This window comes from Colobus angolensis, unplaced genomic scaffold (genome assembly GCF_000951035.1).
Source record: "Colobus angolensis palliatus isolate OR3802 unplaced genomic scaffold, Cang.pa_1.0 Scaffold14, whole genome shotgun sequence".
Classification (NCBI taxonomy): domain Eukaryota; kingdom Metazoa; phylum Chordata; class Mammalia; order Primates; family Cercopithecidae; genus Colobus; species Colobus angolensis.
In genome coordinates, this window is record NW_012114488.1 from 16,168,393 (window position 1) to 16,239,615 (window position 71,223).

General features: G+C 46.7%; 2 protein-coding genes across 3 annotated transcripts in view; both read right to left on the minus strand.

The window, feature by feature from the left end:
- Positions 1 to 6,828: 6,828 nt before the first annotated feature.
- On the minus strand, positions 6,829 to 42,144 carry SLC22A1 (solute carrier family 22 (organic cation transporter), member 1). 2 transcript variants are annotated; one of them, XM_011934993.1, is made up of 11 exons: positions 41,384 to 42,144; positions 34,831 to 34,934; positions 32,803 to 32,957; positions 31,087 to 31,255; positions 28,651 to 28,765; positions 28,346 to 28,452; positions 25,138 to 25,352; positions 21,360 to 21,468; positions 10,688 to 10,800; positions 9,526 to 9,625; positions 6,829 to 7,031 (listed from the first exon to the last, which is right to left on the minus strand). In XM_011934993.1, the coding sequence occupies exons 1-11, from the start codon at positions 41,792 to 41,794 to the stop codon at positions 6,965 to 6,967; spliced, it is 1,665 nt and encodes a 554-aa protein (XP_011790383.1). In that variant the 5' UTR covers positions 41,795 to 42,144; the 3' UTR covers positions 6,829 to 6,964. The 2 variants fall into 2 exon arrangements, with proteins under 2 accessions (XP_011790383.1, XP_011790384.1); XM_011934994.1 differs by lacking the exon at positions 10,688 to 10,800.
- Positions 42,145 to 53,111: 10,967 nt separating this feature from the next.
- IGF2R (insulin-like growth factor 2 receptor) overlaps positions 53,112 to 71,223 on the minus strand; it is a 111,641-nt gene continuing 93,529 nt past the window's right edge. Inside the window, exons 41-47 of the mRNA XM_011934995.1 lie at positions 69,880 to 69,994; positions 68,779 to 68,925; positions 67,951 to 68,138; positions 62,453 to 62,639; positions 56,960 to 57,112; positions 55,799 to 55,868; positions 53,112 to 54,950 (exon numbers count right to left, since the gene is read on the minus strand). Of these exons, the coding sequence (XP_011790385.1) occupies positions 54,540 to 54,950; positions 55,799 to 55,868; positions 56,960 to 57,112; positions 62,453 to 62,639; positions 67,951 to 68,138; positions 68,779 to 68,925; positions 69,880 to 69,994 (1,271 nt within the window). The 3' untranslated portion in view covers positions 53,112 to 54,539. The remainder of the gene's footprint in view (positions 54,951 to 55,798; positions 55,869 to 56,959; positions 57,113 to 62,452; positions 62,640 to 67,950; positions 68,139 to 68,778; positions 68,926 to 69,879; positions 69,995 to 71,223) is intronic.

Below are 71,223 nucleotides of genomic sequence, written 5' to 3' on the forward strand. Positions count from 1 at the left end.
TGGACCTCGGGGAGGAAGCGCTGTCCACAGAATGAGATGGCAGGCACCTGGGCCTGTCTCTGCCACATCCCACACAAGCGCTGCACTCTGTCCTTCAAGCTTCTTGAACATGAGAAAGAAATTTTATCTTGTTTAAGCCCCTGATATTTTGGAGATTTTGGCTATTCACAGGCGAATTTCACTCAGACTAACACACCCCTCAGGAGCCAGCTTTCCCGACCCCGACAACTCTACCTCCTCCATCAACAGGGAGACCCATGCTGGTGTCCTGAGGCTCTGCCGTAGCTGGCCTGCCGCCCCATGCAGGGGGTCTGCAGCCTTTGTCTTCTGGTTCCCCTTCGGCCACTCAGCTGGCAATGGTCGCCAGAATAGGGGTTGAAAGGAAGAGTGTGGGGGAAACACACATTCTTGGTGCTTCAGAAGGTCATCCTGCCTGATATTTTTGTACATGGCTTGTAAGAAAGGTAAGAAGCCAGGTGTGCTCATTTCTGCTTACCAATATCGTTTCACAAAACCCCTGACTGGGAGGCCATGCAGCTCCCTGGAAAGGTGCTTTGAAGATAAAGCAAGATGGAGCACATGGAGCCCGAGAGGCCCCCATGCTTCTTGCCTGAGTCACGTCTTTCCTCGAAAGCTGAATGACTTGGCCACATGCAATGGCTTATGCCTGTAATCCCAGAGCTTTGGGAGGCCAAGACAGGCAGATCACTAGAGTCCAGGAGTTGAGACCAACTTCGGCAACAGGGCAAGAGACCCCCATCTCTACTAAAAATACAAAAAATTAGCCTAGCATGGTGGCGCATGCCTGTAGTCCCAGATACTAGGGGGGCTGAAGTGGGGGAATCACTTAAGGCAGGGAGGCAGAGGCTGCAGTGGGCCCTGACCATGCCACTGCACTCCAGGTTGCAGGGCAGAATGAGAGTCTGTCTCAAAATTAAAAAAAAAAAAAAAAAAAAAAGAGTATTGAATGCCTCAAGCCTTGCTTTTTCCCACACGGAAGATAACATCTGACAGGGTTAGTGATTGTGCCACCGTACTCTATAACCAGATGTGCTCCTGCTCCCACACCTTGATGTGATTGATTCTGCTTTCATGTAACTTACAAACAAGCTCGATGTGATTTTGCACTGAACCTCCATGACCCGCATATAAATTCTGAGCCAAAATGGTGTTCTGGAGCAGTCTGACAGGAACTCTCTGAAAGACTTCTCCTGGGCTGTAGTCCTCAGTAAGACCTCTGAAAAAAGCGAACTTTAAAAGCTTGATGTTTTTCCCTTAGTCAGCAAGCTCCATCTGTAGAGGAAGGGTGGAAACTCACCGCCTGTCAACGCTGACTCCCTGGGGTAGGGGAGACGGGGCGGTGGCCGACCTTCAGTTTTCTTCCATGGAATTCTTCTAAGTGGTGGGATTTAAAGTGAATTTTACTTTTTTTTTTTTCCTGTTTCTTGGTATTTTAAAATTTTTAAACGAAATCACAAGTGAGGCATCAGGTAAACTGCAATTTAGCAATAATCGAGGCAAACTCACTGTAGCCCTAGTTGCAGATAGGTGCTTGGTTATTGCAGTTCTAAAGACAATGTGCTTCTCACACCATCAAGGAGCAGCCACCCTGAGAACTTCCTGCTGAGACCAGCCAGGAAATGCTCTTCAGTCTTGTATCCAAAAGAGTGATTCTCAACTACTCTGGCTTCCAACCGGGTCACCCTGAATGCTGCAGGCTTAGCCAATGAAGCTCCTGAAGTTCCTGACAATGGGGGAGACTGTTTTGGGATGTCCACCGCTTTGCCACTGATAGGAATGATTCCAGAGGAACCTGATCCTCAATCTGGGACTGTTTGTGGGAGTTTGGTTTGCCAGGAACTTGAGTGACATTGACCCCATGACACCTCAGTCAGGGGTGTAGCCAAGTAGACAAATGGACTCCCGCACTATACCTGAACCTTCCAGAAACGGAGCCTGCAATCGGGGACCACGCAAGCTATGCTCTGGGGGGTGTTTTTTGCTCTTGTCCTGAGGAATAACAGTGGTGTTTTAACAAATATTTGAAATAGTCTGGGGACGGTGGTGCACGCCTGTAATCCCAGCACTTTGCTAGGCTGAGGCGGGTGGATCACCTGAGGTCAGGAGTTATAGACCAACCTGGCCAACATGGTGAAACCCCATCTCTACTAAAAAATACAGAAATGAGCTGGACATGGTGGCACACCTGTAATCCCAGCTACTCAGGAGGCTGAGGCAGGAGAATTGCCTGAACCAGGGAGGCAGAGGTTGCAGTGAACAGAGATCACATCATTGCACTCCAGCCTGGGTGACAAGAGTGAAACTCCGTCTCAAAAAAAGGAAAAAAAGAAAAAGAAAAAGAAAACTGAAATAAAGACTGCACACAAAGGAAAAATAAAAAGAATGATTCTCTACAAAAAGAATGAATTTTTTTTTTTTCTTTTTGGTTTTGGGAGGTTTTTCTTCGTAATACATAAGGATGCTATTGCCCAGATGTCAGTTGGAAATGCAGTATCCTGCTTTAAAACTTGGATTTTGGAGCGAGATGACCGGTTCTTCCACTTACTACCTGGTGATGTTGGGCAAACCACTTAGCCTCCTAATGCCTCAGTTTCCTTTTCTTTACAATTAGATAATATTACCCAGTATAATAGAGGTGTTATGAGAATTTAACAAGATAATATAGAAAAGTGCTTAGGACAGTACCTAGTACATAGCAAGCTCTGAATACATCTGAGCTATTGTTATTTTTAGAGTCACAAATTTGCCATTCCTCGAAACTCCCAGACAACCAGAATCTCGTGTTTATTTTAACCGAATGATGAGATTGGTCAGAGAAAGCAGCACGTACTCTACGAGAGGTTTGAAATTAATCCAATACCCTCATAAACCAGACCATGTGTGGATATAGCTGTGTATGTAGCTGTGTATGTGAATGTCGAGATGTGTATGTAGTTTCCATGTATATATCCTTTTTACAAATGGCATAAAAAGATGAAATGCTCTACTCAGACAGGAACCCTGAAGAGGATAAATGCCACCGTCCAGCTGAACAGCAGAATCAGCAAGTGAGCACAGGATGCCAAGAGTGTCACCGCTCTGGGATGGGATCTTCGAACTCTGCCCAGGGCACACTTAGGTTTCCCTCTGTCCTGCTCAGCAGCATGGGGCCAGGGACAAATGCTCAATTAGTAATGCCAGGAAGCTCATCCCAAAGAGGACGCAGCCTCTAAAGCCAGCTCCCTCCAACCTCCCTCCTTCCTGCTTAATTTGCAAACTGATACTTGCTCCTCCTGTTATCTGACCCAGAAGATGGAAATTCAAGGTCCCATTGTGTGCTAGTCAGCACAAGTCATTTGGCATCTCTGAACTTAGCTTCCTCAACTTCCCAATGTGGCGATGACTGAGTCTTTATCAACGTGTCTCATAAATGACCTTTTATAAGGGATCTCTTAAATTAAGTCAAATAGATCTCTAATTTGCCTGCTCTGTTGATGTCTCAAAACATCAGACATTCACCTGCCACCTGCTGGGCAGAGGTGCAGGTGGGATGGACAATAGGACATGTTGCCCTTAGCAACCAGGTACAGGGAGTAAGCGCCAAGGGACAGTCAATCTGTCCTCAGCTGGAGATTGTTAAATCCACCATAAGCTGCTGATATGAGACCACATGGCTAGGAGGCCACCTGATGCCGCAGCAGACCCCACACTGACTCTGGGGCTCTGCCAGGAGAAGCCTGCAGTTCCTGCAATCCTCACAACCACTGGGAGCGGGGTGCCATAAGGAGGCAGAGTCTCAGACAGAGTCTCAGATGGTCAAGGACCCTGCTCCAGGCCATAAAATCAACAGGTAGTGGAGAAGATTCTGGAACCACATCCAGCTCATGCCAGGGTCCAGTCTCCTTCTGGGACAGAAAGCTGCCTCCCTCCTTCCGGGACAGAAAGCTGTGTCCTCCGCAACAAGGCAGAAAGTGACAGCCTCCTCCCATCGCCATCACTCCTGCTCTGTCAGACACCTGTACCTGGACCGCTAGACCCCCAGCTACCACCTCATCCTGATCTTTCCTGGTCTGCAGCCCCCACACCCATCACTTGCTGACCAAGGTAAAATTTTACTTATTTCATTACAAGATCCACATGAAGACATGTTGGGGCGGGATTGAGGAAGTGACTGCAGGGATCTGCAGATTCCCTCCATCTACGCATAGGGTCAGGCGTGTTGCTCCGATGTTCACAGCACCACCTGAGTGCCCCCCACTGCTATGAGAATTCTTGCATGATTCGTTGCTGTGACTATCTTAGGGCTCTCTTCCCAGCCTAGGAGGACTGGGGCATCCCCTGGCTCATGGTACACGCTTGCTGAACGGCAGGGAACTCCACAACACTGCCCCTGTAGGAAGGGCCCGGGCATTTCACAGCAAGGCCCTGACCAGGGACTTTGTGTGTTTCCTGATGCCCAAGTCACAGCTACCAGCCTTTCTAAGCATCTGAACACCATCTGGCCCCCAACCCACTTATTTCTGCCTTCACACTGCCAGATGCCTTTCACCACACTCCCCGCCCCCGACTTTTATCAAGACAGACGCTGGCTCTGTCACAGCAACAGTGAGGAAGGCGGGAAGGGAAGGGTCCTCAATGTCCCTTCATGATGCATCAGGCAATATGAAATATACTTTGTTTCCACGGCTCCATTTTTAAACCACTCCCTGGAATTACGCTCCCTCCCTCCCTTGGGAGAGCGTGAGCAGACACACCTGCAGGGGTCCTGCCACTCTCCCACATCCACTTCCTGAATGGTCAGACAAACCTTACTGTGACCCGCACCAATGCCGCTGTGTGCTATAAGTACACACTAGCTGTGCCTTATAAGGCTGCAAGAACAGCACACGTGCTCATTTTTTCACACATGTCCACGAGCCATAGGGAAGTTTAGCCAGGGAGTGTCACTGTTTTTCATGGTGACTTTTATTTTGTTTAAGGCCTTCCACAAAAGTTTTGCCAAGAGGATACTTGGAAAGATTAGAGAGGACATTTTTAATACACATTTGAAAAACATCATTCAAAGCCTACAATTTACAAATTTGTGACCAGTAAATGGTGTGATCATTATCATCAGAAAGTATAAGATACAGGGCAAGGGCTTTGCTTCCAACACTGGAATGAAGAGCTAGGTTCACTCCACCATTGAGAATTTTTTTTTTTTTTTTTTGCCAAGGACAAAGATTTGAGTTTCCAGGTAGCAATGTCTATTCTCAAAGAACAACCAAAGTGCTGCTTGGCACCCACTTCCATGATCTTAAGTCCTTGTGGCTATCACTGACCTCAGCTAGATCAGGCCAGAAGTGTCTATAATACAGCCACGTGTATTTCACCGTGCCTCCAATTCCGATTAGAAGCTTTTTCCTGATGTACTCTGAAGACTGGCTATTGTTATCTTTGTGATTTGTCTGACAGATAAAAAAATTTTTAAATAAAGTTTGTTGTGTTCTCCAGGAACAAAATCATGGCATAGGGTTCAGGAAGCACATAACTCATTGTGAAGTGAACTCTCTTTGGTATATTTACCATGATATCTCATGGCTGGCACAGGCATTGACCTTCTAGAATCACCAAGGAGAACCAAAACCAAGAGTGAGATGGAATAAAATATTTCCTGGAACAAGGGGACAGAGACGTCTTCCCTGAAATGGCCATTGTGCGCCTGGTGTTTGAATGAGGAGCATGTTTTATTCTATCATGTGTATGTAAAGGTCACGAGGACATGGTTTGCTGGCAGAGTTTCCGTACTAAAAACCAATACAGTTGCCCCTCAGTATCCGTGGGGATTTGTTCCAGGACCCCCATGGACACCAACATCTGAGAATGTTCAAGTCCTGGATATAAAATGATGTCATTTTTGCACATAACCTACATACATTCTCCCTTATACTTTAAATCATCTCTAGATTAACTATAATGCCTAATATAATATAAATGCTATGTAAGTAGTTGCTATACCATATTATTTAGGGAATAATGACAAAAAAATAAGTCTGTATACATTCAGTGCAGATGCAAATATCTTTTCTGCACAAATATTTTCTTTTCTTTTTCTTTTCTTTTTTTCCTTTTCTTTCTTTTTTCTTTTTCTTTCTTTCTTTTTTTTTCTTGAAAGAGTCTCATTCTGTTGCCCAGGCTGGTGTGCAATGGCATAATCATGGCTCACTGCAGCTTTGAATTTCTGGGCTCAAGTGAGCCTCCCACCTCTTCCTCCCTAATAGCTGGGACTACAGGTGTGGGCCACCATATCCAGCTAACTTTTTTCTCTCTTTTGTAGACACAGGCTCTCACTGTTGCCCACACTGGTTGAAAACTTCTGGGCTCAAGCAACCCTCCTGCCTCAGCCTCCCAAAGTGTTGGAATCACAGGCGTGAGCCACCAACCCCAGCTACCCAAATATTTTCAGTCTGCAGTGGGTTGAATCCACAGATGTGGAACCCACGGATATGGAAGGCTGATCGTACTCTCCAAGCAATCTACATGTTGAAAGGCTTTCACCAATATAGATACCTACAAACGCAAAGGCATTTTCTTTCAGAGAGTGAATCAAACCAATTTTCTTTCTAGAAAATTCTTTCTAGAATACTTATTCTAGGAACCCAGTTACACAGGCTTCTTTTATAACAATATTTAAATTCTACTGATCTTCAAAAGTCTTTAGATAATTAAGTGCCTGATACCAATAGCACCAACAGCTTTCCCTAGAACGAATGCATAGGTGGAAGATAGCCAAGGCTTTGGAGAGCTTAAAAGAAAGAAAACAAAATAAAACAAAGCCCACGCAAACCATTCTTTAGGATTGATATTAATTTGGGGGTAGGCAAGTATGAGGAAGAATACAGAGAAGTGAAGGCGTCTAGGAATTTCTGCAGAAGATAACTCCATCTTCATCCCTTCAACACTCCATCCCCGTAAAGCATCTCTCTCAGGTGCCCAAGGGTTCTGATGTCTGGACCTCAAGGTAAATCGTGTTTTCTTTGGGCTTTGCTTTTCTGTAACAACAAAGTTAAGAGTTGAAGTTAAAATAAATAAATAAGCAATCAGTTTGTTGATGATGAAACTGTTGCAAAGTTGTACAAAGAAATGCATAAGTGTCAAGACAAAGAGAAATTAAGAATGACAAACAACAAAGAAGAAAAGGGCTTAGCAAACTATAGCCTGTGGCCCCAGTTGAGCTTATAGCCTGTTTTTGTACAACCTGTGAACTACAAATGGTTTTTACATTTTAAATAGTTGGAAAAAATGAAAATATTTCAAAACACTTAAAAAATGACATGGAATTCAAATTTCAACATCCATAAACAGCATTTTACTGGAATCCAGACACAACCATTCCTTCATGCATTGTCTATAGCTGCTTCTCCCATGCAGGGGCAAAACTGGGTAGTGGCAAGAGAGACCACAGGACCCCAAAGTCTGAAATATTTACTATCTGGCCCTTTCCAGAAAGAGTCAGACAACCCCTGAAGTAGAAGGTTGATCATGTTGCTGGCTAACTCATTTTGAATCCAGTAACTTTTGGGATACATGTCATTATCTCCTTCATCTGTGGAATGGGTCTGATAACCATAGTCGCTGCCTCCCAATGTTTTGGGAGGATTTGGTGAAATGCACATTTCAGGGAGGCTGACACACACACAGTCAGCACCCCATGAAGCTTAGCTAGAGTTGCAGTCACTTCCATTCCTGACATTCTCCCCTTGCAAGTGGGGAAGAAGGAGTAATCAACATGATCACTCTGGCCATAGACTGTGGCTACTGTTTATGGAATTGGTATAGTGGAGAAGACAGACAATGAAATAAACAATTATTATAATGTGTGAAGAGTATTGTCAAGAACTGAGGATGCTCAGGGGGTTCAGGGCTCTGGGCAGCAGCACCCGCCTCCCCTGGCAGGGTGGGATGATTAGGATGAGGGAGTGAAGGGATTAAACAGAACATCTTAAAAGACTACCAGGCCGGGTGTGGTGGCTCACACCTGTAATCCCAGCACTTTGGGAGGCCGAGTTGGGTGGATCACCTGAGGTCAAGAGTCCAAGACCAGCCTGACCAACATGGAGAAAACCCATCTCTACTAAAAATAATAAATTAGCCAGGCGCAGTGGCACACGCCTGTAATGCCAGCTACTCAGGAGGCTGAGGCAGGAGAATCACGTGAACTTGGGAGGCAGAGGTTGTGGTGAGTCAAGATCATGCCATCGCACTCCAGCCAGGGCAACAAGAGGGAGACTCCAAGTCAAAAAAAAAGACAACCAAGTGGCTGTAAACAAACTAGAATGAAACATCTTTAAATCAGATAACACAACATTTGGGATCAAAAAGAAGGAAATCATCAGCAACTAGAAAATGTATTTACGGTTAAAATAGTGTTTTGCCCTTATCAGTACTGAGAAATCCAGAATTTTTCCAAGTGAGGTGTACAGAGTGCCTATCTGCATGGGCATCACTGGCAGAGATTATTAAAACAGATTCCTGAGTTGCATCATTCACATTCTAAATCAAAAATCAAGAAGGCCAAGGAATTTAGCATTTTAGCATGTTCCCTTTGTGCTTCTTCTGCACACTTAGTTTTGAGGATCACTGGGGAAACAGCACAATTTGCAAGAAGAATGGAGAAAATCTGAGCTCTACTGAACACCTACTATGTGCCAGGCAATGGATTAGTCACTGTCACCTACTTAATCTGATTGGATCTTTAAAGAAACTCTGTAAATTAAGTTTATTGTAACTATTTTTCAGGCATGGAAATTAAATGAAAAAGAAAGCTCCATAGGGTTCGATGACATTCCCAAAGTCACATGGCCTACTGAGTCAGGTGACCTAGGTTCAAACCTAAGTCTGTAGGACTACATAGACTTTTCTCTCTCTATTCACGAGGACACACGCATCCTTGCTGTGGAATCCATAGAACTGAGCCTGTAAAGGATCCTGAGACAGATCATCTCATCAAGCACTGTTCCTTCATTTCTTTTTTACTGCTCTAAGACTAGAATATGAAACTCCAGCAAATCTTGCTCTCTGTCAAAAGAATTTTGTGAAGAAAGTTACTAAAGAATCTGAGACAGTGGCTCAGAGGACAGAAGATTGAATTAAAAATGTTCTCCACTCAGAGTCATTAACTCTTGGGTTGAGCTAGGGATCATGTAACTCTTGGGGTGATCTAGAGATCTTGTAACTCTTGGGATGAGCTAGCGATCTTGGTGCACCACAGCCAACATCACAGACAAATCAATCTCTGCTATGCAGTCGAGAACAGATAACTGTCAACTCATGCTCTTCATTATTTTCTTACATAAAGTCAGTGGCTATCATGGTTTTTTTTCCCTCACAGCAGTTCTGGGAGTAATAAAAAGACACACAAATATCTGTAAAGCTCTCCTAAACTTTTAAGATAGAGGAAATGAGGAATGTGGAGTGATATTAGGCCCCTTTTGGACGGCGGGTCAGACTCATGGGCCTCAGAGTCCTGGGCACCATGGGCTTCACCTCCCAAGGTTCTCGGCGTCCTTCATGGTCTCTGGCAAAGCGACCCCCTTGGTCTCCGGCAGAAGTAGCGTCACTCCCGCGGCAAGCAGGCCCAACACCCCTTCAAAGGAAACAGATTGCAAATGGAGCCGTTAGAGCACAGCCAATGTCGTTTACAGAAATCATCACAGCCAGCCAAAGAGAGGAAGAGACAACACAGATGGACAGAGACTATTTTCTTAAAAGAAAATAAGTTAGGAACATTTATAAAAGAAAATTAAAACAGTAGGATAACTGGGGAAATGTCAGAGTAAGTAAAAGAAACATTGCCTTCATTTTACTTCGATAGAAGTATAAAGTTCCATAGTAACTGATGTTTAAGTATTTGGGGATCTGTTGATTGGGGTACATATACACATAGAATTAGCTATAGAGCACAGTCTACATGTGGGCAGGGTGGACCCCTCCCATCACTCTTTTCTCCCTCTTTTTCCCCTCGCCTTCTACTTCCCTTTCTCCCTCCTTCTTCCTTTCTCCCTTTCCCTATCTCTTCCTCCACCCCTCTTTTTGTATTCAACTGTGCCCAGGCATGGCAGGTCTGTGCAAACAACCAGGAATTGTTGCCTTCTATCAAGTGGGTAAGCAGGGTCTTGGAAGTTCCCTGGCCTAGGTTTGGAGAGGTAAGTAGGAATCCCCTCTCGCTTCTCTCATCCAACTGTATCAGGAAGAAAGCTGATACAGAACTTTAATTCCCACTCATCTCCTTGTGAGTGTTCTCAATTGTTAAGATCTAGATTCAGAAGACAGGTGATAATTCAGCATCTTCAAGACTCTAGCAATTACATGTTAAATGTGTAAGAATTGGTGATCACATTTATCAGGAGACTATGTCAAAAAGTCTCTCAGATTCTGTCCTATAGTATGAATGACTGGAGTCCAGAGCCAGAGGATGGAAATCCCTGAACCATATCCTAGGAATGGTTTTTTATCTTTCCCATGAAGCAAGACAGAATAAGCCAGGAGACATCCCAAGAGCATCACCATCCTTGCCTTTTGTAAACTCACTGGGAGATATCATTCTCTTCACTCAACAAATATGACTGAGTACTTACACTCAGTTCCACCCATGCTGAGCCCACTGCCAAGCTGGAAAAGAAGAAATACATGCTTCACAAAATCTTACCAAATAAAATGAGAGGCAAGGCTTGCCAAACCTCCATCAGCCTGAAGACTATGAAGGGGGTGATTATCCCACCTATGTCACACAGGGAGGAGCACACCATCACTCCGAGGTTCCTGATAAAATACAAAGGACAAAAAATATGGTAATTCTGTGATTCGCTTTTCCAAATGTTAACCTGATGCTAAAACAAACACAATGCCAATACCTGCAGCTAGCTGTGGATGTCCAGTGCTCAGCACCTCAGAAGAAAACTGCAGGGGTCAGGAGGAACCATGAGGACCAGCCCAGAGGGTATTGAGAGGAGGTAATAGGCTAGAGTGAAAGTGTGTATGAGCCACCCATTGCCCATGCAATGGCAGAGAGCCTACCTCTTTTTAACTATACATTCAAATATTTAGCTCTTAGGTGTGTAATTCCTGAAGAATTGCTACAAGCCTTACAAAGATAAAAAGAACACATGCTCCCTGCTCTAAACTTCAATTTTACCGCACTGCTGTCCTAGGTCCATGACCTATCATCACCTGTGAGAAAAGCACAATATCTGGGAGTGGCTGAGTCTAGTGGGATTTGGGCCCTTCCCAGCCCTAAGACCCTAGGAGTGGGGTCAAGCCAGGAGTGAAATCCTGACTGATCTGCACCAGGGACTGACTCACCAATCCATCACCTCAATAGCCAACAAGTGACCCTTAGAGGAGGCACATGGGGAAAAAAGGAGACCTAATCAGAATGAGGGATCTGCCATTGGCGTTCACTGGTTAAGGGTCAGTGAATGTGGTTCCTTATGCATGTGATCCAGAGATTTGTTGCCCAGGGCAACAGGCCTTAGGTAGATCTTCCCAAGAAAAACATGGATTCCAGCTTCTAGCACTAGCACCACGGGGGATCTGCAGTGTTGATGAGGGTAATCTGGTGCTGAGTTTGTAGTTGTTGAGAAAGAAAAGACTAATCATTGAAATTCCAACTTCAAGCTCCTTTCCTGTGGCTGCAAGCTTTGGTCTGTACTAGCATGAGCATTTTCTTGGGAGAATGAGATTTAAACTGTGACTAGTTGCTTTTTCCACTTGAAGAGTTGCTGGGGATGCTTTCACTTTTAAACTATTTTCCCCGCCCCCCTTATATTTAAAGTGAGCTTCTTGTACATAGCAGGTGATTGAGTTTCACGTTTTTGTCCAATCTGACAATCTCTGCCTTTTAACTGGAGTATCTAGACCATTTATATTTCTTGTGATTACTAGTATGATCGAGTTTAAATCTATCATCTTGCTATTTGTTTTCTTTTTGTTCTGTTTGTCCTTTGTAACCCTTTCTTTTTCTGCCTTCTTACAAGTTATTTTAAATGATTTCAGTTTATTTTCTGTGTTGGCTTAATAGCTATAATTATTTTGTTTTCTAATTTTTGATTTAGGTTTATAGTAAACCTAACTCTGTCATCACAGTACCTTCAAGTAATATTGTAACATTCATAGATTATATGTGAAACTTACAATAGTATACTTGTATTTCTTCCCTCCCAGACTTTGCACAACACATTGTGATTATTGTTTTGATTGGCAAACTACAGTCCACAGGCCAAAGACAGCATTTTTAGATTTGAGTTAGAAATGGTTTTTACGTGATTAAAAGGTTGTTTTAAAAAACAAAGAATAATATGCAATAGAGACTATATGTGATCTACAAAGCCTAAAACGTTAGCTATCCAGCTCTGTACAGGAAAAGTTTGCCAATCCCTGCTTTAAAAAGTTCATTGTCTTTTAAAGAAAATAACCAGAAAAAAAAAATGTCCATTTACCTATGTAGTTATCATTTTCAGTGCTCTTCATTTTTTTGTGTAGATGTAGATTTCCATCTGATACTGTTTTCATTTTCTCTGAAAGACCTTCAAGACTAGTATTTCCTGTAGTATAGGTCTGCTGGTGATTAATTCTTTCAGACTTTGTAAGTACGAAAAAGTCTTTATTTTCCATTTGTTTTTGAAAGTATTTTTGCTGGGTCAAGAATTTTAGATTGGCAGTTTCCTTTTTTTTCTTTCAGTACTTTAAAGATGTTTTTCTACCATCTTCTTGTTTGTATCATTTTCAATGAGAAATTTTCTGTCATTCTTATCTTTGTTCCTATTTGTGATATCTTTTTTCTCTTATTGCTTTTTTAAGGTTTTTTTCTTTTTGTTTTGTTTTTGTTTTTGTTTTTGTTTTGAGATAGGGCCTTGCTCTGTTGCCCAGGATGGAGTGCAGTGGCGTGATCTCAGCTCATTGCAACCTCCACCTCCCGGGCTCAAGCAAGCCTCCTACTTCAGCCTCCATGGTAGCTGAGACTACATGCACGCACCACCATACCCAGCTAATTTTTGTAGATTTTGTAGAAAGGTTTCACCATGTTGCCCAGACTGGCCTTTTAAAGATTTTTATGTTGTGCCTTTCTTGATGTTTTTTGTGGTTAGTATTTATTGAGATTCTTAGATCTATGTATTTGAAGTTTTCATCAAATTTGAAGAAATTTAAGCATTATTTCTCTCTATTAACCCCTCCTACTCACTTCTACAGACTCCAATTACATGCACTGAATTGTCTCACAGCTCACTGATTCTCTCTGTCTTTCCTTTTTGAATTTCAATTGCTATCTTCAAGTTCACTAATCTTTCCTTTGATAATGTTTAATCTGCTGTTAACTCATGGTGTATTTTTCATCTCAGACATTGTGTTTTTATCTCTAGAAGTTTAATTTGGGACTTACATTTTTTTTTCCTTATCTCTACTTAACATGCTCACTCTTTACTCTAGATTCTTAAACATAGAGAATACAGGTATCATAACTCTTCTAATGTTCATGTCCACCAATTCTATCATCTGTGCCATTCTAGGTCAGTTTGAATGTATTTATTTTTCTCCTCAAGATAGGTTCTCTTTTTCTACTTCTTTGTATGCCTGGTAACTTTTTATTGGATGTCAGGAATCGTAAATTCCACTTTGTTCCATGCTCAATTTTGTATTCCTAGAAACAGTCTTGAGCTTTGTTTTGAAAACATGATTAAAATAGGAATCATAAATCAGGAAAAGTTCTATCCTTTAGGGTATTATTTTTAAGCTTCTTCTATTGCAATTATTTGCATAATTTCTTACTCCCTACAATGACTAATTACAAAATTCATATATTTACATTTCTTTCCCAAGCCCTCCCTCCATGACCTATATCCTAAATGATATAAATGCTTATATCATCTCTTAGAAATTTTTAAAACAAATGTAGAGGTGGAAATTTTATTGAATGCCTTTCAGTATCAGTAGAAATAATAATATAATTTTTCTCTTTTGACTTATAAACTTGATTTATACTGTGAGGTTTTCTAATACTGAGCCATCTTTGCACTCCTGGAGTAATTCATCTAAGACACAGAATAGCAATTATCTTAATGTTCTCCACTGGTTGATAATATATTGTTTAGGATTTCTAGATCAATATTCACAAATATATGTCTGTAGTTTCCTCATTTCCTTTATCTTTGTTGTTCTTTGGTACCAATATTATGCTAATTTTTTTTTAAGCTTGGAAATTTTCCTTCTTTTTCTAGGCTTTAGAGCAATTTAAATATTATTGGAATTTTCTATTAAGTATTTTTTAAAATCCCCCTTTAAAACTATTGTGGATTCCTTCTTTATCACTATTTAGGGCCCTCCTTATCTTATTTAGTACCTTTTCCCATAAATTCAACTTTGATTAGATTATGGAACTTGCTATATATTTCCCTAGTATGCTTTTGTGCACTCCTTCTTTTTTAGCTTTTCTGAAGAAAAGTTATACTTCATATATGCAGGCATATTGTTGGATTTTCTTTGTAATCAAGCTAGGGAGTCATCTTTTTTTCCCAATAAAGGAGTTAAGCCTCCTTTCATTTATTTAAATGTCAGAAATGTTTGGTCTTAATTCTATCATGTCAATTCTGTCATATCAATGCTGTCATCTATTCATATTCTATCATCTATTCACACCAGGGCTTTTTATTGCTTCTGGTGTCTTTTATTTTTGGTATGTGTTGGTTATGTGTATTTTTCCTGATAATTTGGAAGGGCTGTATTTTTAGTCAAATGATTACCTGTATAACCTTATATAATTAATACTCTATTTCTTTAGACAATATTGACTAACTTCCTATTATGAACAATCATAAAATTAGTATTTTTCTACTTCCTCCTCAAACCATCCCTCCATGACCTGATTTAGTTGATTATATCATTACTTTTAGTGTTTTCCTTTATATCTTAAAATATACCTAGGAAGTTACTTATCAGTTTCTACAAATATATTTCTGCTGAACAAATTATACTTGTCAGTTTTTAATGATACACTTTTCCAACAAAAAAAAAAGGTGTATTGAAGAAATCAGTATATTACACCATCTCCAACATTCTCTCTCTTTTCTTTTTTCAGTCTTCATTAGTTATAACTTTTCTTTATTTTCAGATTTGTGATATTATATTCTGTTTTGTAGCCAAAACCACACTCGTTTTAATATCAATTTCAATGATCACTACCAATAATTCTGACACATTACTCCATTCGTCACTGTATTACTGAATTTTTTTTCTAACAGTTTTTTTGGGAAAGGATCATAGGAACCATATTATATGAGATATTTTTAAATGATTGGCTATTGCTTTTCTATAGAAATGAGAGCTTGTTTGGATAAAATTCACTGGATTCGGGCATGGTGGCTCACACCTGTTATCCCAGCACTTTGGGAGTCCGAGGCAGGCGATCATTTAAGGTCAGGAGTTTGAGACCAACTTGACCAACCCCATCTCTCCTAAAAATACCAAAATTATCTGGGCATGGTGGTGGACACCTGTAATCACAGCTACTTAGGAGGCTGAGTCAGAAGAATCGCTTGAACTAGGGAGGCAGAGGTTGCAGTGAGCCGAGATCATGCCACTGCACTCCAGGCAACAGAGACTCTGTCTCAAAAAACTAATAATAAAAATAATTGGATTACACTTTATTTTCTTGAGGTCATTGCAGGCATTGACTGTCTTCATGATATGATAACAATTTGTTCTCCTTATATAGGTGACAAACTTTCAGTCTGACTACTTGGTGACTCTTTCTCTATCTTTAAAGTACAGTAACCAAATAAAAATATGTCCTAATATTGTTCACTGGGTTATATTTTTCCTGTTACATGTGTCCCTTTAATTTATAGATTCAAGCATTCTTTCATTTTCAGATGTATTTCTGAAGTATATTTATTGTGTATGTGTGTTGGCAGGGGGTGTATATATATCTTTTTTTTTTTACCAAAAGGGTTACAGACTGTATACATACATACATACATACATACATACATAAAACCTTTGAAACTCTACTTATGTCTTATTTCTTTGGTTTTTTGTTTTGTTTTGTTTTGTTTGTTTGTTTGTTTCTTCTTTTTTGAGACAGAGTCTCCCTGCCTGGGCTGGAGTGCAGTGGCATGATCTTGGCTCACTGCAACCTCTGCCTCCTGGGTTCAAGTGATTCTCCTGCCTCAGCCTCCTGAGTAGCTGGGACTACAGGCATGCATTATCATGCCCAGCTGATTTTTGTAATTTTAGTAGAGGCGGGATTTCACCATGTTGGCCAGGCTGATCTCGAACTCCTGGCTTCAGGTGATCCACCTGCCTCGGCCTTCCAAAGTGATGGGATTATAGGCATGAGCCACTGTGCCCAGATTAAACTCTGCTTATTTCTTATTTCCATTTTACTTTGCAACTCTTAGTCCTGTCTTGCCTTTCCCTCACATTGATTTTCATTTCTCAAATGCAAGAATTTCTCCACTTCTTAATTTTTCTGTTTTGTTTCTTTCCTAAGACAGCTTCAGTGTCTTCTATTGTCTTGCCAGATATTCTCTCTAGAACTATACCTCTGCTTTAAACTCTTATTTTTATGGAGATGACTGCTTTATTAATACTTTACATTTTGGTCGTATAGGTGGTTAGAACGTTGATCTATGTTGTTACAGTATTTTTCTGGTAAGTATTCTTCATTTGCCTTTTGCTTTTTCTGCTCCTTTTGCCCTTTATATGATGATATGTTTGTGTAGTTCCTGAATGAGTTACTTTTTGGTTTATTACTCGTCTTTTCATACTGTGATTTCTTCCTCTATCAGCCATTTCTAGAAGTGTTTGTGGGGAAGCAGCCAGGCCATGTTCTGGGCTAGTAGAAATTCTTTCTTTGATCAGGGTTGTATGTGATTAGATGCTTTTAGCTCACTTATTCCTGATCTACAGCAGCTGACGATGTGGAACTAGTCTCCTCCACCCGCCTCTCAGTAACTGCTATCTGAAAGTTCCTGCACATCTTCTTTTACAGCCTTGCCTTCCCTGCTTCACCTTCAACCGTACAATGACCAGGGAAGGGAGCTTCCACTTCCAGCCCATGCACACATCATTCTGTTCCTCCAAACAAGGGACCATGGGTCACACCCTTCAAGGCACGCTGTCTACTCTGGAAAGCTGCTGGCCTTGCCTATGATTTGCTGTCACAGGGGTCCTTTCCTGGAATCTTCTCGGACCCCCTTAGACCTCACACACTAGGCAGCCCTTCCTCTTATAGACTGTCTTTTCATGTTATCCTGGTTTCAAACGCATTTGCATTTTCCCTCATTATTCTAATAGCTTTTGTGTGATTTTCAAGAGATGCAAGAAAAGACTCCGTTATTTTTTACTATTTTTAAAAAATTATTGTTAAAAAGGAAAAAAAAATGGCAAGCACATGGAAGCTAGAAGAAGTAGGGAACTAGGCACCTTATTTGTAATTCAGATGTTTGTGGTACTTCGTTCATTGAGTCATTCTACAGCATGTAGTGAGTGTGGCCATAGAAGAGTTCTGTGAGGTAGACAGAAGTATGACCTGACACGGGGTTTCTGTTTTCAAGGAACTCATAAGAAGGTGAGGAGATAAAAATGGAAAGATCATTTTCAAAGCAAGGCAGTGAGTATTAATGCCGAATGAATGTTCTTACAATATGTGCTGCACAAAGTGAGGGGCAGAAGAGCAGTCCATCTCTGAAACCGCCTGGAACAGAGGCAGGGCCAAAATGCGTTACATAGAGACTGTCTAAACATGGAGTGCTTATAAAGTAATAAAGTCACGGAAATTATCCCTTCTCTGCAAATTAAATTTGATGCAATTGATTAGAAATATCGGAACTTGAATGACTGCCTTACCTTGTGTGTGCACGTGTGTGTACGTAAGAAGTTGAGAGTTTTTTCTGAACATCTAGCTTCCCTCCCTAGTGAATAAGAATGATTCTCCCACCGGCTCTCTGAGCAGTGGTCAAGGGTTCCTCAGGGATGGATTACTTGGCCTTTCTCCCTAGAGAACTATGCACTCAGTACCTTTCACAGTTTACATTTCGAGTCAGTCCCCTTGGCCCGGTGGCCATGACAATGGAATTGTTTGGCCTGGCTGTTTTAGACTCTGGGCCCAGAATTGCCAAATATAGAAGGTTTTCTCTTTAATTTGCCTTCATCTCCTGTACTCAGTCCAAGTAACTTTTTACCAATGAGAGTCTCAGACATGGCCTCTTAATAAAGGATTAGTCAGGTCAGAGTGAATCGAGGCCATCCTGGTGTCTTCTGGCTTTACTGAAGGGCTCAGAGCACTGTGCGTGTCTCAAATGAGACTGGGGAGCTGGGATGTTTCCTCCAGACTATTGGTGTGATGACATAAGGAGAAGAAACAATGTATGCAGAGGAAAAAGAGTTTAAGGTAACATATGGAATTTCTAACAAACTAGAATTTCTTAGAACTTTAAGTAAAGTGGTTACTTTTACAATTAAAGTAATCTTCATTTAAAACTAAGTCTTCCAAGGTACAGAAGGCAGTAAGTACAGGCAAAGACACTCAACATCATTAGTAATTAGGAAAAATAAAGTCACAATAATACCATTACCTACCAAAACGACTTTTAGAAAGCTGACAACACCAGGCCAGGTGCAGCGGCTCACACCTGTAATCCCAGAACTTTGGGAGGCCGGGGCGGGCAGATTATCTGAGATCTGGAGTTCAAGACCAGCCTGGCCAACATGGTGAAACCCCCCCGCTACTAAAAGTACAAAAAATTAGCCAGGCGCAGTGGTGCATGCCTATAGTCCCAGCTACTCAAAAGGCTGAGTCAAGAGAATCGCTTGAATCTGGGAGGCAAAGGTTGCAGCGAGCGGAGATCATGCCACTGCACTCCAGCCTAGGCAACAAGAGTGAAACTCCATCTGAAAAAAAAAAAAAGGCTGACAGCACGAAACGCTGATGAGAATGTGGAACCACAGGATTCCTCAAACACGACTGGTGGGAACACAAGATGGCACAGTCACTTCAGAAAACGGTCTGACAGTTTCTCATAGCGTTAAACACGCACTTACCATATGACCTAACATCCCACCCCTGAGTTTTTAACCCAACGTAAATGAAAACATGCATCCACTCAAAGGCCTGCATCCAAGTGTCTATAGCATCTGCATCAGAATCACTCTGAAGGAAGCAGACCAAATGTCCCTCAAGTGGTGAATAGCTAAACAGTGTATGAAATGTGGCACACTGACATTCACACGCTGGAGGACTATGCAGCAGCAACAAGCAAAACACTGATACATCCAACAAATGGGTGAGTTTCATCATGTTAAGTGAAGGAAGCCAAACACAAAAGGTGACATGCCCTATTATTTCATTTACAGCTCACTCTGGAAAAGCTAAAACTGCATGGTCTGGAGATAAGAAGAAAAGGGGATTGACTGCAAAAAGACATGAAGAACCTTTTGGGGGTGATGGAAATACTCTCTATTTTAATCGTGGCAGTGGCTAAATGACTACATATACATGTACGAGACAGTGTGTGTGTGTGTGTGTGTGTCGTCAAACTAATCTAACTGCATGTTAGAAGCAGTGAATTTTACTCTATGTCAATTATACCTCAATAAACTTGATTTAAAAAAAGTAAGTTCTTCAGCAGCAAAAGAAAAGGCAACAAAAGTAAAAAGAGATAAATTAGACTACATCAAAATCAAAAACTTCTGTGCATCAAAGGTCACAATCAACAGAATGAAAAGGTAACCTATGGAATGGGCTAAAATATTTACAGATTATATACCTGATAAAGGGTCAATCTCCAGATTGTATAAACCATTGCTACAACTCAACAACAACAAAACCAGTTCAAAAATGGGGAAAGGACTTGAGTAGACATTTCTCCAAAGAAAATACACAAATAGCCAACAAGCACATGAAAAGATGATCAACATAATTAATCATCAGAGAAATCAAAACCACAATGAGATAACACTTCAAACCCACTAGGATGGCTACTATCAAAAAGACAAACAGAAATTAGCAAGTGTTGGCAAGGATGTAGAGGAACTGGAACCCTTGTGAACTGCTGGTGGGAATGTAAAATGGTGCAGCCATTATGGAAAAAAATATGGCAGTTCCTTCAAAAAACTAATAATAGAAATTACATTATGATCCAGTAATTCTACTTCTGGATATTCCACCCCAAAGAACTGAAAGATGTCTTGAAGAGATACTTGTACATTCATGTCCATAGCAGTATTATTCACAGTAGCCAAGCAGTGGAGCATCCCAAGTGTCCATTGAGAGATGAATGGATAAAAAAAATGTGGTACACATGTACAATGGAATATTACTCAGCCTTTAAAAAGAAGAAATTTTGGCACATGCTACAACATCCATGAACCTTGAGGCCGTTACACTAAGTGATCTAAGCCAATCGTACAAAGACAAATACTATATGATTCCACTTATATGAGGTACTTAAAGTAACCAAACTCATAGAAACAGAAAGTAGACAGGTGGTTGTCAGGAGCTGGAGGGTGGAGAATACGGGGAGCTAGTTTTTAATGAGTACAGAGTTTCTGTTTTGCAAGATGAAGAGTTCTGGAGCTTGGTTGTGTGAAGGTACTTAACATTACTGAACTGTACACTTAAAAGTGGTTAAGATGGTAAATTTCATATTATGTATATTTTACCACAATTTTGAAAAGTTCCTCAGTTTACACAACAGTAATGTGCTGTAATGGAAAAACCACAGGGTTCCAGGTCAGGAAGATGTGGTCCTTGCCCCAGCCCTGCTTCTTTCTAGCTGTCTGACCCCTGCAAGGCTTCTTTCCCTTTCTAAATCACAGCTTCCTCATATGTAAAATGGGGATAATCATACCCAAGAACAAATTTAAGCGCTAAATGGAATCACAAGTATGGAAATACTCATGTGTCACTATACAAATGTCAGCTGTTTAAGAAAATGATGCCCAGAAGTGTCAATGAAATGACTGATGTTTACACAATAAATTAGTGCCAAGGACAGGGCTACAACACAGCTTTCCCAAGTCCCTGTCCAGTGCTCACTTCTCTACACCAGCCGCCTTTTGTTCTTGTACTTGTATGTACAGAACAACTTTGACACCATCTGTCAGCTCACAGGGTCCCGTTTCACATTTTTTGATGTAATTATAGGTTGACCCTCTCTTGATGCTTAACTCCATCTCTCTGAATGTGATTTCTTAACAATGCCACTCAATGTCCAAACTGAGCAGTGCAGGGCCTCTTGAGGAAGCACCTTGTTGGAGATGTTGGTTCCCACTGAGCTGGTGGGTTCACAGCCATGTCACTGGCTACCCCTGTTCCATGCACTCACCTGACAAATGTGGGGTACAGCTCAGCATTCACCAGGCAGATCATTTGGAATGCAATGGTGATTCCCATTCGGCCAACACACATGAGTATGATGTTTAACCAGTGCAGCTCTGGAAAGGAAGCACAAAGAGGGTGTGGGCGGTGGATGGGGCTTCGTTCCCTGAGTTACTGAGAGAGGCCACGGCGGGTCGTGCTTGGACTGTTAGAGCTGGTGGGGCCTGGAAGGTTGTCTTATCTAACTTTTTCATTTTGAGATAAGTAAACTGAGTCTCAAGAGATTTGGGGATTTGATGATGACATATTCAAGAAGACTCCATTGTGCAGGGAAAAGAATGGGCTTTTTGAATCTCAGCCTGGTTTCCTGGGCTGTAAAATGGGAATAATGACATCCAGCTTATAGATCGTCATGAGGCTTAGAGCTGATGTGTGTCAAATGTCCTCTATGACCACAGAATTTTAAAGTTGGCTTTTTATTTATTACATGACAGTATCCATTGCCAGTTCAGTGCCTGAAACACAAAAAGTACTCAATAAACATAATCCCCCTAGTAGTAGTTCTCAAACTAACAAAACAAATTTCTAATCCTCAATCTAATATTTGTTTCCAATACAGTTTTAACTGAAACACCTTTCGTAAAAGTCTCAGGCTGAGAATTAGGGAAGCGAGCCCTTGTTTCACGCTGGCAGGCTGCTATGGGGTTCTTGACCATCTGAAGGCCCAGAAAGCCCTCTCCCTATTGAGAATGATCAAAGATTTTGGCTTCACTGGAAAGAAGCTCAGATCCTTAATAACCACCATCATCTTCTCTGCATGGGTTACCCCCAGCACTGAAATGCAAGTGACCCTGTGACACACCAGCTCACTATAAAGGCCTCTGGGGTCACAGACACGATGTCAGCTTGATCCTTGTGCCCAGTTACTGGCTATTTATGGAAGTCTTGTTTCATTTCACTTAGCCAGTGTGAGGGTCCAAACGAGAGTGCCCCTCACCCGTCTCATGGGTGCAACACAGTCTCTCTGCCTCCTGCAGCTCTCAGCCCTGATAGAGAAGCCAAGCTGAGCCTTCTGTTAAGGACCACACCTCATCTAGCTTCTAAAAGATAAAAGGCAAGGAGTTCACTCCAATGCCTCAAGGGAGGTCCACGTTCATAGGTCGTTAGCCTGGCGATGCTTGACCAGAGGTGAACAGCATCCCTGACCTCAGAGAACTGACCATGTCTCCACTCTGCACCACCAGGATCACTCGCTACAGCAGCCAGAGTGACCCAGTTAAGACTGAAGTCGGGTCAAGTCCACTCTTGCTCAAAGCCACCAGTGGTTTCCTACCATTCTTGGGATAAATTCCACAGCTGGCTATTTCCCAGCTCACTCCACACCTCGCTCCACTGCTCCCCACGAGCTCGCCTGACTCTGGTCCCTAAATCCTGAGCGGTCCCGCCAATGCCATACTCTTCTCCCCCCAAGGGCCTTGCATGTGTCAGAAAACTCTCCCCAGATTTTTACATGGCTCTTCCCACGTCATTTAGGCCTCCTCAGGCCTCCCGTGCCCGTTGTAGAAAGCACTGACATCCTTCTCTTTTCCCTCTGGAATGTCAGCTCCATGGAGCAGGAACTTTTTCTGCTTTGCTCATGGTTGAAATCCTAGTGCCTAGATACCTGCCAGCCATATAGAAGGCCTGGAGATATTTCCTGCTGGAGGAATGAATGACTGTCCTAAAATGTGATAAGGACCAAGACAGAGGGACGAGGGGTGGGCAGGAACTGGGAGGAGGAGGCTGGGGAGGGGACGATGCCTGGGCTCGGTCCAGGTGACAACTGAATGGACTTAGCCCTCGATCGCCCTCCTTCTTGGCACTCAATGCTGTTAACTTTTTAAAAGTCTGCCCATCCATCACATCTTACCCAGGATTCCAAAAACAGAGAGATTGGGAAGAAAGTGGGCAAAATCTATTTCAGATCCATGCTGCCCCTTTTCCTGTGTTCTCTGTTCTTTCTCCATGAAAAAAAAGGGAAAAGAAAACTGAGCTTTCTTTCCCCACCCATTTTTCTTTCCAGCCTGATCTATACAGCCTAGTTCTTGGGCATACAGATTTCACAGAATGGTCTCTACAATACCCTGCCTGAAAGCCTGTCAAAATGACTCACTAAACCAACAAGTGCAGAGCACATGCAATAAAAACTGAGAAAAGAGCAAATCTGCCCTTGTATTTATTTTACAACATATCCAAGAGCAGTGAATGTGAAAGGCAATTTATGTACTCAAAACTGACGGAAGTTAATTTGCTTTAGGTTTAAATGTAGCTTGGTTTATCTTTGATTGTAAGAATTACAGACTAAAGTATACATCCACCGACATGGCCCCTCTTAAAAAGATGAGTCAGATCAAGTGTTGGGAGGATCTGGAATAATCAGAGCTCCCATGTGTCCCTGGGAGGAGTATAAAATGGTCTAACCACTTTGGAAGCTGTTTGGCAGTGTCTGCTAGAGCTAAACATATGCCTCCCTGGGACCCAGCAAGTACGCTCACAGACCTGTACCCAAGGGAAGTGAGAGCATGTGCCCACCCAAAGATATGTGCAAGGATGATTTTAGTCCCAATAAGTGGCAAACGCTGGAAACAACACAAGTGACAATCAACAGTGAAAGGGATGCAGAGTGTCATATTTACACAATGGAATGCTACACAATCATTTTGTTTGAAGTTCCAACTACACTTTCATGTGACAATGTGGGTGGATCTCATAGGTGCAATGATGAATTTCTTGTGCCTATAATCCCAGCACTTTGAAAGGCTGAGGTGGGAGGATTGCTTGAGTCCAGGAGTTTGAGACCAGCTTGGGCAACATAGTAAGACTCCATCTCCACAAAAAATAAAAACATTAACCCGGCATGGAGGCTCACGCCTGTAGTCCCAGCTACTGAGAAGGCTGAGGTGGGAGGATACCTTGAGCCCAAGAGTTCAAGGTTGCACTGAGCTGTTGATTGCACCACTGAACTCCAGCCTGAATAACAGAGCAAGATTCTGTCACAAAACACAACAACAACAACAAAAATAGTGTATTTGGTATGGTGTCATCTATATGAAGCTCAAGAACAGACACAATCTGTGGTGACAGAGGGCAGGGTAGTGGTGACCTTGGAGTGGTGGCGGGGGTTGTTGTGAAGGAGCATCAGGGAGGCTTTGGAGAAGTTGGCAATGTTCTCTGTCTTTATGAGGATCATGCTGCCCGGGTGTACACATTTTTACAAACTCATGGAGTCGTGCACTTATTGTTTGCTGATTATATGTATGTTAAAACTCCATTTAATTTTGGGGTTTTCTTTTTTTTTTTGGTTTTTGGGTTTTTTTTTTTTTTTTTTTTTGGAGATGGAGTCTCGCTGTGTCGCCCAAGCTGGAGTGTGTGATCTCGGCTCACTGCAATCTCCGCCTCCTGAGTTCAAGCCATACTCCTGCCTCAGCCCCCAGAGTAGCTGGGATTACAGGCACCTGCCACCAAGCCCGGTTACTTTTGTGTTTTTAGTAAACATGGGGTTTCACCATGTTGGCCAGGCTGGTCTCAAACTCCTGACCTCAGGTGATCCACCTGCCTCCGCCTCTCAAAGTACTGGGATTACAGGCATGAGCCACTGCACCCGGCCCCTCAATTTAAAATTTAAAAACACATTTTAGACAAAGGTAGCACCTCATCTTTGTTCTCGTTCCAGAGGCTTATCAAAGAATTACGACACTCTCCCCACACTTGGATTGCCTGGGAAATGATGAAAGCAGAGAACTCACCAGGTGAAATAAAAATCATGACCAGGCAGGCTGCTCCGGCCAACAGATTTGACACGGCTGTGGGGTAGATGCGGCCCACGCGGTCAATGGTGATGAGGGTGATGAAGGCCCCCGGGAATTCGACCAGCGCAGAGTAAAGGAAATCCAGGTAGACGTTCCCGCTGGTGGCGCCCATGTGCAGGATAAGCCCCTGGTAGAGCACAGAGGCGGTGAACCTGAGCCAAGAGGAGGTTTCAAGTCAAAGGCGTGAGTCAGAGACTGATAAAGAAGCCCTTCCCAGATGGAGAAGAGCTTGAATCACTGGGTTTAGAATGCCCTAGAGCAATATGAGAAGAGGGGAGTAAAAATGAGAAAATGTATCCTAGAAGGGCCCTTGATGATAAATTTTTTTTCATGATAGATGTGAGAGTACCACTTGTAGGATATGCCCCCAAGTCTCCTGGAGATTGCACGTGATGATGGCTACTGTTCACCGCACGCTTAGATGTCTGATTCTGCACCGAGCCCTTCACATGGGTAACCTCATTGGACACTCCAACAGGCCTACAAGGATGTGGGCAGGAGAGGGCAGGAAGTAAGGGGGCAGGTGTCAGACTGCGTTATGAGCTGTGTCACCTTGAGGAAGTTAACTAACCTCTCTGGGCCTCAGTTCCTTCGTTTGTAAATGGGATCGTAATAGTACCTCCCACTTCTGTTTGTCTTGAGTACTCACTGAGTTAGCGTACAGAGGTGCCAATTATAGTTCCCGGCACACAGTATGCACTCAGGGCACTCAGAGGACTCACAGCACAACAGAGAGGCATGGGCCAGGCCTTTCCAACCGCACCATGGCGTTCCCTGCCCCTTATTACGCTGGCCTTAGTGGGCGCTGTTGATTCACCTATGTTCTTCCATCCACTGTACACCCCCTCTGTCCGTATTTGAGAAAATGTAGCAACATTACAGCATAGGGCACACAGAGCTGAGGCCCTAGCTAAATCACTCTCACCTGAGCCAAAATGTAGGGCACCTCGTGTGTCACTTTGTGGGGAAAATATCATTTGGAAGCTAGAAAGCTTTTACAGTCATATTTACATTGTGAGAAGAGATTTGGGTCATAAGAAATTACTATCTCATCCCAGCATGCAAATTGCCTATCAGCTCCAAAACTGAGATGAAAATGGATGTTGCTAAGGAATATATCTCCTTGTTTGATACAATTTCGCCTGAAGAAGCACTGGGATGCCTTTGTTTCTAGTCCTAAATTATTCCTGATTGGACCAAGGGTCAAGAAAACAAGAAAGAAGGCACTTGCCTGCAACCAACTCAGTGAGTTGAGATTAGCCTGAGTGCCTCCATACCATTTAGCCAGTTAAAGACAACAGTCATATTACTGATAAAGAAACTGGTTTAAGAGAAAGGAACGTATAACCTTGATTTTCCTGTCAACAAGCCAGTTAACAAATGTGCCGGGCTGCCACCTGTGGGCAGAACCCATGAATTGCATGTGCATATTAAAATAACAACAACAAAAAACACATTGACATTGAACATTTTCCTGCATCCATGCTGTACCCTCTTGTATGTCATTTACACATATAATCTCCTTAATCCTCCCATCACATCTACGAGATAGGTACTATCACTTCTCCCATTACTGAGGGGGAAACTGAGTCACAGAGAGATTAAGGCCCTTTGGAAGGTCACACAGCCAGGACATGGTGGACAGACTTTTTGAGTCTCAGTCATGACAACGAGCAGGACAGTAGAAAAGGGTGTCCAGGAGCCAATGGCGTGAGGCCTTGTGGGCCACAGAGAAGGATCTGGCTTTATTGTGAGTGATTAGGAAGCCAGCAGAGGATAAACAGGGAGAGACAAGGTCTGTTGAGCCCTAAGGGATGACTTTGCCTTCTTTGTGGAGCACCAAGGGGCATGGGTAAAGCCAGCAGGCCACCCAGAAGGCACCTACAGCAATGCAGGTAAGAGATGCTGCAGAAGTGTCCATGAAACGGCTGACATTTATACAAATAATTAGTGCCAAGGACAGGGCTACAACCCCTGCAAGGGAGCCCAGGGTGCTCACGATGGGAAGCAGCAGGTTCTGAAGGCGTTTCCAAGCTAGCTGACGGAACTTGCCAGAGGATTGGAGGTGGGGGTAAGAGAACAGAAGAGTCAAAAACGCTGCCTTGCAGGGAGTCTCCGGGCTGGGGAGGGGAGCTGGACAGCGCAGCACAGCGGGCAGTTATTTCCACTGCAGCGGCCAGTCCCAGCCTCCACGCTGAGTCCAGCAGTGAGTATCCGTGGAAACCCGCCAGGTACATGGGGCTATTTGCAAAGGTTCACGGGCCCAGCATGTGGCTGGGTACAGGACCCCAAGGGCAAACTCGGAGACAGGGAAGGTGAAGGGTGAGGCAAGAGAGGACATGGTGAACCTGGACAGATTGTGGGGCACAGTGGTTATTCATTCAACTTTCAGCAAATATTGATTGAGGGTCTGCAATATGCCAGGCACCGACTTACTACAAACTCTTTGTTCCAGTAAAACCTCACATAGAAGCGCAAACAAGTGTGCCTGGGTAGCAGAGCTGCTCTGGCTGAAGGGGCGAGGCCCAGAGTGCAGTTGCGGGGCCCTCACTGTATGCTGAGGGGAAAGCCCTTGCATGGAGGAGGTGAGCCAGTGTCCTCTGAGGGAGCAGGGCAGGGGATTCCTGCCCAGGATAGCAGCTGGGGGAGCATGCAGACCCCTGGAATGTGCAAAGCGTGTGTGGGTGGGTCCATGTGGGTATGCATTTTCTAGTCAATAGGTAACAAATGCACAGAGACGCTCAGGTAGGGTCTAGGGTGTTTAGATATGAGGAATGGAACTTCCTCCTCAAAAGCTCCAGGAGTTCTCATCCACCTTCTGACGCTGAGTCAAGACTTGGCTGTTCCCAGAAGATGAGACCATGTGGAATGGAGGCAGCCCTGATAACCCTTTATCCTATTTCACTCATCCCACTGGTGACCTCCCATAGGTAACAAATGCCCCTTACTAAAATGAAGCCTTTTTCTTATTATTCAATCCCCAAAGGAGAAATAAAAAGAGCTCTTTGACCACTCACAACTATATTAAAATTCTTTTACCCTTTCTCTTTTTCCACCTGAGTATTCCACTGTCTGTAATCTATAGGCTGGTGTCTGGGCGAGCGCGCTGATTCTGCCTGGGGAAACGCATGGGAACGCTCCTCACCACAGGTACATCAGGATGAAGGTGCGCTTCCTCAGGCGTGGCGTGCGGAACAGGTCTGCAAATGAAGGGCTCAGCTTTTCCGTGACATCCTCTTCAAGGGAGAGCATCTAGGAGGGAGGGAGAGCATCAGCCACACTCACACTGTCATGAGCAGAGCCACCTGGGAGGTGGGCCTTGCCACCCCTGTGCTTCACACCCATGACAAGGAGCCCAGTTCTGCTCCTTCCCCTGGCAGCCCCAGGTGAATCTGCACCCGAACCCAGCCCCAGATTCAGTGATGTGAGATACCCCTTCCTAGATTTCACCTTTAAATCAGCAGGAGGCAGCTTCCCATTCTTTTGAGCGATGTGGTCCATGATCTTTATTGCTTGAGTGTTTCTTTTTTGTGATAACAGCCACCGAGGGGACTCCGGCACACACCTGCAGACACCACTCATCACTATCTGGCATTTTCCCCGGAACTCATCTGACGTTCAGCCCTGGGCAGGGTGATGCTGTTGCTCAGTGCAGCCTGCCCCCCTCACACTGGGACGGTAATCCCTCAAGAAGATGAGGACCTGGGGTCACTGTGCGCTAGCCCATGTGGCCCGGGTGGGAGCTCTGTGAGGACCTGGGGTCACTGTGCGCTATTAGCCCATGTGGCCCAGGCAGGAGCTCTGTGGGTCACTCATACTCCTAGTGTCACCTAAGATTTATAGACCAAAAGGGAGCCATCACTTCCTATGTAGCCTTCCTTCTGTGCAGCAGGGGTCTCCTCTCTCCTGGACGTGGCAGCCTTTGTCCCCCAGGGAAAACGCTCATAGAGGAGATGCTCCATGTACATTACCCGATGACATCAGGGTATCTCCAGGCAATGCAAGGGCTGTTGAACACTTCTCAAAATATTTCCCAAACAAAATAAAATGTATTTACTGTCCTTTAATATCAAATCAACACCATGCTGTCTATTTCAAATGGGACGAGGAGGGTACAACTCAAAGACTCGGCCTTTCTGGCACAAGGGTCTTCTGAAAGCTGGCAGGCATTGATTGCCTCCCCCTGCCTGACCACGCAGACTTTGCGTTTCTGCCGGAGACAGCCCCATTTCACATGGATGAGGCAGGGGGAGGGCAGACTCCGCAGAACTTCCTAGCCACACGTGTACAACTCTGTCATTTAGGGAGACTGGGTTAACTCTAGTACCACTCACAGATGATGTCTGCTCTCAGCCAAACTAAGACAAAAGGTGGAGGGATGAGAAATTCCTTTGTGGCCCTTTCCGCTACCTCCTCTTCCCTCCACCACAATAAAAACTGACCTGTGGAGTTCTTTGCCCTCCAGACCCTGCCAAGCGCTCACAGTGAATATGATTAACACCTTGTTTGGACTGATTCTGTTTCATAATGGCTCAGGGTACACATTCCCCAGAGATCGTTGCATTGAGTAGGCCTGTTGTTCCTTCCTTCGGTCATTCATTCATTCAATCAAGATCAAATGTCTGCTCTATGGCTAGATGAGACGTATTTCAGAGCCTTATTAATAATACCAATAGTACTATAAAAATGAAGTGGGAGAAGAGCAGAGATGACAGCAGAGAGGAAGAGAAGAGGGGGAAGAGGGAGAGGATCAAGAAGATAACAGAATATCTGCCTTCATGCCAGCACCCCTAGGAGAGACTAGGGGACTCTCGGGAGTGGTAGCCATTGCAGTGGAAGTGCCACGTATGGAGTCTTTCCTACCGCGGGACGCTGATACAGATTTCCCAAGGCCGCTGAGCAACCCTCAGAAAGCCACCTCCTTCACCCAGGAGTGAGGCTCAGCCTTGTGTTTCTGGAAGGTGCGCATGCTGAGGCCCTGCATTTCCCTGGATTTCTGTCTGACACTTGGCATGGCTCACCTTTATCTGGGGAAACCAATCTAAAGAGGCTTTGTCTGAGGATGGCTTCACATGTAACCATGGCCGCCTAGTAATAACAGAACAACCGGAACAGTACAAGTGGCGGGAAGCGCTGGCTCCACACAGCTCCATGCGATATGTGTGTGGGAAACCCCCGGCTCTGTGCAGCCCTATGCATCATGCGTGTGGGAAACCCCGGGACCAGCTCATCCCTGTGCGTCATGCGTGTGGGAAACCCCAGGACCAGCTCATCCCAATGCATCATGCGTGTGGGAAACCCCGGGACCAGCTCATCCCTATGCATCATGCATGTGGGAAACCCAGGGACCAGCTCATCCCTATGCGTCATGCATGTGGGAAACCCCAGGACCAGCTCATCCCAATGCATCATGCGTATGGGAAACACAGGGACCAGCTCATCCCTATGCCTCATGCGTGTGGGAAACCTCAGAACCAGCTAACCCCAATGCATCATGCGTGTGGGAAGCGCCGGGCTCCGCTCATCCCAATGCATCATGCGTGTGGGAAACCCCGGGACCAGCTCATCCCAATGCATCATGCGTGTGGGAAACCCCGGGACCAGCTCATCCCAATGCATCATGCGTGTGGGAAACCCCGGGACCAGCTCATCCCGATGCATCATGCGTGTGGGAAGTGACGGGCTCAGCTCATCCCTAAGCATTATGCGTGTGGGAGGCGCCGGGCTCCGCGCAGTCCCGTGCATTATCCATGTGGACACCATGGCCTTTGGAAGACCGCCTGTAGGTGCCTCCCACTCCAAGAGCCTGGTTCCTCGAGAGGACAGAAAGTGCAGCCAGAAGGGTGGCCGGCGCCCCTTCCCCTTAGGCGGGAGGAAAGGCCTCACCAGTAGTAGAGGAGGAAGAGGAAGGTGGGCAGGGAGACTGCCAGCTGCAGCCAGCGCCAGTGAGGCAGGACGTAGGCCAGCCCGGTAAGCGCCACCAGCCCCACCGTGAAGGCCATCTGGTACATGATCGCCACTGTTCTTCTGGAGCCCGAGCCAACAAATTCTGTGACTGAAACAGGAGGTGTGGTCGTTATGTGGGTTCCTCGCAGGAGCACAAGAACCCGTCTCCGTGCGTTCAGAAGCTCCGGCCCCAGTCCAGCTTGTCTCCCCGCTGGAAGCTCACACTTGGCCTTGCCGAGCCCCACCTGCTTCCAGGCTTCTCTCTTGTGTCTCTCCCATTTCTCCTTCTCCCAAATCACAGCCGCGCTCACGCCTCCCCTTCTCCCTGGGGCCCCGGACCCATCAAACCAAGGCCCCGAAGATCCACCAGGCTGCTTCGTTCTCTGGCTTTTCCGTGACTGTCCCTTTCTGCATGTTCCTTTACCACTGCACTCCCCTTGCCTGCTTCAGGACTCAGTCCACTGGCCTCTCCTCCCCAGCGCCTTCCTCCAGAAGCTCCAGACTCAGCTGGAATATTTGTCAGGACCCCAGGGATGTTCATTCATTTAGCAAATATCTTTGAGTGCCTACTGGGGGCCTGGCACTGTTCAGGGTGTCTGGGATACATCGTGAGCACAGGAGGTAGACTCCTATCTTTGGAGGCCTCATTTGGCAGATGATCCACATCACAGATAAGAGAATGCAATCCTATGTTAGAGGGTGATACATGTTAGGGGAACAAAAATGAAAAGGGGAAAAGGAAATCAGGGGAGTCATGGGTGGAGGGGCTGCGGGTGGTGTTGGTACATGGATGTGGCCCCGGGTCAGACCCCCTAACCCTGTGTGGGACGGGGCCTAGCAGCAGAGGCTGTCACAGGCTCCACACTAACGGGGCTGAGCCACCTCAGCTTCACCAGGCTGCTCATGGCATCTCAAGGCAGGAACGTGGGTGGATCCTCTTGGCCCTAGTGAATGAGCTCTCAGAATGCCAAGTGATAGCACTTTGTTTTCGAAGACGATGAAACATGGCTATTTCTTTTTTCTCCCCCACAAAGGAGTAAACGTGTGGCTAATCCTCACTGCTGTCTGCCGTGCCCTGACCTGGGGAAGGACAGACAACTCTTCAGCTGCTTCCCTCCCAGAAAGGGTTTTTTGTTTTGTATTCTTAATCTTCGTAGAATATTTGAAAGGGGAAGAAAGGCTGATATGTAAAACTCCTCATGTTGGTTTATACTTCAACTTTTTCAAAATCCTGATTTTCAAAATCCTTATTTTATTTGCTCCTGTTTCCTCTCCTAATTCTTGAGTGCCATTCAAGCCCATCGAGTCTGCTGTATTTCTTTTAAGGAGTTGCTGGTTCTTTCTTATGTAAGATGCTAGAATATTCTCTCACGTATCTCCTCTTCTGCACCCCCTCCTGACTGCTGTGGGCACACCAGCATGGGGTCTTTCTGTTCTCCAAATACATTAGTTGATTAATAGATCACTAATCGAAGTGATAATTTAAGTGTCTCAGACACAAAAAGACAGGCCATTCTAGCCCGTGTCCTGCCCTAGTCACGTAACAACAAGGAACTGGTGCCCCCGCAAGCTCCCTGACCCCACAAACAACCCCTCACCCACGTTAGGCCCATCCCATTCTACCCCAAGACCTGGCCTCAGTCCCATGATAATTACTTAGGGTGTAGCCGGCCATCCAGTTGCCCTTGCTGACCAGGCCCTGCAGCAGGCGGAAGAGCAGCAAGGATATGTAGTTGGGCGCAAAGGCCATGAGCACACCCGACACGGCGTTGACCAGCACGGTGCCCAGGAGACACAGCTTACGGCCAAACCTTCAGAGACAAGGAGACATGGAGGGCAGCTGGGAGAGGTTGAAATTTGGGGTCAGACATTCATGGTGGAATGCCAAGGGTCACAGTCAGAGGACACTGCACTACTGTCCTGGGAAACTGCAGGGTCTATCAGGACAGCAGTGCCCAGTGCCCCACCCAGACTGTTCATCTGTCCCTACAAGCTCTCCAGCCCTTGCTGGGTCTGAAGAGGAGTCTGAGTGCTCCCAGCAGCATCACAGCTCAGCCGGGCAGTGCCCGCAGCCCCTCTCCAGTTCTCATGCCTGTCCCTTCACCTTATCTTCATATTGAGCAGATGGCATCATTATTATCGCCACTGGTCAGGCTGCACCCAAACCAGGCTTCCTTCCTCCCATAGTCTTATCAACCATCATGGAAGCTTTTCTGTGCCATATTCAGCTCTGATAGTGTAGCCATACAAGGCTGTTGCTCTTCTCCTTTATCTGGGAATGAAATGGGCAAATTACTCTCTAGGACTGCACTGTTCCCACCCAATCTTTTCAACCACACCCCACGTTCTCCCAGAGCCAAGAAAAGAAGCCAAGGACAGGCCATGTGGTGTGCCCGCCCGTGCACACTCCCCACCCACCTGCCAACCCCGTCCCCTCTGCCACCTCCACCTGCCTCCACCATGCCACTTCACTTGTCTACCTTGTGTCCCCTGGCCTAGACCTCCACCCCACCTCAGGACAGCCCCAAACCAGCCAGTAAACCCTCACCCTTTATGAAAACATAGGAACTTCTGCCAGAAGCCACATTTTCTAACCAGGGATGCTCAGTCCCAGCAGCGGCACCTGGCTCCATCCCCTCTCCTTGTCTCCTGCAGCAGCATCTGGGTCTGTCTCCTCTCCCTGTGTCCTGGGGCAGTGCCTGGCTCTGTCCTCTCTCCCTGTCTCCTGCAGCGGTACCAGGCTCCATCCCCTCTCCCTGTCTCCTGCAGCAGCACCTGGCTCTCTGTCTCTTCTCTGTCTCCACCTCTGAGCTGGGCCCCAGACCCCCACCAAGCCTAGGTCCCCGGCCCCTCTCTTCTTCCTGCATCCCTGATTCCCTCCCCTATCGGCATCCTCATCCTGGACCCTCCCCACGCTGTTTTAAAGAGTTGCCACACAACGCCACTCTCCTGCCTTCCAGTTTTCTCCAACCACCCTGTCCTGGGTGCCCCGCCCCGCACAGCAGATTCTGACCATTCCTCCTCAGGGTCTCCTGGTGCATTTCCACAAGTGCCCTGGAGAACAGTTGTCCTTTGATCTCACTGCCATTTCTCCTACATCTCCTTTGCCAAGGCACTTTCCCTGCCTACCTTTCTGCATTGCAGTTCTCTCTCGACACGCTCTTCCAGCGCATCCTGATATGCTGTATAGCCTTAAATACCAACTACTGGTGAAAAACCCCCGATATTGAACTCCAGCCCATACCCCTTTCCAGAGCTCACCCACATACCCAAGTGGCTCCTTGGCACCTCTTCGTAGATGTCTCAGGCCGTGCAACACATCTCCAAACCTAACATCTCTAAGAGCTCTAGCTTCCTCTCTAACCTCTCCCCTATCAACTGCTGAAACAAAATCCATTCCTAACCCTCTGCCTCCCATCTCAAAATGGCCTCACGAATATGCACCTGCTGGAAGCATCAACCTTCCTGTGTCCTCCCTTTCTCTCAGCCCACCAACTGTAGAATCCGCATGCAACTTTGACTCTGAAACACACCTCAGATCTCTCCATCATTCCCCTGGCAGCCCCACAGTAGCCCAAAGCAGGGTCTGCTGTGTCTTGTCTCCAGCAGCTTCTGCAGTTGATTCCAACTGGTCATGTTCTCATGGCAGTAAGGGGAGGCTTACCTGGACTGCTCTTTACATACCTGTCTGCAACGTAGCCAATGCCCAGAGAGCCAAAGAGGAAGCCCGCATTCAAACAGGCCTGAAAGAGGTCCAGCTTCCAGGAGTCGGCACACACCAGGTTGAACTGCCAGTCACACCATGGCAGGAGGAGGACCAAAAGCACAGAACAATGTGTGAGTCAGGACTACACCCTTCCATCCTCTCTTCAGCAAAGCAAATGCATTTCATGAAACTTGGTATCTCTGGGCTGTTTCACAGAGTTTTCTCCAACTACATTTTCATAAGACAAATTCAAAGTTTCTGATGAATCACTCAGCAAATAGCAAATGCGATGGACCCTTGAACAACATGGATTTGAACTGCACGGGTCCACTTATAGATTTTTTATTTTTTTCAGTAAAAGTTACACTGAGTGTGCCTGTCTCTTCTTCTACCTCTTCCACCTTTTCTGCCTCTGCCCTCCAGGACAGCAAGACTGAGCCCTCTTTTCCTCCTCCTCCTCAGCCAACTCAACCTGAAGACAATGAGGGTAAAACCTTGATGATGATTCACTTCCACTTTGTGAATAGCAAATATAGTTTCTCTTCCTTATGATTTTCTTAACATTTTCTTTTCTCTAGCTTACTTTATTGTAATAATACAGTGTATAATACATATAACATACAAAATATGTGTTCCTTGGCTGTTCATGTAATGGGCAAAGCTTCCCTCCAGTCAATAGTAAGCTATTAGTTCTTAAGTTTTCAGGAGTCAAGAGTTACACATGAATTTTCAATTGTGTAAAGGAGTTTGGTGTCCCTAGCCCCTACATTGTTCTAAGATCAACTGTATTCCTAACACCTGGTACCACTCTCATCATGCAGTAATTAAAGAGGCTGTTGTCAGCAGCCTTGCTATTGGTAGTTGGTTATTGAAGGACAAAATGTCTTTGGAAAAGAAAGCAAAATGTCTTCTCAAAAGAGACACAACTGCTAGGTAAGATTTCTAAAAAGAAATATAGCCAAGGAGGTAATTTTTCCAAAACAGAAATGTACCAAGAGAAATACATGTTTTCCGGAATTGGCCAAAGATCCTTCATTAATTACATATTAATTAGTATATATTTAGTTATATAAGTGCCACCAACAATTCTGTACATTCTATTGTCACTGTTGGGGCTGTGAGTGGCAACCCGAGAAGAGGGAAGCAAAGACAGTGGGGTTGCCTTGAGATAGAGTGTGCCTTAGGGTCACATGTGGGTGAGACCGAGGGTTAGAAGAACATCAGAGGTTTCCACACACCAAAACCCAGGAGAGGGGAGATATCAAGGTGGCAGGGACAAAGGAAAAGACAAGCATGGGTTGCTGGGAAGGGCTTGTTTTCTTTGGGTTTTTGGAGAAGGCAGATGCTTCCTGGGTTTAGAGGCCTTGGGGAAGAAAACCAGGAGTGGAGGGACATCCAAGAGTCCTACCTCCCCCAGCATAGAGCATGGTGACACTGGCACATGCCTAGACATGGTAGAGGCTGGACGGCAGAAGAATGACCCCTTCCGCTTTAGAGCTGAGACAGGCAGAAAGAGTGGACTCTCGGGAGAACAGAGGGTGTTGGGTGGGGGCCTCTTGACCCCTTCAGTTCCTGGTGGGTGGGGGACACATCCTACCTTCCCAGCCCTGTCCCTCTGCACTGCTCTGTCCGCATCGGGTCCATGGCTTCCCTAACCAGAACACTGTTGAGTGTGATGGCAGCAAGTCACTTCACAACCCTGGGCCTCAGTTTCCCTGTCTGAAACGTGTGTTGTACCCATTCCATCACATCCATAGGGCTGCTGTGTGCATTGGAGGGAGGAGTCACATGCGGACAGCTTCAATAAATAATAAACCCTTTCATTTTAAAAACAGGTTTTACTGCCCCAACCTCCAACCCTCAAATCTCTGAAGTTGCCAGTATGAGCCATGCCATGCCCCGATCCTGGGGTCAAACATTCAGAACTGGCTTTGAGCAGTGGCTTACGCCTTAATCCCAGCACTTTGGGAGTCTGAGGCAGGAAGATTGCCTGAGCCCAGGAGTTTGAGACCAGGCTGGGGCAACAGAGTGAGGCTTCATCTCTACAAAATATTAAAAAATTAGTCAGACATGGTACCGTGTGCCTGTAGTCCCAGCTACTTGGGAGGCTGAGGTGGGAAGATCGATTGAGCCCGGGAGGTTGAGGCTGCAGTGAGCTGTGTTCAAGCCACTGCACTCTAGCCTGGATGACAGTATGAGGCCCTGTCTCAAAAACAAAACAACATTCAAAGTCTCAAGGACTCTGAACTCAGCCAGCCTGGGTTCTGTCTGATGGACTGACTAGTTCCTTGACATGAGCATTTTTTTTTCCTGAAATATAGGTTAAACTCTGTGTTATCACTTGAATTTCAGAAACAAATACAAGCCTCTCCTAGTAACTGCCTTCTGCCCAGACCCCAGTGTCTGCTCTTGTGGGTGGTACAGCTCTGGGGTGTGCGACAAGCTACTGCTCAGTGTCACTTTCATGTTTTCTGCCAATCCCCATGTTGATTTCCTCTAAAATTCAGCTTAAAACACATCTTCTCCATGGAGCACCTCCCAGGTCACCCGCCCGATGTATAGCTCTTTTCGACTGTGGTTCTTTTCCTGCCTGCCCTGTGCTCTGCCATTAGAATACACATGGACACATCCTTCCTGAGCTTATCTGGCCTTCCCAGGGTCTGTGTCTCCAACTGCCCAACTCTCTCTTTGCAGCCTCCACCCGCGTGCTCTACTGTACAGGATTTCACTCAAGTTGCAGGGGTCAGGGAAAGATGTGCAATTATTACCTGGGGCCTCGGCTTATTCCCTTCTCAGCCACTGTTTTTCTGGTTTTCATTATAATCTTTGCTAGTTGGTGTCTCTGTAAGATGTGGCTGCCGCCTTCCTGAAACACCCTGTTGCCATTATGCCCCAGGACTGTGTATGGAGCCAGCGAGCTCCTGGAGCTGGAGTGCATCCCACCTTCCAGCAACACAGAGAACTGACTCTGCCCCCAGGCTACCCTGAGGAGGTTTCTAGAGCCGCCTGCAAAGCTTGTAAACCTGCCATGCTTCCTCTGCTCCAAAATGCCAGCCCAACCATGAGAACCCCGACACATTTGTGCACCTTGAGAAGATAGGCCAGGCCCTGGGAGAAGCTGGGTCTGCACAAAGGTAGGGACGGGATGGAGGGTGGGAATCCCCTAAGCCCACTGGCTGCTCCTGCTGGGATTTCACCAGGGCCGGGGCAGCTCTTTCTGGCACAGTTATAAAGCAACCTACTGCTTCATCACAAGAACCACTCAGGGTCCTGGTGAAACCACAGATTCCCTGCGGATTCTGCCTCAGTGGGTCCCAAATAGGAGTCCAGGTGATCCTGAGGATAAGCCTAGTTTGGGAAACACTGATGTAACTACCTCTGTCTCCCTTGGCCTGAGACCCCTTTCCGTTACTCAGCATTCATGGCTGATGGAAGACACCTGGCCTGGTGTAGGGGCTGTGGCTGAAACCAGGACTGACAGAGGAGATCCTCTTGCTGGGAGAGTCAAAAGCCAGGAAAATGCCCACATTCCTCCCCCAGTGAACCTCATGATCTTAGCACCTAGCCTTGGGGTGGGAGTTAAACTTGGTGTTCAAACAAATTAACTCATCTTCCCTCCTAAAGCAAGTTCCAATGTCCAAGGCAATGCTAGGTTAAAAATTAGTTCTGCAGAAGTGAATAAACTAAGGTTGATTCCCCAAAAATAATTTTCAGTTTTGGAGGAGGAGCTGGGGTCAAGGAAGTTGGGGTTACAGTGGGAGACAATTCCTACCCAGGAACCAGTTTCTATCACCCTCCCACCTACCCCCAGGCTTCCAATCACCTTAGAAAATCTTCACATGAATCCCACCACCCTTCCAACTCACCATGGCCCCAAAGAACACTTTCTCCTGTAATCATATTCTCTTCACCATCTCTGCCCGTCAGAGTTCCAGGATTCCCACAATCCTCCCCAGGGCTCTATATCTTGGGGTTATTGGAAGTCCCCTCCACAGCTACCATGGACAGGCAGGCTGTTCCAAAGCACTCTCGGGCTCCTCTCATCTGTCCCAGTCTCCCGGCTCCTGCTGCACCCCAAGGTCCCCTCTTACAAGGCCCCTCCATCTGCCCACATGGCTGCCTCTCCAGGGCTCCCAGCACAGCATTCAGAAGCTCCATTTGCACATACTCCCCAAGCCAGAGCCCTCTGCCAAGCTGTGCCTCCTTCTCCCCAGCCCCAACAATGCTGGCATCTCTTACATCATGTCTTCCCTTCATTCTCATGACAACAATGTTTTGGCCAACACTTCTCACCGGGGCTCTTTCTTGGCCTCCTCAAGCGTCTCTCTACCTCTCCTAAAGCCTCCAATCCCACCACCACCCCTTCCCACCCATTCACGAGTCCAGCTAGGATCGCATTGCTTGCCTGCCTAAATAAGACCCAAACTCGTTCGTTGGGTGCTGAGGTAGCATTGCCAGGATTCACAGACAAAAATACAGAATGCCCAGATAAATCTGAATTTCAGATAAACAACTTTTTTTAGGATAAGTATGTTCATGCAATATTTGCAGTCTGAGTTATCCCAGTATCAAATATCATGCAGTATCTGGGACGTAAGTATCCTATCCAGTTGGGTTATCTGAAGTTCAAACGTTCAAATTTAACTGGGCATCCTGCATTATCCCTGGCAACCCCACACTAAGCACTCCATGTTCTGGCCCCAAGGTTAGACACGAGTGTTCTCCCCGCAACTCCTCATATCACGACCTTCATATCAGGGCTCCTTGTACCCTGAATGCAGCAAACACTCCTTGGGCCCTGAGGCTGGTCTCAAGCTCTCCCCTTGATCTGGGATCTACTTCCCCTCCCACCTGTCCCCTCTCCTTGCTGGCCAAAATACCACCTGAGGCTCAGCTCACACCTCCTCCCAGAAGACATCCATGATCAGATCAGAGCTCAGCAGCTGAGATCTCTGCCTTCTTAGAGCCCACCAGTCCCTTTCCACCCTGTTCGTGGCATTCACCACAGGTGGCCTTGGGCTGTCATTAAATGAACATTGGTCTCATTCTGGCCACCCTCCTCCCCTCTCAGTCCCCACAAGACTGCAGACTCCTTGAGGGACCTCACAATCTTCTTCTGTATCTCCCCTGCAGCATCACACCCCTGCCCCAGAACAGAGGGAGCGTGCCGCACGTACTGGATGGATGTCTGACTGGAGGAATGATCACATCTGATCTCCTCAAAGCAGAGTACGTCTCAGTCCCAGAGAACAAACACGTCCCCATCCTGGTCTGCTTCTAGATTCCCAGTTGGGAATGTCACACGGTTGGAGATCCCTGGAAGGAGGGCTGCCTAACTTGTCATCCACTGTTGGAGGATGCCTTGGAGACAAGATGTCTCTTAAGCATCGTAAAGCCAGTTGCACTGGCACCTGCTCTGCTCCAGGCAAGCAGGTAAAGCCATGCTCAGGCCAAGAGGGGAGGGACCCTACGCTTTCCTCCAGTAAGAGCCCTAAATGTGTCACCACTGAAACCACTCAGGAAAGGGAAGAGAGGAAGAGCAGAGACTCAAGAAGCCCTGAGAGCTTGGGCGAGGGTAGTGGGGGCAAACAATTGGGCGGGACCAGAAGCAGGGAGGACCCGGTTACCTCTTATTTCAGGGAAGCAGTGCCCACGCCAAAACTACGCCATTGCTCGTTACTAACAGAGAGGCTCTGACAAGCTTTGGCCTACGGCTTCTCCAACCGACCAAGCGTCCGCACTTGTTACCGTGCAATACTTTCAAACGAGCTCATGACGGGAAAAAAATGTGGTGACGCTTTTTACTAAAAGATTCTCAAAGCAAAATGCCCAAATAATCAAGTAAACTACTCAAGCAAGGCCCTTTTGAGGCCATCGCCCTATCCCAGAGGCCCCATCGGACCGCAGGGTGTGACTCAGTGTGGATTTGCTCAGTGCTTTCACAGATCCCAGCTGAACCTCATATCCCTATGAGGCAGCTGTCCTCATCCCTGGTTGACTGATGAGGAAATGAGGCTCAGAGAGGCAGTGACTCACCCAGTGATACTCAGCTAATAAGGGGCACAGCTGGGCTTCCACCAAACATTCTCATTCCCAAGCCAGGGCAATTCCAGGCCACCTCAGCACCATCATTTAGGTCAATTGTCATTGCTCTTGAGTGGAAGGAGGGGGCCCACGGTACTATTGGTGGGGAAGCAGGGCCCAGAGCAAGTTGATGGTTCTGGGAGAAGCCAGTGGGGTAGGCAGAGAGGCTCCTGGTCTCCCAGCCGAATCCCATTCAAGCAACTCAGCAAACTGGCCCCCTACTTGTGCTGGCTGGTCTCTCCTGCCTCAGCGTCCTCCTCAAAGACCCAGAGTTTGTGGTGGATCAAACTAGAGAAAAGAATGCCCCGTGCCTAGGACACAGCCAGCCACTACGTGCACAATAAACACAGCCCCCTACCTTTTTCCTGATGTGGACCTGAACCTCACAGGATTTGCTTTATATTTCTCCCTGTCCCAGGAACTCCCGTGTTACAGAGGCTCTTTTACCTCGGTGACGATGGAGGAGCCAGGAGTGTCATACACCCAGCCATCCTGGCAGGGGCCCAGCGGCAGGTAGCTCCTGTTGGTGGCCAGGCTAGCCAGGGGGTCTACGCAGCTGAGGGCGCTCTGGTTCCAGTCCACTTCATAGCGCCTGCACTGGCTAAGGAAGGCCTCGTCCGCAGGCCCTAGGCCGGGAACTGTGTAGTTTAGCTCCTCCGCAGGGCTCCAGCCACAGCGCTGGCTCAGCTCAGCCACCCCGGGGCTCTGGCAGCGGTGGTCAGGTGTGAAGCCCAGGAAGACAATGCCCACACAGATGGGCGCAAAGGCAGCTGACAGTAGGCTTAGGGTGAGGAAGGCTTGCTTCTGGAACCAGCCAAACTCCCCAACCTGCTCCAGAATGTCATCCACGGTGGGCATGATGGCTCAGGACGCTTATGGCCGTGGCCAGACCTGCTCTGGGCTGCAGTGGCCAGGTGCAATGTCTCCCTTAGAGATCTTTGAAAAGGAGTGGTTTGAAATCAGTTTGCTGTCCAAGTGTGAAACATCTGGAAGACAACCAAGCAGAAATAATCTTTTACCCCATGGTGCTGGTTTCAGGAAAAGGGAGAATGCACGTGGCTGCCTGATCAAATGTTAGCTTTATCAGGGAGCGAGTCAGTGGCATCTAAGCCTGAAGGGAATTGGAGTTCAGCCGCAGAGCAAGAGGAGGGCAGGAGAGCAGGCCGTGCAAACCTCCTAGCAGCCCTCTCAGGGCTCTTCCAAAGAGAACATCTATTCTTTTTCTACATGTGATAGTATGAGGCAAGTATTGGGTCACAGCCAGGTACTAGATACTGTATTTGGCTAATTAGTTCCATGATACCATTTAAGTCTTTTTTTAGGTTTGTTTTCTATAGGTTTTGGGGGAGCAGGTGTTATTTTGTTACATGAGCAAGTTCTTGAGTGGTGATTTGTGAGATTTTGGCGCATCCATCTCCCAAGCAGTATACACTGCACCCAGTTTGGGTGTTTTGTTTTGTTTTGTTTTGTTTTGTTTGAGGTGGAGTCTTGCTCTGTTACCCAGGCTGGAGTGCAGTGACTTGATCTTGGTTCACTGCAGCCTCCGCCTCCTGGGTTCAAGCAGTTCTCATGCCTCAGCCTCCCATGTAGCTGGGACTATAGGCACGGGCCACCATGCCAGGCTAATTTTTGTATACTTAGTAGAGATGGGGTTTCTCCATGTTGGCAAGCCTGGTCCTGAACTCCCGACCTCAGATGATCCGCCCACCTTGGCCTCCCAAAGTGCTGGGATTACAGGCGTGAGCCACCACACCCAGCCCACTGAACGCAATTTGTAGTCTTCCCACTCTTTCCCCCTGATTCCTTGAAGTCCATTGTGTCATTTTGAAGAATTTCTTATAACCCAGACAAATCAAAATAAAAAATAGGAAACTGACAGCTCAGCAGAGTTCTTGGAGATCCTGCAGCCCATACCCCCATGCCCAGAGCCTGCTGTGGGCGCCTCCACCGAGCCTCAGTGGGGGTATGGTGTGTTTGTCCTCCAGGCCCCACTTCTATTTGTCTCTAAGGGATTTCAGGCCAGAAACTGGTGGAGAAGGGAGCAGTGGAGCAACCACAGGCCAAAGCTTTGGAGCCCCACGGGCAGCTCCACATCCAGCCCTAGCACCGCCCTGCTGCAATGCCCTGGCCTCAGGGCTGGCCTGCGCTCAGGTCCTAAGGGAGCTACCACTGGGTAGTGGGGCACACAGCAGCAGCATCGCACAGCCACAGACCCCAAGAAAGGGCCGCAGCCAGACACAAGCCGATCAGCGAACCTCGGTAATAAAAGCAGCAGCCTCCATTTTGGGTGCACCTACTCAGGGCTAAACACACATGATCTAGTTCGTTCTCACAGCAGCCTTCACGGTAGATGCTGTGACTATCCCCATCCACAGCTGGAAAAGCAGGGGCTTACAGAGGTAAAAGCAGCCTTCAAAGTGTGCAGTTTCTGTACTTGAACCTCATTTTTCTCCGGAGCAAGCTCTCTGGATTTATTAAGCCACCTTTGGCCGCCTAGGAACTCTTCCCTAGCTCACGTGTTGGATCCTTTGTTCATTCCACAAATATCTGCTGAGTCCCTATACATGTCAAGCAGTGTGCCAGGCTCTGGGACACAGAGATGGGACGGTCCCCAACTCCAAGCAGCCTATGGTCCAGTGGGGGAGATACTCCCAAGGGTGATGGCAGCAGCTGCTGCTATAACGCCAGCTGCAGCAGGGAGGTGCTGGCTGGAGCTGCACACTCCATGGAGCTGGTGGGAGCCCCGCCCCCCTGGGCGGGACTACAGCCACCCAAACTTCCGCTGTGGGTCCAAGCCTCCTTGTGCAGTTGGAGGGGACCAGGAGCAGGCGGGATCTGCCTGCCTGGGTGCAGCTGCACCCGCCTGACCCACAGTTGCAGACCTGGACCTCCCACTCCACAGAGCAGGCAGTAGCTGAGGACAAGCAGAAACCCCACCCGTTCCAAGTCGGCAGGGTGGGAACTTCCTGGGTACAGCTGTGGCAGCACTCCCAGGTGCCTGACCTGGGCATCTCTGCAGCCTGCACCCTCAGGGGCCCAGTAAGACTTCCACTGCCAGCCCCAGCCCTGCAGGCTCAGGGGCGTCAGCTCCCACTGCCCGGCCTCTCTCCTCTCCTGGTGCCCACTCTGATCTCAGAGCGGGGGTTGGGGCCAGGCCCTGAGGCCATGACTGGCAGCAGGAGGCAGACAGAGTCCTGGGCAGAAGTGGGTGGGTCTCCAGTAAGGTACCACCTTCAGGCCAGGGAGGGCCTGAAGGCTGCGGGCCAGGCTGCCAATCCCATGAACTGAATGGGGATTCGTGGTGCCTTTCTAGACCCACCCATGGCTGCCTATGGACCAGTCAGCATTCACTTCCTCCCCTCTGAGGTCCTTAAAAGCCCTGGTCAGCCAGAGCAGGACAGAGGACAGCCAGAGGATGAAGAGGGCAGAGAGGCAATGGGACAACCAGCTGCAGAAAGGAGTACCCTCTCTGCTGATAGCAGGAGATGATGGGATGATGGGACCACCACCTGTGGAAAGGAGCTACTGTCTCTTCTGAGAGCTGCAGAGATGACCTGCCAGCAGAGAGGAGTCACCCTCTCCAGGGTCTCTTCTCCACTGAGAGCTGCAGACATCAGGATGTCCAGCTGCAAAGAGGAGCTACCTCTCCAGGGCCTCCTTTCTGCTGAGAACTGAACACTCGACAGATGACCTGCCTACAAGAGGAGCTACCCAATGCAGGTCTCCTCTGAGCTGTTGTAACACTCAAGAAAGCTCATTTTTGTCTTTTTCACCCTTCATTTTTCTGCATACCTCCTTCTTCCTGGACTCAGGACAAGAACTCACGCAAAGGCACAGCAGCCACAGAGGTTTCTGACCAAAAAATTGATACCTCAGAGATCTTGTAACACTTTGGGGCTTGTCTGGGATCTGTGGAAGGGTGAATAAAAGCGTATCTGTTTTCTGTCCTTTATTTCAGAGTCTCTGAAGTCCCTAATAGTCAAAATGAAGGAAAAGTACTAGGCCTGTGTCAGCCAGTTAAAAGCTACTAGCATGGCTGCTGGACTGAAGACACGGAGGACAGGCTTGCTGGGGAAGATGCTGTCTACCCATCACCCTGGGGTGCTGGGAATTTGTTCCAACCCAGTTTGGAGGTCTAGCCCTCCGTGAAGGCTTTCTTCTTTTCTTTTCTTTTTTCCTTCTTTCTTTTCTTCTTTCCTTCCTTTCTTCCTTCCTTCCTTCCTTTTCTCTCTCTCCCTTTCTTTCTCTTTCTCTTCCTTCCTTCCTTCCTTCCTTCCTTCCTTCCTTCCTTTCCTTTCTTCCTTTCTTTCTTCTTGTGTCTGTCATGGTTCCTATCTCTTATTTATATACAATGATAAATGTTAAGAATATTGTATTAAACCAGAGATGTTACTGGGTAGAATGAGCATTCGGCTTAGTCATCGAAAGTATAAAATAGAAGGTTAAGAGTACCAGAGACAAAGAAAGTGTGCCTTAGTATCTGTATGTCAATTTGTGGTGAAAATGTTCTTGTAATTTACTTGGTTGCCAACTTAGGGGCAAGCAACTGAGGCACAGAAAAGAAGCATTGCCTCACGAAGGCAGCTTTTCTGTAAACGAGGGCAAAGGGTACAAGGTCCCTTATGTGCAGGCCTTCTTTGCCTTGCAGGGTAACCCAGACCTTTGCCAACATTATAGGATTGATTTATCAGCCCTCCTAGTGGCCATCTCAGGAGAGGCTACTAGGGGCAATCCCAGGGAAATGGGAAAGCAAACCCTATCCAGGTTCTCCTGAAGCTTACCTCAGCCATGAATCCTCATTGTAGGCAGGTTTTAGTCTCCACTGCCCCTCCAAAAGATAGGGTGAATGTGGCCCCATTAAGCTCCAGGTCCCCTTTTCTCTCCAGGACTTAAGGCAAATTAAAGGGAGTCTTGGTGAGTTTTTAGATGGCACTGATAAGTATATAGAGGCTTTCCAGAACTTAACTCAAGTATTTGAGCTCTCCTGGAAGGATGGCCATGTTACTTTTGAAACAAACCCTGACCACTGCTGAAAAGTAGGCCACTCAGTAAGTGGCAGAGAATTTTGGGAATGAGACTTATCCAATTGGAAGAATAGCAGTATCATTGGAGGACCCTAAATGGGACCTCAATGATGAAATGGGAGAATGAAGGAGGAAACTCTTTCAGGTCTGCATATTGGGCTTGTGAGGGACTGGGACAAGGCCTCTCAATTTCTCTGGGCTATCCATGGTAGACCAGGGATTGGATGGGAGTCCTGATTCAGTAGAGGGACAGCTGGTCCTAGGGGATGTGTTTATTACTCAGGCAGCCCCTAATATCAGGAGAAAGCTGCAGAAACAGGCCATAGGACCAGGTAGTATTTTAGAGGACCTCCTGAAAGTACCCACCTTTGTCTTTTACAATAGGGATCAGGAAGCCCAAGAGAGGGAAAGGAGACACAAGAAAAAGGCAGAGGCTCTAATAGCCTCCTCGCTGGCTCACAAACCCCGGAGTCCCCAAGATGCACCTGCTAACTGCTATAAATGTGGTGGACAAGGGCATTTTAGGAGGGACTGTCTGGACAGCAGGAAGAGGCCACCTTGACCCTGTCCAGGTTGCGGTGGGGACCACTGGGGGACAGATGGTCCCCAGAGATGTGAGTTGCCAGGTCCAGGGCCAGTCTCCTGTCAGCAGGACTGACAGGACCCAGAGCTGCTCCTCCCAGCTCCAGTGGTTCAGACTTCCATTGTCATCCAGGAGCCCCAGGTGATTCTGGGGATCAAGGGAAAGAAGGTGGACCTCCTCCTGGACTCAAATGGGCCTTTCACTTCTCTCCAATCTAGACCCCATCCTCTCTTAGCACAACCGTGAGGGGTGTCTCAGGAAAGCCCAACCTCTTAGTTGTCACCTTATTAGGCCAGGTCCCTAATTCCTGGGACTCCCTTTCTCTCCCTTGTTTGAGGAGGACCTGGCCCCACAGCTTCACCTGCTTGTGATAGGGAGGCAACAGAGGAATGGCCCCTGCCAGTTGCTAACTGCAATTTGGCAAGGACCATCTGGGATTAGTTTAATGGGTTCATAGACCCTCCTGAGGCACCTTTTTTCCCCAAGCTTCAGTTTGAAGCCCTGGAATGGAACACTAGACCTGAGGCAGATGACAACAGGAGTCAAGGGGCACGGCACAGGTAAGCATGACTAATTCCTGCCAGTTAGGCTATCCCGCTCATAGATGGAGGTCATGCTCGCATCCATGACATAGATAAGGTCTAGGGAACTCAAAGGTTACCAACTGCAGGAGACGTAGGCTCTGCTCAGGTGAGTACAAATATTCCTGTCAGCTATGCCTCCAACTTCACGGGCGAAGGTTGCACTTGCACCCATAGTTGGCACCTGCACAGGTCACTGGCACTTGGGGACATAAGGACAGAAGAAAAAGAAGGGACACCTCTTCTTCTCTCCATCACATACCCTGGGTATTTCCTAGGAAGAGAAAGGAACAAAGTGACACCTTCTTCCCCTCTTCCAAGGTGGGTAACCAACCAGTCACTTCAGCCTGCACTCAAGTGCATCCTAAATCACTGGAACTCCTTTGACCCTCAGATTCTGGAGATAGAAAAAACCTTCTGCCCTTTCACAGGACTCCAGGGTCAATAGGGCTTCATGGCTCAGGGGAAGGGAACCCAGCAGCCTAACATGCTGACAAAAGGGTAAACATTCTTACCAGTCAGAATTTTGGCTTCTCTCTCTGTGCAAACTGGTTGCTGGAACGATAAAAAAAAAAAAAAAAAATCACTATATTATCTGCCCCTCCATGAGTTAAATTGGCCATTTGGCATGGCGAAAGTTGGGTAATAAGAGACTTAAAAGGGCTTCTTTAAAAAGGAGTGCTATGGTTAAAAGTTAGCTTAATTAAAAGTAGATGTTCATGGATATCCAAGCTATAGATTTATTTAAACGGCATTTATATCATTTCTCTTTGTGGATCTTGTTTTTCTGGAAAAAGGGTTTTTCTTCTCAGTTGACTGAATTATCTTTCTCCATCTTTGTCTTGCCACTCTTGATGCGCACACAAGGGGGCCCCAAGATAACCTCTGATGGCCTGAGACTCCTTTGGGAAAACGGAGGGGACAACACTGACCCTTTTGGGGAAAAACCTGCTTTCCTCATAGTACCCCGGGGATTAGAGGCAAATGGATCCCTTTCAAAATCTGTTTTCGTCTTCCAGCCTTGCCTGCTTACTGGGCCTTGGAAACTGCATGTTTTCCTAGCCCTCCTTCTTGAATAGCACCACCGTGGGGCCAGTCATCCAATTAGGAGACTGGCACATGAAAAATTTTGGAAGTACTGGATCTCCGTCTGTCTGTCTGTGTTGATATATATGTGTCATATGTGTCATGTTTATATAAAAAAGAGCTCTCATTGATTGGTTTAAAGAAAATAAGTGCTTAGATCAAATATTTTGAAGAAAAATAGAGCTGAAATGCCTTTTAGTTCATGGCTATCACTCTAGTGGAACGGGAAGCATGGGAAAGCAAGGCCTTAAATCTCACAGCAGGCCATTGCCTCTGGAGGGAAAACATGAAACAGCACCAGTGCCCACCTAAGGTCAGAGACGTCTGACACTCTAAGATTGGATCCCAAAGAAGGATGCCCCGGAAGATCCTCTGGACTTCAACCCCTCTAAAGGGGATGCCCTTAGCAGAGGTTCTGAGATCTAGTACTGAACCCACCTTAGAATTTTCTCTCACAGCTGCAATACTGTTTGACCCCGATATTATATGAAATCTGGAGGTTACTGTTGAATGGGAAAGTGAGATGCCATTGCATGTATCCAGGCTTTTGTGCTGTTGTTCTAAGCAGGGAGCCTGGATAACATGTGATGCTATCCTTTGGTGCTGTTTGGCCCCAGTGTTCTTTAGAGTGGGTGGAGGTTTGGCCTTTACAAATCAACCTGCCATGGAAACTGCTTTACCTGAAATTTTGGTTCACAGCCTTCATTGGATTATCTATTGGAGCAAACAAAGTAAAACGGGTGAGCTCGTGTTGCTGTCCTATGGTTAGGGTTCCAAGCTATTGGATCTTCGTGTGTGTGTGTGTGTATACGTGTCTAGATGTGTTTACTTGTATGTACACTTATTGTTATATGTTGTGTCTACCAAATTGGCTTATAAGTAAAAGAGTGTTCATAAATTAAGTAAATAAGTCTAAGCAATTTTCAAATTCACTTGACTTAAGTAAGACTTTGCTAAATAGGCTGGCTTTTAAATTATTGGTAAAATAAAAATAGAAACGTCTTCAAAATATAGACATGGTCTAAATTATGCAAGTCAGAAACTAGGTTGGCTAAATGCTTTAAGGTTGTAAACTGCTTTGGCTTTTGAAAATTGTCCAACTTTCCTGCTTTACAGTTTGGTAAGGCCTGCCCTAGCTATGCTAGAAATAGTCAGACCTCACCTGCACCTAAGTGCATAACTAAAACAACTTACTGGGTATTTCACCAAAATTAAGAATTGCTAAGAGCTACCATTATAACACGTAGTGATGACTACTGAAAATAGATCTACATACGAGGTGAGTAAGGAGAGTAAAATGTATCATTAGCAAAATAATATAAGAAGGTATGGGAATGTAAATTTTTGCCTAGTTCAGAAGGTTAAATGATTGTTTTAAATTATATAAGATAAGGCTAAAGGTTCAAACAAGTTATGGAAGGTTTGTAAAAACTTAATCTTGTAAAAGAATCCTGTGTGTGAACATATTGACTAAACTAAAAAGGATATTTGGTTTTCTGTAAGTTGAACATTGGAATACAAGCACAACAAGGTTTTCTTGAAGCACTTACATGCTGTTTAACAACAACAAAAAAAAATTGTAAAAGGTTATAAAAGATTTATAACAATCTCAGTTCATGGTCAAACTGATTAAGATTGGATGATTTCTGTGTAAGGTTTTCTTTTTTTTAATTGGGGTTGACATTAATAGACTAATGTAAGGGTTAAATTTGGCTTTCACTTGAACAAGATTTTCATGCAATGAAAGATTTTGTTTTCCTTGTGAGTAAACTACTGATAAACAAAGGGAAGGACAAGAGATAAGATTGTTTGGAAAATTGGGTCTTCCCTCTTAGTGACTAAAGGTCTTTGCTTTGAGTTATTTAAATGACAGAGTAACCACAATTTCTGTTAAGTGTTTTGAGCCTTGACAGCTTCAAAATTGTCTTTCCTAACCCCTGAGTTTTGGATGCTACAGAAGAGCCCTGGAGCATCCAAAGGGAGAGGTAAACAGGGTTATTTGACAAGTTTAGTTACACAGGATTATCAAAATAAGGTGTTTGATCTTCAGGTTATATTTTAGTGAAAAATGTTAATGTGTGTTCCAAAAATTGTATGGGATTCCTAGAGTTATGATGTCTGAGTTTGTGTTATCAATCATAGCTAGGGTTGTTAGGTTATTGTGTATCACAGAGGTGACCAAATTTCTTCATCGATTGTGCTTTTGACTGTGAATACCCTAGGACATTTTGACATTCACAGACAATTGTTGTCATGTTTTGATCCTCTTCAAGGGATGGATTATAGTCTTCAAATGCAGATTTCTGATAATTTTGGAGATTGTGAATAGGAGTTTACTGGGTGAGCTGAACTAATAGAAGACTGAAGCAATCTTGTTTTGACTTTTTGCTTGGAATATTGTTGATCCTTTATCTTGTTTTTCAGAATCAAGGAAGCTTTTCTTTCGAGCTATTTGTAGCTTTTGACAATTGTGAAGGTGAACCAACTAGTGATCTCTGACTACAGCTCAGAAGAAACAAGGCATGGGCCATCAAATTCCAAATGGTCATGAAAATGGAGCCTCAGATGATGGCTCCCTTGTACTGGGTATTCTTAGATAGGTCTCTGAGAGAGAATTGACTGTTGTTTTCCCAAAACAATGCCCCTTGTCAGCATGAAGCAGTTAAGAGTGGTTATCGTCCCTATCCTAACAGCAGTCAGGTGTACCTCTTCAGAGGGGGAAATGATGGCAGCAGCTGCTGCCATCATGCTGGCTGCAGCAGGGAGGCATGGCTGGGGTTGCACACTCCATGGAGCTGATGGAAGCCCTGCCCTCCTGGGGCTGTGGATTCAAGCCTTCCTGTGCTCTTGGAGGGGGCCAGCAGCAGGCAAGATCTGCCTGCCTGGGTGCAGCTGCAGTCTGAGGCTTCTCAGCTCAGCACAGCCACGGCTCCCATGCCCAACTTCCCATCTGGATGCTGAAGTGTCTCCATCTCTTTACTTTCTTCTAGACTATCCTTCTCAAAAGCTGAATCTGGCCCTTCCACAGCTCTCAACTGCTTTCAGGACAAGTTCAAAATCCTTACTGCGACAGTCACAGCAGGCTCCAAGTTCTGGGCTTGCTTCTGCCTTACCTATCCAACACCCCCGGGCCACACTGTCCCCAACTCAACATGGCAATCTTGCCGCCTTGCACACACAGCTCACCTGCACCACCTGCCCGTTGACCCCATTCTCATAGAACAATGTCCAGAACTGATAGCAAGTATGACTCAAGGGCACAAGAGGCCAAAAAACGACGACTCAACAGAGTGGAGCCAGAGAAATAAGGGCATGAGTGCACCTCCCTGAGCCACGGGATTCTTCAGAGTCGGTAATTTCCAGAAATCCAGTCTTGTCCATATGACCTCCTGGTGACACACACACTGGCCCTTGTGACCCGATCGCCAACAGGGGTAAGATCTGTGTACCCATCAGTCCTTTAACTTGTACAATGGATCGGACCAGCCCAAAGTGTTCTTTAATCACCAGGTGGTATCTCAGTCGTGTGAAGGTCCTCGTTTGTAGGAATGCCTGGTGATGGGAGGGAACTTAGTCTCAAATGATTCAGGGAAAGAGTTGTCCTGTAAGTTCTAATGTCTGTATGTTGTCTCCAGTCTATATGTTCCTTCCTGGGGAATCATCTCATGTCATGTATTATTTTAGGGTTGGTGAAGTACAGGCTTCAGATGCTCTTAAAATGTTCCTAAGAACCAGATTTCCACTTCACCATGGATTTCCTTGGTGTGGGGTTTGCCTGTTCCATCTTTAGCACGCCAGTTCTTATTCTATGTCTCTGTCATTCATGGACAGTCTCAAGAAAGGGGCACAGAAAATTTTGTTAAAAGGAAGCTGAATACCCAGGTTGTACTCCATCAATAAAATCATTTCTCTGAAGAGTCCAATTCTGATTTGCTGTCACATGATATTTTTTCCTAAAAATATCATCTGTAACAACAGCTGGCAAGTAGTTACTCTTTTTTCAGAGGCTTGGGTTTTTAAGAGTCAAAGCAAACGCACTCAAACATGTTGTCACTTCTCCTTCCCCACTGACGGCGACATTAGCAGGCAGCCAGCGGTGCAGACAACACGCCTCTTTGCCATCCAGCTTACCAAGGGGACGGGCAGGTCCCTGCATATGCCGCTCCTTACAGAGAGGGCTCCCCATGGTCTTAGCAGGAGGTGGGAACGGCCTGGAGGACAGCCCCCTGGGGAGAACGCCTGAGGACCACAGTCTTTCTTTGGTCATAAACTTTTAGAAGACCTGACATGTCTTCCTCAGGAAAGGTATTGCGAAGTCCTCAAGAGTAACTTTTTTAAAAAGGTAACCCCAATTGGATAATTGAAAAATTAGATGGTTGAGGTTTTTGGACTCTATGGGGAAAAAAAAAGAGATGGAGGATAGGATGTTGAGTCTAAGAGGTTTGTTTTTAACACTGGAGTAATTTCCTGTTTCCAGGTTAACATACAGGTAAGCTCTCAGTCACTGCTGAGTAATTTAAGATGGAAAACTCAGTGAGCTTACTCAAGAGAAAACATTCCCATGTTAGATTAGGTTGCACACAAAAAAGCTTTATTGTCTCACTGGACTCTGAACTCCATGTTCATTGTTTTGATGAACAGGACCACACCTCGAGGTTGGCCTGGAGAAGGTAAAGAAATCAGATCTAGAAAGAGCTGAGGGGAGGCAGATTAGACCCAAAGTTAACACCTATGACCAGGAGACTCCAGAGAAAAAGGAAAGTGCTCCTCACAAAGGGTCAATGAGAACACCAGAGTCAAAAACCCAAACTCAGTCACCTAACAGAAAGAAAAGACAGGCAGGCAGACGGGCAACTCGCTTGGGAACGTCTCACTATCAAGGAAAAAACTGTAACACCCAATTAATAATTTATCTTTTATTGAAATTGCTGAATACTTTATATTACAGTAAAGTTGATTGAAAAAATGAAGAGAAAAATCAATTTTAAAAAATACACTCATGTTGAAATCAAACAAGCCAGCCAAACCGGTACAGGCTGAGGGATGCTGCAGGGCGGTTTGCTTCTCAGCAATAGAACACCAGAGTCTATATACAATTCTACAATGCGAGAAAAGTCATTCACTAAATATGGCAGAAAAGGCGCTGCCGCCAGAATAAGAACACCAGCAGCGCATCCCTCCTCCTCCACGCCGTGCCCGCCCGGCCTCCCTCCTCCTCCACACTGTGCCCACCCGGCCTCCCTCCAGCATGAGGCCAAGTGCAACGCTAGGCCTGAGGCTCTGGCCCATGATTTTTCATGCGGTTTCTGTAAGTCACACACTGTGCAAATTAAGGCTTCTTATAGGTCGAATGGTTGATCAATACTTTTTTCTTAAAAAAATAAGCACAGTAAAGGTGGTATCATGAGAACCTGAAGAGATGAGACCTATACCCCAAATCTGGAAAAGTTCATTTTCTCTGACACCTCAACTCCACTCAAACACACACACACACACACACACACAAACACACAAATCAATCTTTGGGCAGGTTGTTTGAATTCACCAGCCGGCGAAAGAAATACTGACAAATGTGCTGTGTACGCCCAGGCTTGAAGATGTCATGCAAAAAGCTGCAGCCATTCCTGACTAAAGGCATAGAACAGGCGCACTCTCCAAAACCTAGGCACTCAGGGGCCCTGTGCACGTATGTGTGTGTGTGTGTGCGCGCACGTGTGTGCCCTTAAGAAACAGAAAGCAAAAGAGAAAAGAGATAGAATGAGCTCCAACTCAGGGGACACACTAATGACCAGTTCAAAATCCCACCGGAAACTGTCCCGCACACCGACAGCCTCGCCATCTCAGGATGGACAAACCGGTGCATTACACCCTTGCCGGCAGGAAGAAACGGTGGCTGTTTTCTTTTTTTTCTTTTTCTCAAACCTGAGTAATTGTCAAAGTCAATAAATAGGGGGAGAGAATTAAAATGCTAAAATATATCGGGGTTAAATACCCTATCGGGCCTAAAGCAGCAAGGGTTTCTTTGAATGCAGCCCTCTGTTTTGAGATGCGTCTGGTCTTACGCTTTTAAATGAGGACTTGGGGCAAAAGCCTGGGTACAAGGCACCGCCCTGTGGCCGATCTGAGCCATGCCTCATTCCAATGACTGTAAACAAAGAGGAAGGAGTGGGGCCTGACCTCCTTCACCCTCTCCCCCATCACGAAAACTCTTCCCTTTTGAAAGTTTTTGTTAAAGGCAAAATTATAGAAGCATCATCGAGTGGAAGTCTTATTTGGTTGGAGGTGCTTGGCTGTCCCGTGGCTCCGTGTCCCCTGCAGGCACTGCGGAGTCAGATGTGTAAGAGGTCCTCGTCGCTGTCGTCATGGAAGGACACCAGCTTGGTGGAGCTCACTGTCTTCTGCTGTGCAGACCTGGACTTCCCTTTCCTCACCTTCTCACCCCTGACCAGCCCTGCCCTATCGTCCTCACGCTCCTGAAGGGTGTTGCTCTGTGGGTTTCTCACCGGGTGGGAGCTCTCTGCCCCAGCTCCCCTGCCCGAGTGAACTTTCACCTCTGGGATGGTCAGAACCTCATCCTCACTGTCCTGGTCATCCCCATGCAGGGAGCTGAGGGCTTTCACAGACTTGGTGGTAATATGGCCGTTCTCCTGCCCTTCCTTTCCCTGCCGTGGAGAAGGCAGCTGGATCTCTTCCATCAGCCATTCTGTTTCATTCTCATCTGTCTCTTCTTCCTTGTTCACCTGCCAGGGATCAACAGCAGAGACCACGTGAGCTCCCTCAGAGACCCCACTCTGTTCCACCATCCACCCTATCAGGGATGCCCTCTGCTGGCACGAGCTGGGGAAGAACTGGCCCACTGTCCTCACGGTCACTGCGTCTCCAGTTCGCAGGGAAAGGAAGACCAGGGCTGGCAACACCTTCCTGTTCCTAATGAAACTGCACCAAGGCAGGAGAGTTTGGGAGGGTGACAGTGGGGCCATTTGGCAGGATCCTCACAGCCAAGGGTGGGGCCAAGCAGAAGGCGTTCAGGATGGCCTGGACCCAAAAAGGAGACCAGTGACCCACCAGCTGCGCTGGGGGAGAGGGGGCTCTTCCGGGTTACTCATCGACTGAAAGGTACCCACTGCATGGCAGTGGAGGAGAGTCAAAGGAGGGACTCGAGTCAAAAGCCTAGTTTTAGAAAGCAATTCATCATCACCCATTGAGACCACAAACATTATGTCCTTTGGTCCAGACAATGCCTCTTTTCTGGAAATTTATCTGAAAGAAATCATCCAAATGCTAGATGCACAACTACCTTCACTACCGTGTGTGTTTTTTTTAAAGAACAGCCAAAAACAGTGAAACAACCTAAACATTAAATACTGCAAAGAAATCAGTTGTAACCACGAGAGAAACTTGAGGGCAAAAAAAGTAAAAAAAAAATGTGCTGGGATAAGCGGCGGAGGCAACGGGTGCTGCTTTCCCTTCTGGATTCCAGTCTGCCTGCGACTGCTTTCCTCCTCATCCCTGGTGAGCACAGCATGGACAGCGCAGCACGCGCGGGCCGGGGAGGCAGGCCCTCAAGAGACTCGCCACAGAAAACTACCTTTGAGTATTTGTAGGACACGTTGGAACTTCTCCTGCAGCAAGTGGTCAGCTTACTTATCACTGTTTCCCTATAAAATAAAAAGGAGACAATCATTACTCCAGGGTGGAGAGGGCAAGAGCAAGAGCCCCAGCCCCGCCAGCCCTGCCCCCATCTGCACCACCAGGGGGCTGGCTGCATTTCTCCCACATTCTGAATGACAAATAAGCAGCCGCCGTGATAGGTTATACCCTAAGGTATTTGCTGTGACTGAGTGGAAAGAACATGGGCTTTGGAATCCAACAGCAGAGGGCCCCCTAGAGCAACTTAACATTTGGGCAAGGACTTTTTCACAGGACTTTCATACGACTCTAACAGGACCACGCCGGTCCGCCGCCCCGAAGCCTGCCCGATGGTGGCTCACAGGGACGGACATCACATGCCCTTCCCGGCCCAGACCTTCTTCTGTCCCATTCTGCATTTTGGGTGTGAAGGGCCACAGTCGGTACTTTTTTTTTTTTTGAGACAGTGTCTCACTCTGTTGCCCAGGCTGGAGTACAGCGGTGCGATCTTGGCTCACTGCAACCTCCACAGTTGGTACTTTCTGACCACCTCTCTCACTGGCCTGTGGCTCAGCTGGCAAATGACAGTGGCAGCAGGGAACACCTGAGCTGGCCAGCTCCTGCCCCCAGGCCAGAGCCACTAACACTGATGCCTGATGTGAAAATCTGCTTGACAGTCACATGACAAGTCCTCTCGCCCAGCAAAGTGGGGCAAAAGGATGGCATCCTAGCTGGTACATAGCAGGTGCCTAATAAACTCTTGCTTTTATGACGTGGGGAGGGCAGAGGGGTCAGCTGCTCAGTGGGAAAAGGCACCCATGAAAGATGCCGTTTAATGTTCTACCCAACTTCAGACACAAAGGACCACGGTCCTAGAAGACACAGGCACGGGTGACGTGCGGCGGTGTCAGGCATGGTCAGGCAGAAAAGAAGGCGTTTTAAAAACCACAACACCGGGGGCTGCTTCCAGGGAGTTTGGAACTAAGAACTTCAGACCTTTGCTGTTGTAGGGCTCAAAAACAAGTACGTAAATAAGTCAATAAAACCCCACAAAACGGAGTCAAGATGAGCTATGGGAGGCGTGCATCCACCCAGCCCACCTCGCCCTGCACCCACTCACCTCCTCTCCTTCTTGTAGAGCAGGAGGGCCAGCAGGCAGCAGGTGAGTGCCACCAGCAGCAGGCTGAGCACCGCGCCGACCGCCTGGCTCCGCTCCGACAGCCCCTTGTGCATCTGCTTGTCGTCCCCAGGATTCTCGCTGTCAAAACCCACCCTGCAAGGACGTCACAGAAAAGGAGCCGTGTCACAGGGCGGTCCTGCCGCCACGGCCACAACCTGAGACCTGAGTCCCCAGGGCAAGAGCAGCTCTGACTTTCCCAACCCCATGTGATTCTTATTCCTGCCCAGAAAACAAGGCCACGAGGCCCGCTCCACATGGAAAAGGGCTGCAAAAAGTTCCTGATGATGAGTTTGGGGCAGGGTTGTCAGAAAACAGACAAGGAAGCACTGCTTCCAGCTCCATGAACTGTCATTCACCCAAACACAGAGGAGACAGGCGGGAGGGACGCGGCCCCCTCTAGGTGGCCCAACCCACAGCAGGACCAGGCTGGGGCAGAGGCTGTCCCAAAGCACCACACTTCTCTCCAGGGTCAAAGCTCTGTCCTCTTGGAATTTCTTCTGGAAGCAGTGAGCACAGCCCGCCGTGAGATACCATCTCCACAGGTAAGGGGCCCAGGGGGCCTTAGAAACAGGCCAGGACAGGGTCCAGGGGTGGCCACAGATCAGGGTGGGGCCCAGGGAACAGCCACAGCCCAGCATAGCCCCCGACACGTCTCCTCTCTCCAAGCCTGCTCCATCCCAGGAGAAGGCTCTCGGAGCACACCAGCTGCCTCACCAACGGTGTTCACCATTCCCACCCAAGACCCACATGCACACTTGTGGGAAAAAGCAGTGCATTTCCATGACATCAAACACTCAAGCAGAGTCAGGACAATAGTAATAGAAAATGAGAAACCACCACGGAGACTGCCCTTTGCGCTGGCGCTCAGAGAGCCACATGACACTCAAGAGTATAACAACTTGACACTTCTAATCTCTCTGGCCCTCTGTCATTTGGGGCCACACACACAGGAACAGGATCACATAAACAGCAATTCCTCTTGTGCTGCCTGAGATAACAGGCAACCCCAGCGAGGCTCATCTGGCGCTGCTGAAGATGCTGGCTGCTCAAAGAACTGAGTCTGAGGGCAACAGGCCAACCTGCCCGCGCGGCCGCAAGGGCTGCGGCTCTCAGTCTAAGTTCAGCTTAAGCCAAACAGTCCAAAACATCAGCCAGACAAGAAATCACAGGGAGAGCCCAGTGTCCAGTTCTAGGCAAAAGCACCACCACGCTCCACAGACAGGTCTGAGAGCTCTGCAGACATCTCCCTCCAAGCCAGAAACCCACTCACCCAGAAGTAGCTCCAGCCACTCAGGACCACTCGAAATGCATCCAAGAGACACATTATCACTCGGTTCTAAGCGTATTTTACTTTCTACCTTTGATTTCTTCTTTGGACCATGGATTATTCAGAAGTGGGTTTTAGTCTTCAAATGTATTTCTACTTTTCAGTTGTTTATTCTTGGTTCCTAACTTAAGTGCATCATGTATGTAGTTAATTGCATCAGTCAGAAATTTGCTGACTTAGATTGAGCACAGTGGCTCAGGCCTGTAATCCCAGCACTTTGGGAAGCTGAGGCAGGTGGATCACCTGACGTTAGGAGTTTGAGACAAGCCTGGCCAACATGGTGAAACCCCATCTCTACTAAAAACACAAAAATTAGCCAGAAGGTAGTAGCACAGACCCATAATCTCAGCTACTCAGGAGGCTGAGGCATGAGAATCACCTGAACCCGGGAGGCGGAAGTTGCAGTGAGCCAAGATCGCGCCACTGCACTCCAGCCTGGGCAAAAGAGCAAGCCTCTGTCTCAAAAGAAAAAAAAAAAAAAAAGGGAAATTGCTGATTTGCCTGCTTCATGGTTAATTTTTGATAAAGTTTTCTAAGTGTTTGATGTGAGCTTGGGAAAACAGCGTTCTCCCGCTGCAGGGAACAGTGTTCTATGCACGTCTATTAAATCTTGCTTTTCACTGCGCTGTCTCAATCTTCCAAAAAAGCTTTACTCTTTGTCTACTTAACCCAGCAATCACTAAGCGAGGGGGATTTGTCGTTGTTTCTTGTGTGTGGTTTTGTCAATTTCTGCTGTATGTATCAAGGCTTTTTTATCAGGTAGAAGGAAGTTTAGGATTCTTGTATCTTCCTAGGAAATGAGCCCTTTTAAAATTATAATGACTCTCTTTATCCCTAATATTTTTCTTTAATATCCTATTTTATCTTATATTAACGTAACTACTGCAGCTTTCTTCCAGATTATTTTCTGGTGTATCTTTTCTTATCCTTTGACTTTGGTCTTTTCTCTATCCTTGTTTTAGGCATGTTCCGTGTTAACAGAGTTGTTTTTGAAATCCAATTTGACAACTTGTTTTTGAACTGACAAGTTTAGTCAAGCTATACTTAATGAGTATAGATATATTTAGATTTATTTCTACCATATTAGGCTGAACTTTCTACTTGTCTGATTTCTGTTTTGTTTTTCTCCTTGTCTTCTTTGGGGATTTAAGTATTTTTACTTTTCCTTTTCTTCTCCACTGCTTTGGAAGTTACATACTATATTTATATTATTTTAGTGGTTATTCTTGAAATACTGGCATGCATACTAAGACAGGAAGTCTAACAGTATGTCTTCCAAACAATTAGGGACTCTACCTTTTCTCCCTTCCTTCCTTTCTTTCAAGAAAATGGTTTTACTTTCATACGATGCTATCACTGTAAGAAATGTTAAAAGCCGGGAACTCTGCCACCCCTCTCAGCTCAGACACCACTGTTGCTCAGTACACTGTGTCCTCATAGGGTCGCTGACAGGTTCCTTGAAACTGCAGCCTTCTGTGAAGCGACTACAGGAGGTCCTGGAATAACATCATTTCCTTCAAAACTGTCTTATTATAAAGTTGATGAGAAAAAAAAACTGGTTTCACTATACATCGTTATAGTTTCCAAGAACCTATCGATGATATAAAGTGAGGATTTCCAGTATTTTAATCTTTCTTGAATTATTTTCTAATGCAACAAATTAGCTTCCCCTGAAGCTTTTACAGTCTTTTCTTTGTACCTGCTCTCCTGGTATTTCATAAGTGGGCGGGTCTTGTCATCATTAACTGTGCCGGGCACACAGCATGCCCCTTCCATCTGTAGATGCCTGTCTTTTAACTTTGTGTAAGTTTTTTGACTTTAATCAAATATTGTGAAAGAACCATTTTTGGAAAGTAGGAGGAAGGTGTAAGAGAGCTCTATCTTCATCTACTATTGCAGGAAGTCAACAGATGAGATAAAGGATGTTAATTTAAAATATTGAGGTGAATTCCAGAAGAAATAGCTAAAAGAACTAAAAATGGTCATCTATTAGGGCGATCATTGCTACCTGTTTGTTATAGTTACATTTTTTTTTTTTTTTTTTTTTCAGATCTAGTCTTGCTCTGTCACACAGGCTGGAGTGCAGTGACGCCATCTTGTGGTGTGCGTGCCACCACGCCTAATTTTTGTATTTTTAGTGGAGACGGGGTTTCACCATGTTGCCCAGGCTGGTCTAGAACCCCTGACCTCAAGTGATCTGCCCACCTTAGCTTCCCAATATGTTGGGATTACAAGCGTGAGCCACATCTGGCCATACTTACATGATTTTACAATGTACAACACCGATAACATTTGGGGAAGAAAAACATCTCAGGCACTATTCCACATCACCCCCGGCTGGTACCTGCATCCTTCAAAATCTACCATCTGAGTTTTTGCTCTTGGTTTCAACTTCTGTTTCTTTTTTTGAAAGTCCTTATTACTTCGTCAGTGTGCTAAGGGATTTAAATAACTCCCATTCCTGATGTTCTGAACATCATGAAAGTGAGGCTTCCTGGAGAATCTTCCTCTCTGGTTTTAGAGTCAAACACCAAAGCCCTATAAACGGTGCTCTTCCCACTCACAGAAGTCCAACTCTAAACATTCAACACGGACAGGATCCCAGCCTGGGCTGGTCCCTCAAACCCACACAGAAGACCAGCTGCCATGTCAGGAGGCAGGATTCACCTCATGGCAGTTGTAGCCTCTCAATGACAGAGAACGCAGGGAAAGTTCACTTCTGGGTTTTATCTTTTATGAAAATTCACATTTTGCTTCTTTCAGGAAGAACTTCCAGTCTTAATCCTTTCATTTTGTAATGACCTCACTGGAACACTATAAACATTCAAAAGCTGAAAATACCACAAGTGAAATTTCAACCAAAAGCCTCTTTCCTTGACTGTGCAGCTAAGGATCCCTAAGTACACAGCCCTGAACAGCACAGGACAAAGCTGATTTTTGCTGAGCTCATGTCCATTGTTAAGGGTGGGCGGGAGGAGTGCTGATTTAAGATGTAAAATGTGTGATCTTTATTCCCCCATGACCCCTACCACTGCCATCTGCTGACTCTACGGTCCCTTTTACAAGGCATGAAGGAAACAATTACATGAAAAGAATTCATGTTCCCCTGATCTTAAAGTCTCAGGACAGAGAATGAAAAGCTTATGTAAAATGGTGGGCCAGGCCGGGCATGGCGGCTCACGCTTATAATGCCAGCACTTTTGGAGGCCAAGGCAGGCAGCTTATCTGAGGTCAGGAGTTCAAGACCAGATTATCTGGCCAACGTGGTGAAACTCCAACTCGACTAAAAATACAAAAATTAGCAGGGCATAATGGCGCATGCCCGTAATCCCAGCTACTCAGGAGGCTGAGGCAGAGGTTGCAGTGAGCTGAGACCACACCACTGCACTCCAGCCTGGGTGACAGAGCAAGACTCTGTCTCAAAAAAATAAAAAATAAAAATAAATAAAATGGTGGGCGGGGTGACACAAGACAATAAATCCAAGAGGAAAGCAACTGACAACATGTTATTCATGGCAAAGTATAAAACAGCTGTGAGACACAAGACAGCCAATGGAGGTGCCACCTTCCTTCAGAGCAGAAACTGCTGCCTCTGTGCCCATGTTGATTCTCCAAATCTGCAGAGTAAGCTTTCCATTCATTCAAACATAAAAATACTACACTCAAATCAAAGTGAAACTTTACCATACAATCATTTGTATTAGGACACAAAAGATGTTCCAGGATTACAAGGAGGAGACACTACCAGTACCTGCCTCCCAGGAGCTAAGGAAAGGGAGGCAGCAATGGGAAAGGCGTGGAGGGACAGAGCTGGGGCACCCTGACTGGACCCTATTCGGGGCACGGTACACACGAAGGAAAACAACGACACTGCTACTGGGGGTGGTGGGAGGTGACGCAGCCATGGACCAAAAATCAGCGGCAGGATGCTGACAAGCTCTGGAGCGGGGCACTGACTATGTAGGCTCTGCTTCTATCATTTGCTCTATTTTTTGGTGCATGTTCTGAATATTTCACGAGAAAACATTGGGGAAAACACACACATACACTTATTTTCAAGGGAGGATGTGGGGTACAAATGCTAAGCGTCCGGATGTCATACTCACCCCAGAGGACACACGGCTGACGTGTACCAAGAGAAGAGGTACTGGCAGTCGGCCGTCTCGTGACTGAACTCGGGGATCCCATCCTCCACCAGAGGGTCACAGTGGAAGAAGATGGTGGAAGAAACAGACTTGGTCTTATCCTTTCCGCATTTAGAGGAAGAGGCAAACACGACATCAAGATCGCCGTCTGTCAAACAGGAAGGGCACACGCGGCATGTCACCATCAATTTTCACGCGCAGACTGAGCTTAGCTCCTTATGGTCTAAAAAGTTTGCAAAGACTTGAAATCAGGCAGAAGAGACTTCACCCCATGTCCCACACCCACTCTGTCCACAGCTTCCGAGGCCACTCGATGCACACTGATAGAGCCCTGCCCTTACTCAGTGTTTTGTTCTGACCACGAGCATTTATTGATGGACTGAAGATACATGTTAATGGAACAGTAAGGCACAGCCGTGGATTAGAACAGTCTGCTGTGCAGCCAAAAGAAGGGAAAGGCTGTAATTTTAATTATGCAAATATGCAAATCAAGGAGCCTCTGAAGTATCTATCAGTATCAGATATTCTTCTCTTTCTATATAATTCCTGTATTACAACACTTGATCACAAAGTCCAACTGATACTTCATAAAGAATTCCTCATTCATTTATATTTGCGCCATCCAGCCTGGCTACTCCCCTGTTCTCCACCCCTTTCCATCGCTTTGCAGTGGTATTTTTTTAACAATCCCCTTCCTAAAGACTGATGTACACATCTCCAATAGTTTTCCAAAGCAAGGAAACAAGCAAGCAAGCAATGAGTCAAGAAAGTCAGCCAACGGCAGATATGTGAATGAACAGATGCACAGAGACATACATTAGGATGGCAACGGCCTGAACCACTGAAGTCTAAACTAAGCTGACTCTGGCAAGAAAAGTTGCTGTGACTTGCTCAAAGACTTGGAACGCCACCTTAGGTTGTGCTACTAGTGCCAGACCTCTTGTTTCTAAGGGATCAACAGTGGTCTACACGAGGAGCTGGGAAACCAATGTAACCAGGGAGCTAATGACACAACAGTCAATGCTTTGGACTTGTATCAGGAGCGGACTATGGCTTCCAGCATTAACATCTGACAAGTGTAAAATTCATAAAGAATTTTGTGCAAAACTTCAAGACACAGAGAACAATCTTCAAATATTTTGGACTGGGATAAGTTAGGCACTTCCTTAACACTAATCTTTCTAACTTGGAAACATCAAGTGAAAAGCATTCCAGTGCACAAAACACTGAGGCATAAACCATGCAGCAGAGGTGTGAATACAGGAGGCTTTACAGGGTGCACAGCCTCCTTGTTCAAAGGCCATGAGGAAGTCCCCAAGCATATTGTCAGAGCAGCCGTTCTGGTGGTAATGGTGTCTCAAGACTAAACAAACCTGCAGGCATATTGCTACTTTTTGAATAGTCAACACTGCACTAACAAGAGACACCACATGGGTACAAAGTTGAGAATCACAGGCCAGAAGTAGAGTGATGTGGACAAGCAACCCAGAAGACCTTGACTCCACACCTCTCTCCAAGGCCACCTTTCACGAATATCTCCACCCAGCAGCCCTCTGATGACGGAGCACAGTGCACAGGATGATCTCATACTCCTGACGGAAGTGTTGGTTACCAAAAGGCTCCTGGAGAGGCAACATCCCAGAGGCCCATTTAATAACGAGGGTAGATAAAAACTGCCAGACCACTGAACTATCGTGCCAAGTCAGAAATACAATACCAGGCATAGCTTGGGGTGCCAAGTAGAACAGAGGAGATTCTGAGGCTTCACGAAAAGCAGAAAGACTCCATGACTAGGTGAACAGTATGTTGAACGTACACCTAAGTGGGAAGCAAAGGACATACAAAAAGGATGGAGAAGCATGCTGCTAGACTCGCTGGAGGGAAGGCAGCAGGTGTAGCCTATATCCAGTGAAAGAGTTTTGCTGGCCTGTTCCTCGGCATGATTTTCTATCTTACTTTCTCAGACTGGATGGATGTGTGGCTTTCAGCAGCAGAACAGAGGAAGACAATATTTATAAGTGAAGAACTGGTGAATAGATACTGAGCAGAAATAGACTGGGTGTACCATTCTGTAATGCCCTGTTTATAGACCAAAGGCAGGTTTGTGTTGACAGAACCTATTTGGGGTTGTCATGCAACAGCAGTAGTACTTTGGGAGAAACAGAATGATGGGGTAGAGGTAGGGCTGGTGGACAGAAGGACTGCCAAGTTCCAGTTCTTAAATACTAGATCGCAAGGAATAGTTTGCTGTCTGTCCTTTAGTGAAGAAATCGGATGCTCATTTTCTGTTCTACATCCACCTTCTCCAAAACCTTAGCAAAGTCTGTGATAAATATATGGCACTGTCCCCACGCTGATCAGCCTCCTGAATGGTCCTGTCTGCGATGCTGCCCAGCTGCTCATCGGAGATATGTACTCGGACCATCATGCACAGCACCTTTAACAGTTCATCACGAGAGATCTTGTTATCTTTATCCAAATCATATAGTCGAAAAGCAAAGCGCAGTTTGTTGCTTCGGCTGTTGAGTGGTTCAGGTCCGTTCACATCTTTGCTCTTTTCATTATCCTCAATGGTTCGGAAATGAGCCAAAGTTTGCAGGAATCCACGGAAGTTTACCTGGTCCTCTCCCTCTGGAAAGAAGGCATTGATGATCCAGTTCCCCACTGGGTTGATGGTAAGTTCTGGAATACCCTGGAAAACGTCTTGTTCTCTCCTTCGTCCAGGTTGCCAAACCAGCTGCACAGGTGAGTGATTTGACTGTGGGAAAGGCCAGTCTCCTTCTTGATCTCCTCAAGCTCTTCGTTGCGCAGTAAGGTGGAGGCCTGAGACCCCACCACTGTGCCAGGAGCTCCTCCAGGAGCAATGGTGCCAGAAGCAACGGTGATAGGAGGGAAGGCAAGAATTTAACCTTGCCCAAAAAGAGAAATGGCCATGGTCCTTGGCTAATGATATGGAGCAGGGGCTGGCCATGCAGTACCTGAGCAATCAACTGACCAATCCTGCTCATGTCAGAGCCCCGGGAAAAACTCTGCACACCAAGGCTCGGGAGAGCACCTCCGGCTGGCGATACTCCATGTGCACTGCCACACATGGGTGCTGGGAACACAACACATCTGATTCCACGGGACAGCTGGTGGGAACTCTGCGTTCGATTCCCTCCTGGACTTTGCCCTGTGTGCATCTTGGTTGATTTTAACCTATATCCTTTTGCTGCAGTAAATCGTAACTATGAGCATAACTGCTTCCAGGGAGCTCTGTGAGTCACAGTGAAAGGGCGAATCTGAAGTTGGCTTGGGAACCGTTCAGTGTGCTGTTGGTGTCAGAAGTGAGGAACCCTTGTGTGGACTCCTTGCATGAACTCTGCTGCTCCCAACCTTTGTCACTGGCTCAAAATCTTCGTGGCTGGCGCTGCTGGGTGCCAGGAATGCAGAGGTGAGAGTGCAGGGTATGAGACGGACCTGTCCACACACAGATGGGGACCAGAGACAGGCGGTGCAGGGGAGGGCCCCCTACTCTCGCTTAGGAGTAGCTGAAGCAGGGGCTGCCGAATGCACCATTCTGCAGGGCTGGTGTGGGGGAGCAAACCGTCCAGCAGCTCCACATCCTGAGGAGAGACAGCTGCTGCCCCCCGGAAGGAATGGCAATCCTCAGGAAGAGGCAGACATTTCACTTCTTCATGAAAGATGAAAAGAGGTCTTAAAACTAAAGCTACTTTCTGGGGCTGGTGAATGAAGAAAGTGAAAAGGTCTGAAAGGGATTTTATTTACCAAGAATGATTAAATGCGCATGCAGAAGCACTCTGAAAATTGGTGATCCTCAAAGGTCTGCTAGACATACCCTTTGTGAACATGGAAGTTCTCATGTGGAACCACACAAGTGGCCAGTGCGGCGCAGTGGAGCCTGAAGACTCCTGCAGACACACCAGGCGGCGTCATCCTGAGAAGGTGGCCTTCCCAGGAGGGGCACTGGAGGTAGGTTTGGAATCCTGCGGACACACCAGGCGGCATCACCCTGCTATGAGAAGGTGGCCTTCCCAGGAGGGGCACTGGAGGTAAGTTTGGATGGATGAGGAAGGTGGACCGAGGCATTCCAGCACCAAGAGCAGCACGTGTAAACCCACCAGGTTACAGGGTGACTTTGGGAGCTGGTGAATAAACTGATAGCTGAGGCACGTGTGGGAGCAGCAGCTTGCAAGGCTGCCCTGGTACACGAAGCCTCTCAGACATCTTCCAGCTGTGTCAGAGAGAGCCTGGACCTTCCTTCTCTGCGTGATAGGGCCCCCTGAAGGCTTCTGAAACAACCTTAAACAATTCTTCCTTCCTTTAATCAACATTTACCAAGCACTGGGAAAGAGGACAGCAAGAGAAGGCACAACCTGTGACATGCAACATCTGATTCTGAATGACTGGAGGATTCACCGAAGCGTGAGGAAGCAGAGAACAGAGGAACACAGAGTGCTTGCTCCGAGCTGTGGAATTCTGCAAGCGAATGAGGCTGATCAACTTTCCCATCATCAACCCGCCCAGAAAGCAGAACATTCACTTTTATTCATGGGCCACAGGTGCTACGAGATGCACCGGGGCGCTGTCTACGATCTGTGACCAGGAGCAGTGATGCTGACCCAGCTTCCCTCCATCAGGTGCTGCCGTTGTGGAGATGCGCTCGGCACCAGGGCACGGGGCACCCGCTCCTTCTCGGGGATGCGCTCGGCACCAGGGCACGGGGCACCCGCTCCTTCTCGGCTATTACTACTCTCCCCTCCCAGAGGACCCGACCGGCAGCTCTTTGACATCAGAGCAGGCTGGGGTTTTCTTTAAACACGCTTGATTTTTTTTTTTTAGGAGTTATTACATCCATACACAGTTCAAAAATCAAATTCTGAAAGGTACATAGTTAAGACCAGCTGTTCAAAACAAAAGCAGCCTTTCAGGATTATTTGAGGGAACAAAGGGCAACACCCTTATTAGTGCCAGTATAAAACCTTCCTTCACACCCTGGACTCTGCCCTCCGTGCGTCCTGGTTGATTTTAACCTACACCCTAACACTTGAGGCAGCTTCTTTTCATCCTTCTTACAAATATAAAATCTCTTACCTTCTCAAATATTATTTGGCATTCCAAAATAAGGAAGTGTCATGGCTAAAACCAAATCAAAGGTAATTCTGACTGTGCCCAGCTCAGCCTCCACCGGACCTCAGAACCACTGGATCAGACCAGGTTTTCGTTTTTTTCTACATTTATTTGTTAACTAAGACACAATTTACCTACAGTGAAATGCTCAGGTCTGACACGTGTCGTTCGATTCATTTTGACAAAATTCATTAACAAGCAAGAAATTAGACCATGGTTTTTGTTTTAAAAGGGGTCCACGATTTCAACCGAAGGGAGTTAGTTGAAAACGTTAATCCCCTTCCTCGGAGGAAGTTAACGTGGACCCTGTGTGGGAAGCCGCGGATTACCTTGAAGGTAGTACTTGGTCTTGTCAGAGGTGCCGACCTTCCGGCTGAAGTGCTGATCGTCGGGCTTCACCTGGCAGATGTTGGCTCCAGAGCACGCCGGGTTTCTGGAGCTCGTGATGGAGGAAAGCTGGATCTCATACAGGTAGTTGTCCCCATTGGTCCTTATGTCCCCAGAGGCTCTGAACAGCCTGAAGAGACAGAAAAGACCTGAGTGACGTGGAAGTCCTTCAAGAAGACATTCATGACATAAACCCTCAGTCCTCAGAATCACTGCAGGACCCCAGGACGCTTCCTTTCCTGCACTAGGGCAGCATGTCTGTGACCCCACAGAGATTCTGAGGACACCAGTTTCCATCTCAAGAGGCTCTCCCCAGCCAGTTCTGCCCTCTGAGGGCTAATCCACCTTCCTCAGGTGCTGTGTCCAGCACCACATGGCCCTCGCCCTGTCTGTGCACCTCGGCCACCGGCCCCCCAGAGCAGCCCCAGAACCACTGCTGAGAAACTTATTTTCTAAACACTGGTAAGCCCAGAAGATTCCTGCTTAAACATGTCAGAAGGCTTCGGCCTCAACCGGAGCTTATCATGAAGTGAGGGAGGAGGAGGGGGGATTTATTTTTACACTCACGAGAATTCACCATCTTTGGTGTTAAAACTTAATGGTTGAGTAATGCTTTTCCTCAGTTTAAGCAAAAGATGACGACGACTCCAGCAACAGTAACTAAAACACAGACCTATTTATCCTGCAGCGCTCCCCGATAGGGAGAGAGCTGCATTGCTGGTTTAATTTTGAACACATTTCACAGCTCAAAAGGAAAACGTTTTACTTACTTAAAATAAATATCTCCGAGGCTGAAGCTCTTGCCATTTATAGGGTTGGTGATGGTCCCATTCACCATCTGCACCTCCTGAGGCTTCACGGCGCAGGCTGCCCGGGAGTCCCAGCTGAAGTAGTAAGTGCAGCTGTCGACATCAAACCTAGGAGGAGGGAAGCACAGACTACAGTCACCTCCCCAGCCAGACACGAGGGAAGACTGCAAAACAATGAACACCGCACAGCTCCTGAAGCAGCTCACTGGCTTTCAGTCAAGGTGCTGCAAGACTTGGGCTGCGTCCCGAGGCCCCCACTCCCCGGGCTGCGCAGGCCTATGCAGAACTTCCTGACTCAACGCTGACAGCAGCTCAGAGCAAGGATGGTTATTTCACTCACTTCTTTTCATCACCACAATGGATAAGGAAGATGACTGTGGTGCACACATCAGTAATGTGACAAAACATGCAGGCATTCGATATAAATTCTTTAAAATTTGTAAACCACGTAACATTGAAAACCTGGACAAATTTGCTCCTAGATTTTTAGATTTTTAGGCTTCTCGGCCTCATACATTCCTAAATCCTTTGGCAATTTCTGAGTCTTCCCTTTTCCAAACTGAACGTCTAGAAGGAATCAGTTCTGTTCACAAACAGCAGCTCACGTGCACCCTCTGTTGGCCAAGCTCTCCCTGGCACCAGATGCAATGTGGCCTGGAAAACCTGAACTTAATCCAAGCACATCCCAGGTGCAGATGCAGGTCCCAGCTGCTGAGGGTACCAGCCAGGCTGCTTGGACACCTTGGGTGGGACAAATCAACGCCCCTTTGTTCCTACCATGACATTCAAAGGTGGAGGCCAGTTAAATACTGCTCAGCCAGTGCTAAACCTAGTTCAAGAGACAAGCTAGCCCAGAGAAGTTGCACTGGTCTTGTAACAGTGTCTCAGCACTGTATCTGGGGGTCTTCCCTGCCTGGAGCAGCCCTGCCCAATACAGCACAATCAATGGCTCTGGCCCTGACCTCCTAACACTCAGCCAAAACCTGCCCGTGAAAACCCCCAGGAGGAATTCCTCCAGTGTGCTCACTGCGCAGTCCCGCTCTGAGCCCCCAGCCTCCTGACCTCTTGAACGCAGGTCTGCCCACCGTCTTTGTACAGGTCAATTCTATCACGGAGGATGCAGTCTTATTTCCACCACACGGATAACCTCTGGAGTACGTGACAACCACCTTGTCACCTGAAACACACAAACGATTGAAATGACATTATTTCTAGCACATTATAAAAAGCCTCAGGCAGGCGCAGCAGCTCATGCCTGTCAATTCCAACACTTTGGGAAGCCAAGGTGGGCATATCACTTGAGGTCAGGAGTTCGAGACCAGCCTGACCAACATGGTGAAACCCCATAAATACAAAAATTATTCGGGCACGGTGGCAGATGCCTGTAATCCCAGTTACTCGGGAGGCTGAGGCAGGAGAATCGCTTGAACTCAGGAGGAGGAGGTTACAGTGAGCCGAGATCGAGATAGCGCCACTGCACTCCAGCCCGGGCAACGAGAGCAAAACTCCGTCTCAAAAACAAAAACAAAAAAACAAACAAACGAAGCTTCCAAGTTGGGAGTAAAAATCTGGTTTAAAGGCCAGGAAAAAATAAAGTTTTGGCTCCCTAAAGGTTTATCGACCTGTTCTTGCATTTTCATGCTCAGGGGTGGCCACCTGGCCCATCGCACAATTGCCACAGCCCAAGTTCTGGGGTCAAACCCAAACCCTCCTACTCTCGCACTTTGTGGCCCTGGGTTGCTAAGCTTCTGAGCCTCGAGGGCCTTCCCTGCAGAACAGGACACTGTCCAAAGTGGGCTAGTCTCAGGCATGTATAGAAAGCGCCCAACAAACTCATGTGAACAGGGGGACCCCCGGTAATGGCAGCCTTCATGATTGCTCCGACTGTGTAAAATTTCTGTACCCTATTAGGTGCTTTCCTGACAGGTACCCTCAGGTGAGCCTCCCAATAATAACAAAGCAGGGAATGGAAAAAGTGAAAAGCCAGAAACAGAGACCAACTGTGGTTTTCTAGGGTCTTCTAGCTTTAAGTCAAGCACTGTCTGCTTTTAAAAGTGACCCGTTAAAAGAAAAGCCTGAACCCTCGAACCTGGAGGGTCTGAGAGAAAAGCGAGTATACGCTTTAAGCTGCAAGTATCACTGCGGCAGCGTGGCTGCCAGGTTCCAACTCTCAAGCCACCGCCAAGAGGCTGCTCGTGGCTGCCCCGGGGGCTGTTCTGGGAACGGTCCAGGCCCAGCCTGGCTGCATGGACAGACGATGTCTCCAGGGCATGGCGCGGGGTGTCCAGGGGAAGCATGTGCCTTCCACCCTGATCACACACACAGATTCTTCCAGGCAGGGGCACGCGGTGGAGGTAACATGGGCACAGCGCCCACTCCCCGAGTGTTTTCCACAGGGCACAGGCC

Excerpts from the sequence above, each read along its gene's own strand:
- SLC22A1 (XM_011934993.1), bottom strand. The coding sequence starts at position 41,794 with ATGCCCACCGTGGATGACATTCTGGAGCAGGTTGGGGAGTTTGGCTGG. Across the intron at positions 32,958-34,830 it reads ATTGGCTACGTTGCAGACAG|GTTTGGCCGTAAGCTGTGTC; the intron begins GTATGTAAAGAG and ends TTGTCTCTGAAG. Across the intron at positions 10,801-21,359 it reads CTGTACCCCACATTTGTCAG|GAACCTCGGAGTGATGGTGT; the intron begins GTGAGTGCATGG and ends GTATTTTATCAG.